Source organism: Engystomops pustulosus, unplaced genomic scaffold (genome assembly GCF_040894005.1).
Source record: "Engystomops pustulosus unplaced genomic scaffold, aEngPut4.maternal MAT_SCAFFOLD_122, whole genome shotgun sequence".
In the NCBI taxonomy this organism is placed as follows: domain Eukaryota; kingdom Metazoa; phylum Chordata; class Amphibia; order Anura; family Leptodactylidae; genus Engystomops; species Engystomops pustulosus.
The window spans coordinates 20,381-92,469 of NW_027285003.1; the positions used below are offsets into that span (position 1 = coordinate 20,381).

Below are 72,089 nucleotides of genomic sequence, written 5' to 3' on the forward strand. Positions count from 1 at the left end.
TACTAGTATACAGCCAGCCAGCCCCAGTAGTATACAGCTTGCCAGCCTCCAGTATATAGTCTGCCAGCCCCCAGTAGGATATAGCCAGCCAGCCCCCATTAGTATATCGTCTGCCAGCCACAGTATGTAGCCAGCAAGCCCCCAGTAGTATATAGTCTGCCAGCCCTTAATATATAGCCAGCCAGCTCCCTGTAGTATATAACCTGCTAGCCCTTAGTAGTATATAGTCTGCCAGCCTTCACTATACAGCCAGACAGCCCCCAGTAGTATATAGCCTGCCAGCCTGCAGTATACAGCCAGACAGCCCCCAGTAGTATATAGCCTGGCAGACCCCAGTAGTATTTAGCCTGCCAGCCCCCAGTAGTATATAGTCTGCCAGCCCCCAGTATATAGCCAGCCAGCCCCCAGTAGTATATAGTCTGCCAGCCCCCAGTATATAGCCAGCCAGCCCCTAGTACTTTATAGCCTGTCAGCCGACAGTATACAGCCAGCCAGCTCCCAGTAGTATTCAGCCTGCCAGCCCCCAGTAGTATATAGTCTGCCAGCCCCCAGTAGTATATAGTCTGCCAGCCCCCAGTATATAGCCAGCCAGCCCCCAGTATATAGCCAGCCAGCCCCGAGTACTTTTTAGCCTGCTAGCCGACAGTATACAGCCAGCCAGCTCCCAGTAGTATTCAGCCTGCCAGCCCCCAGTAGTATATAGTCTGCCAGCCCCCAGTAGTATATAGTCTGCCAGCCCCCAGTATGTAGCCAGCCATCCCCCAGTAGTATATAGTCTGCCAGCCCCCAGTATATAGATAGCCAGCCCCCAATAGTATATAACCTGCCATCCCCCAGTATATAGCCTGCCAGCCCCCAGTAGTATATAGCCTGCCAACCCCGGTAGTATATAATCTGCCAGCCCCCAGTACTATATAGTCTGCCAGCCCCCAGTAGTATATAGCCTGCCAACCCCAGTAGTATATAATCTGCCAGCCTCCAGTAGTATATAGCCTGCCAGCCCCCGTATATAGCCTGCCAGCCCCAGTATATAGCCAGCCAGCACACATTAGTATATAGCCTGCCAGCCCCCAGTATGTAGCCTGCCAGCCCTCACTAGTATATAGTCTGCCAGCCCCCAGTATACAGCCAGCCAGCTCCCAGTAGCACATAGCCTGCCAGCCCCGAATAGTATATAGTCTGCCAGCCCCCAGTATGTAGCCAGCCAGCCCCCCGTAGTATATAGTCTGCCAGCCCCCTGTATGTAGCCAGCCAGCCCCCAGTAGTATATAGCCTGCCAACCCCAGTAGTATATAGCCTGCCAACCCCAGTAGTATATAGTCTGCCAGCCCCCAGTAGTAAATAGCCTGCCAACCCCAGTAGTATATAATCTGCCACCCCCCAGTAGTATATAGCCTGCCAGCCCCCAGTAGTATATAGCCTGCCAGCCCCCAGTATATAGCCAGCCAGCCCCAGTAGTATATAGCCAGCCAGCCCCAGTAGTATATAGCCAGCCCCCATTAGTATATAGCCTGCCAGCCCCCAGTATGTAGCCTGCCAACCCCAGTAGTATATAATCTGCCAACCCCAGTAGTATATAGTCTGCCAGCCCCCAGTAGTATATAGCCTGCCAACCCCAGTAGTATATAATCTGACAGCCCCCAGTAATATATAGCCTGCCAACCTCAGTAATATATAGTCTGCCAGCTCCCAATAGCATATAGCCTGCCAGCCCTCAGTAGTATATAGTTTGCCAGCCCTCAGTAGTATATAGTTTGCCAGCCCCCAATAGTATATAGCCAGCCAGCCCCAGTGGTATATAGCCTGCCAGCCCTCAGTAGTATATAGTTTGCCAGCCCTCAATAGTATATAGCCAGCCCCCAGTAGTATATAGTCTGCCAGCCCCAGTAGTATATAGCCAGCAAGCCCTCAGTAGCATATAATTGTTTGCCAGCCCCCAATAGTATATAGCCTGCCAGCCCCCAGTATATAGCCAGCCTGCCCCCAGTAGTATATAGTGGCCAACCCTCCAATAATATATAGCCTGCCAGCCCCAGTAGTATATGGCCTGCCAGCCCTCAGTAGTATATAGTTTGCCAGCCCTCAATAGTATATAGCCAGCCCCCAGTAGTATATAGTCTGCCAGCCCCAGTAGTATATAGCCAGCAAGCCCTCAGTAGCATATAGTTGTTTTCCAGCCCCCAATAGTATATAGCCTGCCAGCCCCCAGTATATAGCCAGCCTGCCCCCAGTAGTATATAGTGGCCAACCCTCCAATAATATATAGCCTGCCAGCCCCAGTAGTATATGGCCTGCCAGCCCTCAGTAGTATATAGTTTGCCAGCCCTCAATAGTATATAGCCAGCCCCCAGTAGTATATAGTCTGCCAGCCCCAGTAGTATATAGCCAGCAAGCCCTCAGTAGCATATAGTTGTTTGCAAGCCCCCAATAGTATATAGCCTGCCAGCCCCCAGTATATAGCCAGCCTGCCCCCAGTAGTATATAGTGGCCAACCCTCCAATAATATATAGCCTGCCAGCCCCTGTAGTATATAGCCTGCCAGCCCCTGTAGTATATAGCCTGCATATACAGGACCCCCTGACTATAAGTTACTCTGGACTATAGGACCCCCTGACTATAAGATACACTGGACTATAGGACCTTCCTGACTATAAGATACACTGGACTATAGGACCCCCCCTGACTATAAGTTACTCTGGACTATAGGACCCCCCTGATTAATGTTAGATGATTAGAACATCCTTCTGCCAGTGATTGGGTTAATGTTGTCTGAGTCTTGTGTCCCTTGTTAGTATCTGATAAGAGGAGGTGAGTATTTGCTATTATTCTTTATACACAGTCACCGCACCCTGCGCCCTGTAACAATGGCGCCGGGTATAAATCACATCTGGTGACTGCGCCGTCACGTATCAGGACACGAGAGAAACGTGTATGTGGCATCACCAGAGACTCGTCTTACTACACCAGTATCATGTGTCTGCCATGATGGATCGGGATGTCACATGACTGGTGGCCTCCTCAATGTCACCTATAGATGATATATAGGACCCTGTGCACATTCCACCTGCTGGAGTCTCATTTATCCTGTAATACAGTGTCAGACTGCGGAGTCCAGTGACATTGATCCTGGGGTCACTGCAGTACATGGGACAATGACCTTTACATCGCGGAGTCCGGGGTCATGGGATTTCTAGGCAGAGAAATAAATAATAACGTAATCGCTTTCCCCTCCCATCTCTCTGCTGCTCGGATCTTGGTTTGTAGGGAAAAAAAATTGGGGAAACTTTGAGATTCCCTCCTGTTTTCCCAAGTTATGATTGTGGATGGGCTTTGGCTAAAGAGGTGTCAGCACTAAGGAACAACATTACCCTATACAGAAGGAAGATGTAGCTCCCGGATACTATGGATACACAGGGAAGACGTAGCTCCCAGAGACTATGGATACACAAAGGGAAGACGTAGCTCCCGGACACTATGGATACACAGGGAAGACGTAGCTCCCGGACACTATGGATACACAGGGAAGACGTAGCTCCCGGACACTATGGATACACACAGGGAAGACGTAGCTCCCGGACACTATGGATACACAGGGAAGACGTAGCTCCCGGACACTATGGATACACACAGGGAAGACGTAGCTCTCGGACACTATGGATATACACAGGGAAGACGTAGCTCCCGGACACTATGGATACACACAGGGAAGACGTAGCTCCCGGACACTATGGATACACAGGGAAGACGTAGCTCTCGGACACTATGGATATACACAGGGAAGACGTAGCTCCCGGACACAATGGATACACACAGGGAAGACGTAGCTCCCGGACACTATGGATACACAGGGAAGACGTAGCTCCCGGACACTATGGATACACACAGGGAAGACGTAGCTCCCGGACACTATGGATACACACAGGGAAGACGTAGCTCCCGGACACTATGGATACACACAGGGAAGACGTAGCTCCCGGACATTATGGATACACAGGGAAGACGTGGCTACCGGACACTATGGATACACAGGGAAGACGTAGCTCGCGGACACTATTGATACACAGGGAAGACGTAGCTCTCGGACACTATGGATATACACAGGGAAGACGTAGCTCCCGGACACTATGGATACACACAGGGAAGACGTAGCTCCTGGACACAATGGATACACAGGGAAGACGTAGCTCCCGGACACTATGGATACACAGGGAAGGCGTAGCTCTCGGACACTATGGATACACAGGGAAGACGTAGCTCTCGGACACTATGGATACACACAGGGAAGACGTAGCTCTCAGACACTATGGATATACACAGGGAAGACGTAGCTCTCGGACACTATGGATATACACAGGGAAGACGTAGCTCCCGGACACAATGGATACACACAGGGAAGACGTAGCTCCCGGACACAATGGATACACAGGGAAGACGTAGCTCCCGGACACTATGGATACACAGGGAAGACTTAGCTCCCGGACACTATGGATACACACAGGGAAGACGTAGCTCCCGGACACTATGGATACACACAGGGAAGACGTAGCTTCCGGACACTATGGATACACACAGGGAAGACGTAGCTCCCGGACATTATGGATACACAGGGAAGACGTGGCTACCGGACACTATGGATACACAGGGAAGACGTAGCTCCCGGACACTATTGATACAAAGGGAAGACGTACCTCTCGGACACTATGGATATACACAGGGAAGACGTAGCTCCCGGACACTATGGATACACAGGGAAGACGTAGCTCCCGGACACAATGGATACACACAGGGAAGACGTAGCTCTCGGACACTATGGATATACACAGGGAAGACGTAGCTCCCGGACACTATGGATACACACAGGGAAGACGTAGCTCCCGGACACTATGGATACACACAGGGAAGACGTAGCTCCTGGACACAATGGATACACAGGGAAGACGTAGCTCTCGGACACTATGGATACACAGGGAAGACGTAGCTCTCGGACACTATGGATACACAGGGAAGACGTAGCTCCCGGACACTATGGATACACACAGGGAAGACGTAGCTCCCGGACACTATGGATACACACAGGGAAGACGTAGCTCCCGGACACTATGGATACACACAGGGAAGACGTAGCTCCCGGACATTATGGATACACAGGGAAGACGTGGCTACCGGACACTATGGATACACAGGGAAGACGTAGCTCGCGGACACTATTGATACACAGGGAAGACGTAGCTCTCGGACACTATGGATATACACAGGGAAGACGTAGCTCCCGGACACTATGGATACACACAGGGAAGACGTAGCTCCTGGACACAATGGATACACAGGGAAGACGTAGCTCCCGGACACTATGGATACACAGGGAAGGCGTAGCTCTCGGACACTATGGATACACAGGGAAGACGTAGCTCTCGGACACTATGGATACACACAGGGAAGACGTAGCTCTCAGACACTATGGATATACACAGGGAAGACGTAGCTCTCGGACACTATGGATATACACAGGGAAGACGTAGCTCCCGGACACAATGGATACACACAGGGAAGACGTAGCTCCTGGACACAATGGATACACAGGGAAGACGTAGCTCCCGGACACTATGGATACACAGGGAAGACTTAGCTCCCGGACACTATGGATACACACAGGGAAGACGTAGCTCCCGGACACTATGGATACACACAGGGAAGACGTAGCTTCCGGACACTATGGATACACACAGGGAAGACGTAGCTCCCGGACATTATGGATACACAGGGAAGACGTGGCTACCGGACACTATGGATACACAGGGAAGACGTAGCTCCCGGACACTATTGATACAAAGGGAAGACGTACCTCTCGGACACTATGGATATACACAGGGAAGACGTAGCTCCCGGACACTATGGATACACACAGGGAAGACGTAGCTCCTGGACACAATGGATATACAGGGAAGACGTAGCTCTCGGACACTATGGATACACAGGGAAGACGTAGCTCTCGGACACTATGGATACACAGGGAAGACGTAGCTCTCGGACACTATGGATACACAGGGAAGACGTAGCTCCCGGACACTATGGATACACAGGGAAGACGTAGCTCCCGGACACTATGGATACACAGGGAAGATGTAGCTCCCGGATACTATGGATACACAGGGAAGACGTAGCTCCCGGACACTATGGATACACAGGGAAGACGTAGCTCCCGCACACTATGGATACACACAGGGAAGACGTAGCTCCCAGACACTATGGATACACACAGGGAAGATGTAGCTCCCAGACACTATGGATACACACAGGGAAGACGTAGCTCCCGGACATTATGGATACACACAGGGAAGACGTAGCTCCCGGACACTATGGATACACACAGGGAAGACGTAGCTCCTGGACACTATGGATACACACAGGGAAGACGTAGCTCCCGGACACTATGGATACACAGGGAAGACGTAGCTCCCGGACACTATGGATACACACAGGGAAGACGTAGCTCCCAGACACTATGGATACACACAGGGAAGACGTAGCTCCCGGACACTATGGATACACAGGGAAGACGTAGCTCTCGGACACTATGGATACACAGGGAAGACGTAGCTCCCGGACACTATGGATATACACAGGGTAGACGTAGTTCCCGGACACTATGGATACAAACAGGGAAGACGTAGCTCCCGGACACTATGGATACACAGGGAAGACGTAGCTCTCGGACACTATGGATACACAGGGAAGACGTAGCTCTCGGACACTATGGATACACAGGGAAGACGTAGCTCCCGGACACTATGGATACACAGGGAAGATGTAGCTCCCGGATACTATGGATATACACAGGGAAGACGTAGCTCCCGGACACTATGGATACACAGGGAAGACGTAGCTCCCGGACACTATGGAAACACAGGGAAGACGTAGCTCCCGGACACTATGGATACACACAGGGTAGACTTAGCTCCCGGACACTATGGATATACACAGGGTAGATGTAGCTCCCGGATACTATGGATACACAAAGGGAAGACGTAGCTCCCGGACACTATGGATACACACAGGGAAGACGTAGCTCCCGGACACTATGGATATACACAGGGTAGATGTAGCTCCCGGATACTATGGATACACAGGGAAGACGTAGCTCCCGAACACTATGGATACACAGAGAAGACTTAGCTCCCGAACACTATGGATACACAGAGAAGACTTAGCTCCCGGACCCTATGGATACACAGGGAAGACGTAGCACCCGGACACTATGGATACACAGGGAAGACGTAGCTCCCGGACACTATGGATACACAGGGTAGACGTAGCTCCCGGACACTATGGATACACACAGGGAAGACGTAGCTCCCGGACACTATGGATACACATGGAAGACGTAGCTCCCGGACACTATGGAGATACACAGGGAAGACGTAGCTCCCGGACACTATGGATACACAGGGAAGACGTAGCTCCCGGACACTATGGATACACAGGGAAGACGTAGCTCCCGGACAATATGGATACACACAGGGTAGACGTAGCTCCCGGACACTATGGATACACAGGGAAGACGTAGCTCCCGGACACTATGGATACACAGGGAAGACGTAGCTCCCGGACACTATGGATACAAAGGGAAGACGTAGCTCCCGGACACTATGGATATACACAGGGTAGACATAGCTCCCGGACACTATGGATATACAAAGGTAGACTTAGCTCCCGGACACTATGGATACACAGGGAAGACGTAGCTCCCGGACACTATGGATATACACAGGGTAGACATAGCTCCCGGACACTATGGATACACAGGGAAGACGTAGCTCCCGGACACTATGGATACACAGGGAAGACTTAGCTCCCGGACACTATGGATATACACAGGGTAGACGTAGCTCCCGGACACTATGGATACACAGGGAAGACGTAGCTCCCAGACACTATGGATACACAGGGAAGACGTAGCTCCCGGACACTATGGATACACAGGGAAGACGTAGCTCCCGGACACTATGGCTACACACAGGGAAGACGTAGCTCCTGGACACTATGGATACACAGGGAAGACGTAGCTCCCGGACACTATGGATACACAGGGAAGACTTAGCTCCCGGACACTATGGATACACAGGGAAGACTTAGCTCCCGGGAACTATGGATATACACAGGGTAGACATAGCTCCCGGACACTATGGATACACACAGGAAAGACGTAGCTCCCGGACACTATGGATATACACAGACTGACCGTATTAACGCTACCCAACCAAAGTGTACCCCACTCCCCCTTTCCCAAAAAACCAACAGAACTACAACTCTTGGGATAAAAAACAGGGGGTCGGCCACAGCTTTATTATTTACATAACAGATTTAATGACCTGTGGGAAGAACCCTGACCCTTACCCTAACTTCACCTTGCATGCCTGGCCCCGCCTCCGCGGGGGCATGTCCTAGTTGTTCCGTCAGGTGATTTAACTAACCGCCGAGAGGGTCAAGATTCCACCACAGGCCAAGCTGTGACTACCAACAACAAACATGAATAACGCAATAACAAAGATCAAAGAATAAAAATTAACAAAAACCAATAAATACCATATTAACATAGGGAGGGTGGGTGGGATCTCTTGAGCGCGGAGCAGTCAAAGAGGCTGGCTAGCTCCGCGCTCAAGAATAAATATCCTGGCCCGCTGCCCCCCAGTGGCCAGCGGAACTCACTGGCCACCAATGAAAATTTACCATCGGAGGAAAGGGGAGGGGGAGAGCAGGAGGGACCGTGCCCCTTAAAGGAGCCAGAGCACGGCCAGTCCTGCAGCCCCCCCGCTTATACAGCCTGCGGGCTGAGCAGACTGACCGTATTAACGCTACCCAACCAAAGTGTACCCCACTCCCCCTTTCCCAAAAAACCAACAGAACTACAACTCTTGGGATAAAAAACAGGGGGTCGGCCACAGCTTTATTATTTGCATAACAGATTTAATGACCTGTGGGAAGAACCCTGACCCTTACCCTAACTTCACCTTGCATGCCTGGCCCCGCCTCCGCGGGGGCATGTCCTAGTTGTTCCGTCAGGTGATTTAACTAACCGCCGAGAGGGTCAAGATTCCACCACAGGCCACTAGGAGAACAGTGTAACCCTACACTGTGCTCCGACCCCCACACAAGAGGAATAAGGCCCTCTCGATGGCATCCTGCAAACCAGAAAGGAAAATATCCAGGCCGATGTCATTGAGGTGAACACCGTCCTCCCTCATGAGGCCTGCATTATCTCCCTCCAGCTGCCGATGCCTAACCACTACCCCACACCTGGACCTAACAAAACGCGCCACCCTCATATTCAGCATCCTCCTCGCCCTTTCGATGGATTCGGGGTTACGGGCACCATTCCAGATTCCTCTCGGCACGATCTCCGACCACACCACCACCAAGTCCTGGAAGAAAGCTGCAAACCGCTCAAAGTCCGACTTCATAACCGAAATCAATTCCGCCAGCCGTGTTGAACACATGTCGTTCCCTCCGGCATGCACCACAAGCACCGTCGGACCCGGGGAAGACTTGCTGATCGCCACCACCTCAGGAAGCACCTGCAGCCATTTCAGGCCCCTGATTCCCCTCCAGGACAGGTCCGCATTGGTGAACCCCAAGTTTAAACCTCCCGGCCGAACTGCTGCTCGCCGAGCCGCCCAATATATATAGGAGTGGCCGACCAGCCAAACCCTAGGCCGGGGAAAACCATGGCTGTTCCAGGTGCTCTCCGCCAATGAGGATTGGATCAACGGTGTCAACTGTTCACCACCAGGTCCCACAGGAAGGGGGGGCAGGGGTACCCCTCCGGGTCCGCCAGGGGGTGGAAATCCCTGAAACGCTGTAGCTGAAAACGAGATAACATGTCAGCAACCACATTAAACTCGCCAGGAACATGCCTAGCCCTGAAGACTATATTCAATTGCAAACATCGCAGAACCAAATGCCTAAGCAGGGCAAGAACCTGTAAAGAACTGGAGGTGAGACCATTCAGGGCCCGGACCGTACTTTCGTTGTCCGACCAAAAACGAATCCGTTTATTTGCCATCTCATGACCCCAAAGTTCCACAGCCACCACAATTGGAAAGAGCTCTAGCAAGGTCAAATTCTTTGTGAAATCCCTCTCCAACCACTGCGGCGGCCACCGCTCCGCTGACCACTGCTTACCAAAAATGGCACCGTACCCCACCGATCCTGCCGCGTCCGTAAATAACTGTAAGTCAGCGTTGTCAATCTCGTGTTCAAGAAATGCTGACACACCAGTATAATCCGTCAAAAAGGACCTCCAGACCCGCAAATCGTCTTTCAGAACCACCGTCAAACGTATATGATGATATGGCTTCGAAACACCGGCCGTAGCCAGCGACAACCTCCTAGCAAAAACTCTACCCATGGGAAAAATTCTACACGCAAAGGCCAATTGGCCCAGCACAGACTGCAGTCGCTGCAAGGTCACTTTATCGGACAAAAGGCACAAGTCAATGTCACCCCGCAAACGTTCCAATTTATCAGCAGGGAGGCTGAGGGTCATTTCTTCTGAGTCAATCAAAATACCCAGGAAGGTCAGGCGGTGAGTGGGACCCTCCGTCTTCTCTGCTGACAAGGGAACACCGAAAAAATCTGCGAAGTGACGGAACATGGTCAATAGTCTCAAGCACTCGTGAGAGTCCTTCGGACCCACAAACAAAAAATCATCCAAATAATGAATGACCCAATTCGAACCAGCCTCTAAACGAAGAACCCATTCCAAAAAACTGCTAAACATTTCAAAAAACCTACAGGATATAGAGCAACCCATGGGAAGGCACATGTCCACAAAGAAAGAATCGTTAATTCTGCAACCCAGTAGATGAAAACAGGACGGATGCACCGGGAGGAGGCGGAAAGCCGACTCAATGTCCGACTTAGCCATAAGGGCCCCCGGACCGGCTTTATTCAACAGGAGAACCGCTTTGTCAAAAGAAGTGTAAGAAACAGCCACCTCCTCCTGGGGAATACCATCATTGACTGAGTCGCCCTCCGGATACGACAAATGGTGTATCAGGCGGAACTTACCCGACTCTTTCTTTGGGACCAAACCAAGCGGAGAGACCCGCAAATTATCAAAAGGCGGCAACAAAAAGGGGCCCGCCATCCTGCCCAACTCAACCACCTTTAACAATTTTTCCTCCACCAGTGACTCGTTGTCCCTAACCGATTTAAGATTGTTTGACAACATCAGACCTTCACGTGGTACAAACGGAATCACAAAACCAAAGGTAAAACCGTCAAGCAGCACTTTTGCCTCCTGCTTCAGGTGGTAACTGTCTAACCACGGCCGCATCCTTTGCACCCGAACCGGAGTCCTCCCCCCTGACAGCTGTGGAAGATTTCGCAGGGGTTCTCTGCCTTTTAAAGCACCGGAGCGCGGAATGGGCCCCGCCGCAAATGGAGCATTCGTGCTTGAACTTACAGGATGCAAAGAAGCGGCAGTGGCCTTCGTTAAACAACCAACAGGATCCCGGACGCTTGGAAGCCGCCCCGGACTGCGAGCCCGAGACGGCTCCCGACGGAAAGGGACCCTGAGGCTTCTGTGTCATCATAAACTGAATCCAAACATCAGTTGCTTTAGTCGCCCATCCAACCTCCGGACTCGCCGCTAAGCGACGCCGAAACTCCTCGTCATATCTCCACCAAGCTGAACCTCCATGCAATTTATGCGCAGTATATATAGTATCCAAATACACAAACATATCCTGCGCACAGGCAGGCTTCTGTCGCACAATGATACTAGACATAACAGCAAAAGCTTGAAGCCAGTTGCCAAAGGTCCTTGCGACCTTAGGCTTCTTGTCATCACCCTTCTCAAAACGCTTCTCCTTATCTACCGTCAACTGATCAGGAGATAACAATGTCCAAATATCAATATACTCAAAATTAACGATTTTCTCCCGGAGGTCAGCAGCCACCCGTGTGCCCAAAGGAGCTACGCCACAAAACAAGGAATCCCTAAAAAGCATCCCTGCTGACCCCGGGGCCTGCACAGGCGGCAACGATGTCGCCCCTGGGGAAGTCCCGGAGGCACCAGCCTCCATTCTTGCCACAACCGCCTTAAGGGCGCCCACAACATCATCACCAGCAATAACAGACTTTTTCCATGCGGTCTCACAGGACAACTCACCCGCTGGAGGAACGACCTGCTGCAGAACCACTGGAGGAGGAGGCGCCATGGGTGCGCTAGGCAACGCTGAGGATGGGACCGTTGGCGGTACCCTCGCCTCTTCTACCCCATGAGGTGGAGAAGAGTGTTGCCGTCTCCGCGACCGCCTCTCTCTGGAGCGGGTGTGACCACCGCTGGACGAGGATGAAGAGCGCCTGGAATATGTCCGGCCCCAGCTGGATCTACCAGACCGCCTACTGTCTCTGTCACGAGACCTGGACCGCTTACGGCTCACCCAAGTGGAGCGGGAAAAGGAACGTGAAGATCGAGACCGGTGTCTACACTGTCCCTCCGGGCTGTGCGGCCGAGGCCCAGCCCCCGAGCGGTACCTGCGCTGCGGAAATTCCGAACAGCTGCAGGCCACGCTGGAGTGGCTATGACCCCTGTCGCGCCGGTCCCGCGGAGCGCCGGCCGCCGAAACAGCGTGCCGGCGGTCCGCGGGTTCATCACTATCGACCTCGTCACCCGCCAAGGCAGGACCCGAGGGGTAGGAGGGGGGCGGGGGGGTGAATGTGGGCGAAGGAGGGTGTGTGGTGCTTGGTGCAAACGGTGGCTGCTGAGCCACCGCACTATGTGACATGTGTGTGTCGGAAGCGGGGGCTGTATCAGTGTGTGGTGTTTGCACTGTATTACTGCTGGCACCCAGCCCAAACCACCTAGCTAAACGACCAGGCTGTTTGGGCAGGGAACCAGCAGGGGGAGCAGCTGTAACCTGAGCTGCGCCTGGAGGCACAGCCAGGTTAACTGGGTGAGGAGACGCAGGAGCAGGCGTGCCCTGCATCTCCTCCCCACGCGGGGACCTTGTTACCGCCGGCGTCGGCCCGCCTGCTGCGGCCAACGCACGGCTACTGGCCTTAGCAGAGCGCGACATGCGCTCTGCCGGCCGCGGAGCCGAGGCAGGGTTCCGAGACGGAGCCCGCGCTCGGCTCCGAGTCTTGATGGGGGAGGGACTAAGCCTGCACGGCGCACGACCGCGCCGTGCAGGCCGGGCAGCAGGAGGATCGGGCACCGGAGGAGCCGACACGGGGAGAGAGGGAGCCGGCTGGGACAGCAATGGAGTTAGCCAGCCGGAGCCCTCTCTCCTCAGCTTCTCCTCAAGAAAAGCCATTAAAGCGGGGTCCGCCATAGTACTTGCGGGTCCAGGAATCTCTTGAGCGCGGAGCAGTCAAAGAGGCTGGCTAGCTCCGCGCTCAAGAATAAATATCCTGGCCCGCTGCCCCCCAGTGGCCAGCGGAACTCACTGGCCACCAATGAAAATTTACCATCGGAGGAAAGGGGAGGGGGAGAGCAGGAGGGACCGTGCCCCTTAAAGGAGCCAGAGCACGGCCAGTCCTGCAGCCCCCCCGCTTATACAGCCTGCGGGCTGAGCAGGGTAGACATAGCTCCCGGACCCTATGGATACACAGGGAAGACGTAGCTCCCGGACACTATGGATACACACAGGGTAGACGTAGCTCCCGGACACTATGGATACACAGGGAAGACGTAGCTCCCGGACACTATGGATACACAGGGAAGACGTAGCTCCCGGACACTATGGATACACAGGGAAGACGTAGCTCCCAGACACTATGGATACACACAGGGAAGACGTAGCTCCCGGACACTATGGATACACAGGGAAGACGTAGCTCCCGGACACTATGGATACACAGGGAAGACGTAGCTCCCAGACACTATGGATACACAGGGAAGACGTAGCTCCCGGACACTATGGATACACAGGGAAGACGTAGCTCCCACAGACTATGGATTCACAGGGAAGACGTAGCTTTCAGACACTATGGATACACACAGGGAAGACATAGCTCCCGGACACTATGGATACACAGGGAAGACGTAGCTCCCGGACACTATGGATACACAGGGAAGACGTAGCTCCCGGACACTATGGATACACACAGGGAAGACGTAGCTCCCGGACACTATGGATACACACAGGGAAGACGTAGCTTTCAGACACTATGGATACACAAAAAGGAAGACATAGCTCCCAGACACTATGGATACACAGGGAAGACGTAGCTCCTGGACACTATGGATACACAGGGAAGACGTAGCTCCCGGACACTATGGATACACAGGGAAGACGTAGCTTTCAGACACTATGGATACACACAGGGAAGACGTAGCTCCCGGACACTAATGATACACAGGGAAGACGTAGCTCCCAGACACTATGGATACACACAGGGAAGACGTAGCTCCCGGACACTATGGATACACAGGGAAGACGTAGCTCCCGGACACTATGGATACACACAGGGAAGACGTAGCTCCCGGACACTATGGATACACAGGGAAGACGTAGCTCCCGGACACTATGGATACACACAGGGAAGACGTGGCTCCCGGACACTATGGATATACACAGGGAAGACGTAGCTCCCGGACACTATGGATACACACAGGGAAGACGTAGCTTTCAGACACTATGGATACACACAGGGAAGACATAGCTCCCGGACACTATGGATACACAGGGAAGACGTAGCTCCCACAGACTATGGATACACAGGGAAGACGTAGCTCCCGGACACTATGGATACACACAGGGAAGACGTAGCTTTCAGACACTATGGATACACACAGGGAAGACATAGCTCCCAGACACTATGGATACACAGGGAAGACGTAGCTCCTGGACACTATGGATACACAGGGAAGACGTAGCTCCCACAGACTATGGATACACAGGGAAGACGTAGCTCCTGGACACTATGGATACACAGGGAAGACGTAGCTCCCGGACACTATGGATACACAGGGAAGACGTAGCTCCCGGACACTATGGATACACACAGGGAAGACGTAGCTCCCGGACACTATGGATACACAGGGAAGACGTAGCTCCCGGACACTATGGATACACAGGGAAGACGTAGCTCCCGGACACTATGGATACACAGGGAAGACGTAGCTCCCGGACACTATGGATACACACAGGGAAGACGTGGCTCCCGGACACTACGGATACACAGGGAAGACGTAGCTTTCAGACACTATGGATACACACAGGGAAGACATAGCTCCCGGACACTATGGATACACAGGGAAGACGTAGCTCCCACAGACTATGGATACACAGGGAAGACGTAGCTCCCGGACACTATGGATACACACAGGGAAGACGTAGCTTTCAGACACTATGGATACACACAGGGAAGACATAGCTCCCAGACACTATGGATACACAGGGAAGACGTAGCTCCTGGACACTATGGATACACAGGGAAGACGTAGCTCCCGGACACTATGGATACACAGGGAAGACGTAGCTCCCGGACACTATGGATACACACAGGGAAGACGTAGCTCCCGGACACTATGGATACACAGGGAAGACGTAGCTCCCGGACACTATGGATACACAGGGAAGACGTAGCTTTCAGACACTATGGATACACACAGGGAAGACGTAGCTCCCGGACACTAATGATACACAGGGAAGACGTAGCTCCCGGACACTATGGATATACACAGGGTAGACGTAGCTCTCGGACACTATGGATATACACAGGGAAGACGTAGCTCCCGGACACTAATGATACACAGGGAAGACGTAGCTCCCGGACACTATGGATATACACAGGGTAGACGTAACACCCGGACACTATGGATATACACAGGGTAGACGTAGCTCCCGGACACTATGGATACACAGGGAAGACATAGCACCCGGACACTATGGATACACAGGGAAGACATAGCACCCGGACACTATGGATACACAGGGTAGACGTAGCTCTCGGACACTATGGATATACACAGGGAAGACGTACCTCTCGGACACTATGGATACACAGGGAAGACGTAGCACCCGGACACTTTGGATACACACAGGGAAGACGTAGCTCCCGGACACTATGGATACACACAGGGAAGACGTAGCTCCCGGACACTATGGATACACAGGGAAGACATAGCACCCGGACACTATGGATACACAGGGAAGACGTAGCTCCCGGACACTATGGATACACACAGGGAAGACGTAGCTCCCGGACACTAATGATACACAGGGAAGGCGTAGCTCTCGGACACTATGGATATACACAGGGAAGACGTAGCTCTCGGACACTATGGATACACAGGGAAGACGTAGCTCCCGGATACTATGGATATACACAGGGAAGACGTAGCTCTCGGACACTATGGATACACAGGGAACTTACAGTCTATGAGGATGAGGGGGTGACACAAGAACTTACAGTCTATGGAGGATGATGGGTGACACAAGAGCTTACAGTCTATGAGGATGAGGGGGGACACAAGAGCTTACAGTCTATGAGGATGAGGGGGTGACACAAGAGCACAGTCTATGAGGATGAGGGGGTGACACAAGAGCTTACAGTCTATGAGGATGAGGGGGTGACACAAGAGCTTACAGTCTATGAGGATGAGGGGGGGGCACAAGAGCTTACAGTCTATGAGGATGAGGGGGTGACACAAGTGCTTACAGTCTACGAGGATGAGGGAATGACACAAGAGCTTACAGTCTATGAGGATGAGGGGTGACACAAGAGCTTACAGTCTATGAGGATGAGGGAGCGACACAAGAGCTTACAGTCTATGAGGATGAGGGGTGACACAAGAGCTTACAGTCTATGAGGATGAGGGAATGACACAAGAGCTTACAGTCTATGAGGATGAGGGGGTGACACAAGAGCTTACACTCTATGTGGATGAATGGAGGATGGAAGAGATATAAGAGCTTGTATTAGGCGGGCCAGGAGGTGACGAGGATCATTGGCCGGAGCGAGCAAAAGGCTGGAGCGGTAATGGAGGTGCCCGGGATCGCAATCCGTTGCCGATATAAAGTAATAGCAGGCAGTATCGGGGGGTTCAGGTAACTAAGGATGCATTAGCTGGTGCGATCTCACGCTTCCTTAGTTACCAGCCAGTGCACTAGAAGCCAGAGATTCCAGGTAACGAAGGAAGCGTGAAATCGCACCAGCTAATGCATCCTTAGTTACCAGCAACCCGACTTACATACAAATTCAACTTAAGTACAACCCTCCAGTCCCTATCTTGTATGTAACCCGGGGACTGCCTGTAGTTTGTTCAGAATACTGTGACTCATCGTAGGGAGTTGTTGAATGGGACTCGGTCTATTTGAAATAGGAACCAGGATCCTCACACAGCCCGCACCCCCATGTCCTCCTCCTCACACAGCCTGCACCCCCATGTCCTCCTCCTCACACAGCCTGCACCCCCATGTCCTCCTCCTCACACAGCCTGCACCTCCATGTCCTCCTCACACAGCCTGCACCCCCATGTCCTCCTCCTCACACAGCCTGCACCCCCATGTCCTCCTCCTCACACAGCCTGCACCTCCATGTCCTCCTCCTCACACAGCCTGCACCCCCATGTCCTCCTCCTCACACAGCCTGCACCCCCATGTCCTCCTCCTCACACAGCCTGCACCCCCATGTCCTCCTCCTCACACAGCCTGCACCCCCATGTCCTCCTCCTCACACAGCCTGCACCCCCATGTCCTCCTCCTCACACAGCCCGCACCCCCATGTCCTCCTCCTCACACAGCCTGCACCCCCATGTCCTCCTCCTCACACAGCCTGCACCTCCATGTCCTCCTCCTCACACAGCCTGCACCCCCATGTCCTCCTCCTCACACAGCCTGCACCCCCATGTCCTCCTCCTCACACAGCCTGCACCCCCATGTCCTCCTCCTCACACAGCCTGCACCCCCATGTCCTCCTCCTCACACAGCCTGCACCTCCATGTCCTCCTCCTCACACAGCCCGCACCCCCATGTCCTCCTCCTCACACAGCCTGAACCCCCATGTCCTCCTCCTCACACAGCCCGCACCCCCATGTCCTCCTCCTCACACAGCCCGCACCTCCATGTCCTCCTCCTCACACAGCCTGCACCTCCATGTCCTCCTCCTCACACAGCCCGCACCCCCATGTCCTCCTCCTTACACAGCCTGCACCTCCATGTCCTCCTCACACAGCCTGCACCCCCATGTCCTCCTCCTCACACAGCCTGCACCCCCATGTCCTCCTCCTCACACAGCCTGCACCCCCATGTCCTCCTCCTCACACAGCCTGCACCCCCATGTCCTCCTCCTCACACAGCCTGCACCCCCATGTCCTCCTCCTCACACAGCCCGCACCCCCATGTCCTCCTCCTCACACAGCCTGCACCTCCATGTCCTCCTCCTCACACAGCCTGCACCCCCATGTCCTCCTCCTCACACAGCCTGCACCCCCATGTCCTCCTCCTCACACAGCCTGCACCTCCATGTCCTCCTCCTCACACAGCCTGCACCCCCATGTCCTCCTCCTCACACAGCCTGCACCTCCATGTCCTCCTCCTCACACAGCCTGCACCCCCATGTCCTCCTCCTCACACAGCCTGCACCTCCATGTCCTCCTCCTCACACAGCCTGCACCCCCATGTCCTCCTCCTCACACAGCCTGCACCTCCATGTCCTCCTCCTCACACAGCCTGCACCTCCATGTCCTCCTCCTCACACAGCCTGCACCCCCATGTCCTCCTCCTCACACAGCCTGCACCTCCATGTCCTCCTCCTCACACAGCCTGCACCCCCATGTCCTCCTCCTCACACAGCCTGCACCCCCATGTCCTCCTCCTCACACAGCCTGCACCTCCATGTCCTCCTCCTCACACAGCCTGCACCCCCATGTCCTCCTCACACAGCCTGCACCTCCATGTCCTCCTCCTCACACAGCCTGCACCCCCATGTCCTCCTCCTCACACAGCCTGCACCTCCATGTCCTCCTCCTCACACAGCCTGCACCTCCATGTCCTCCTCCTCACACAGCCCGCACCCCCATGTCCTCCTCCTCACACAGCCCGCACCCCCATGTCCTCCTCCTCACACAGCCTGCACCTCCATGTCCTCCTCCTCACACAGCCCGCACCCCCATGTCCTCCTCCTCACACAGCCTGCACCTCCATGTCCTCCTCCTCACACAGCCTGCACCCCCATGTCCTCCTCCTTACACAGCCTGCACCCCCATGTCCTCCTCCTCACACAGCCTGCACCCCCATGTCCTCCTCACACAGCCTGCACCTCCATGTCCTCCTCCTCACACAGCCTGCACCTCCATGTCCTCCTCCTCACACAGCCTGCACCCCCGTGTCCTCCTCCTCCTCACACAGCCTGCACCTCCATGTCCTCCTCCTCACACAGCCCGCACCCCCATGTCCTCCTCCTCACACAGCCTGCACCCCCATGTCCTCCTCCTTACACAGCCTGCACCCCCATGTCCTCCTCCTCACACAGCCTGCACCCCCATGTCCTCCTCACACAGCCTGCACCTCCATGTCCTCCTCCTCACACAGCCTGCACCTCCATGTCCTCCTCCTCACACAGCCTGCACCCCCGTGTCCTCCTCCTCCTCACACAGCCTGCACCTCCATGTCCTCCTCCTCACACAGCCCGCACCCCCATGTCCTCCTCCTCACACAGCCCGCACCTCCATGTCCTCCTCACACAGCCCGCACCTCCATATCCTCCTCCTCACACAGCCCGCACCTCCATATCCTCCTCCTCACACAGCCCGCACCTCCATATCCTCCTCTTCACACAGCCTGCACCCCCATGTCCTCCTCCTCACACAGCCTGCACCCCCATGTCCTCCTCCTCACACAGCCTGCACCCCCATGTCCTCCTCCTCACACAGCCCGCACCTCCATATCCTCCTCATCACACAGCCTGCACCTCAATATCCTCCTCCTCACACAGCCTGCACCTCCATGTCCTCCTCCTCACACAGCCTGCACCTCCATGTCCTCCTCCTCACACAGCCCGCACCTCCATATCTTCCTCCTCACACAGCCCGCACCTCCATATCCTCCTCCTCACACAGCCCGCACCTCCATATCCTCCTCCTCACACAGCCCGCACCTCCATATCCTCCTCCTCACACAGCCTGCACCCCCATGTCCCCCTCCTCACACAGCCTGCACCCCCATGTCCTCCTCCTCACACAGCCTGCACCCCCATGTCCTCCTCCTCACACAGCCCGCACCTCCATGTCCTCCTCCTCACACAGCCCGCACCCCCATGTCCTCCTCCTCACACAGCCTGCACCCCCATGTCCTCCTCCTCACACAGCCTGCACCCCCACGTCCTCCTCCTCACACAGCCCGCACCCCCATGTCCTCCTCCTCACACAGCCTGCACCTCCATGTCCTCCTCCTCACACAGCCTGCACCTCCATGTCCTCCTCCTCACACAGCCTGCACCCCCATGTCCTCCTCCTCACACAGCCTGCACCTCCATGTCCTCCTCCTCACACAGCCTGCACCTCCATGTCCTCCTCCTCACACAGCCTGCACCTCCATGTCCTCCTCCTCACACAGCCTGCACCTCCATGTCCTCCTCCTCACACAGCCTGCACCTCCATGTCCTCCTCCTCACACAGCCTGCACCCCCATGTCCTCCTCCTCACACAGCCTGCACCTCCATGTCCTCCTCCTCACACAGCCTGCACCTCCATGTCCTCCTCCTCACACAGCCTGCACCTCCATGTCCTCCTCCTCACACAGCCTGCACCCCCATGTCCTCCTCCTCACACAGCCTGCACCTCCATGTCCTCCTCTCCTCACACAGCCTGCACCTCCATGTCCTCCTCCTCACACAGCCTGCACCCCCATGTCCCCCTCCTCACACAGCCTGCACCCCCATGTCCTCCTCCTCACACAGCCTGCACCCCCATGTCCTCCTCACACAGCCTGCACCTCCATGTCCTCCTCCTCACACAGCCTGCACCCCCATGTCCTCCTCCTCACACAGCCTGCACCCCCATGTCCTCCTCCTCACACAGCCTGCACCTCCATGTCCTCCTCCTCACACAGCCTGCACCCCCATGTCCTCCTCCTCACACAGCCTGCACCCCCATGTCCTCCTCCTCACACAGCCTGCACTTCCATGTCCTCCTCCTCACACAGCCCGCACCTCCATGTCCTCCTCCTCACACAGCCTGCACCTCCATGTCCTCCTCCTCACACAGCCTGCACCTCCATGTCCTCCTCCTCACACAGCCTGCACCCCCATGTCCTCCTCCTCACACAGCCTGCACCTACATGTCCTCCTCCTCACACAGCCTGCACCTCCATGTCCTCCTCCTCACACAGCCTGCACCTCCATGTCCTCCTCCTCACACAGCCTGCACCTCCATGTCCTCCTCCTCACACAGCCTTCACCCCCATGTCCTCCTCCTCACACAGCCTGCACCCCCATGTCCTCCTCCTCACACAGCCTGCACCTCCATGTCCTCCTCCTCACACAGCCTGCACCCCCATGTCCTCCTCCTCACACAGCCTGCACCCCCACGTCCTCCTCCTCACACAGCCTGCACCCCCATGTCCTCCTCCTCAGACAGCATGCACCCCCATGTTCTCCTCCTCACACAGCCTGCACCTCCATGTCCTCCTCCTCACACAGCCTGCACCCCCATGTCCTCCTCCTCCTCACACAGCCTGCACCTCCATGTCCTCCTCCTCACACAGCCCGCACCTCCATATCCTCCTCCTCACACAGCCTGCACCCCCATGTCCTCCTCCTCACACAGCCTGCACCTCCATGTCCTCCTCCTCACACAGCCTGCACCCCCATGTCCTCCTCCTCACACAGCCTGCACCTGCATGTCCTCCTCCTCACACAGCCTGCACCTCCATGTCCTCCTCCTCACACAGCCTGCATCCCCATGTCCTCCTCCTCACACAGCCTGCACCTCCATGTCCTCCTCCTCACACAGCCTGCACCTGCATGTCCTCCTCCTCACACAGCCTGCACCTCCATGTCCTCCTCCTCACACAGCCTGCACTTCCATGTCCTCCTCCTCACACAGCCTGCACCTCCATGTCCTCCTCCTCACACAGCCTGCACCCCCATGTCCTCCTCCTTACACAGCCTGCACCCCCATGTCCTCCTCCTCACACAGCCTGCACCCCCATGTCCTCCTCACACAGCCTGCACCTCCATGTCCTCCTCCTCACACAGCCTGCACCTCCATGTCCTCCTCCTCACACAGCCTGCACCCCCGTGTCCTCCTCCTCCTCACACAGCCTGCACCTCCATGTCCTCCTCCTCACACAGCCCGCACCCCCATGTCCTCCTCCTCACACAGCCTGCACCCCCATGTCCTCCTCCTCACACAGCCCGCACCTCCATGTCCTCCTCCTCACACAGCCTGCACCTCAATATCCTCCTCCTCACACAGCCTGCACCTCAATATCCTCCTCCTCACACAGCCTGCACCTCCATGTCCTCCTCCTCACACAGCCTGCACCTCTATGTCCTCCTCCTCACACAGCCCGCACCTCCATATCTTCCTCCTCACAGAGCCCGCACCTCCATATGCTCCTCCTCACACAGCCCGCACCTCCATATCCTCCTCCTCACACAGCCCGCACCTCCATATCCTCCTCCTCACACAGCCTGCACCCCCATGTCCTCCTCCTCACACAGCCTGCACCCCCATGTCCTCCTCCTCACACAGCCCGCACCTCCATATCCTCCTCATCACACAGCCTGCACCCTCATGTCCTCCTCCTCACACAGCCTGCACCCCCATGTCCTCCTCCTCCTCACACAGCCCGCACCTCCATGTCCCCCTCCTCACACAGCCTGCACCTCAATATCCTCCTCCTCACACAGCCTGCACCTCCATGTCCTCCTCCTCACACAGCCTGCACCTCCATGTCCTCCTCCTCACACAGCCTGCACCTCCATGTCCTCCTCCTCACATAGCCTGCACCTCCATGTCCTCCTCCTCACACAGCCCGCACCTCCATATCTTCCTCCTCACACAGCCCGCACCTCCATATCCTCCTCCTCACACAGCCCGCACCTCCATATCCTCCTCCTCACACAGCCCGCACCTCCATATCCTCCTCCTCACACAGCCTGCACCCCCATGTCCCCCTCCTCACACAGCCTGCACCCCCATGTCCTCCTCCTCACACAGCCTGCACCCCCATGTCCTCCTCCTCACACAGCCTGCACCCCCATGTCCTCCTCCTCACACAGCCTGCACCTCCATGTCCTCCTCTCCTCACACAGCCTGCACCTCCATGTCCTCCTCCTCACACAGCCTGCACCCCCATGTCCTCCTCCTCACACAGCCTGCACTTCCATGTCCTCCTCCTCACACAGCCCGCACCTCCATGTCCTCCTCCTCACACAGCCTGCACCTCCATGTCCTCCTCCTCACACAGCCTGCACCCCCATGTCCTCCTCCTCACACAGCCTGCACCTACATGTCCTCCTCCTCACACAGCCTGCACCTCCATGTCCTCCTCCTCACACAGCCTGCACCTCCATGTCCTCCTCCTCACACAGCCTGCACCTCCATGTCCTCCTCCTCACACAGCCTTCACCCCCATGTCCTCCTCCTCACACAGCCTGCACCCCCATGTCCTCCTCCTCACACAGCCTGCACCTCCATGTCCTCCTCCTCACACAGCCTGCACCCCCATGTCCTCCTCCTCACACAGCCTGCACCCCCACGTCCTCCTCCTCACACAGCCTGCACCCCCATGTCCTCCTCCTCACACAGCCTGCACCCCCACGTCCTCCTCCTCACACAGCCTGCACCTCCATGTCCTCCTCCTCACACAGCCTGCACCCCCATGTCCTCCTCCTCCTCACACAGCCTGCACCTCCATGTCCTCCTCCTCACACAGCCCGCACCTCCATATCCTCCTCCTCACACAGCCTGCACCCCCATGTCCTCCTCCTCACACAGCCTGCACCTCCATGTCCTCCTCCTCACACAGCCCGCACCCCCATGTCCTCCTCCTCACACAGCCCGCACCCCCATGTCCTCCTCCTCACACAGCCCGCACCCCCATGTCCTCCTCCTCACACAGCCTGCACCCCCATGTCCTCCTCCTCACACAGCCTGCACCCCCATGTCCTCCTCACACAGCCTGCACCTCCATGTCCTCCTCCTCACACAGCCCGCACCCCCATGTCCTCCTCCTCACACAGCCTGCACCTGCATGTCCTCCTCCTCACACAGCCTGCACCTCCATGTCCTCCTCCTCACACAGCCTGCACTTCCATGTCCCCCTCCTCACACAGCCTGCACCCCCGTGTCCTCCTCCTCACACAGCCCGCACCCCCATGTCCCCCTCCTCCTCACACAGCCTGCACCTCCATGTCCTCCTCCTCACACAGCCTGCACCTCCATGTCCTCCTCCTCACACAGCCTGCACCCCCATGTCCTCCTCACACAGCCTGCACCTCCATGTCCTCCTCCTCACACAGCCTGCACCCCCATGTCCCCCTCCTCACACAGCCTGCACCCCCATGTCCTCCTTCTCACACAGCCTGCACCTCCATGTCCTCCCCCTCACACAGCCCGCACCTCCATGTCCCCCTCCTCACACAGCCTGCACCTCCATGTCCTCCTCCTCACATAGCCTGCACCTCCATGTCCTCCTGCTCACACAGCCCGCACCTCCATGTCCTCCTCCTCACACAGCCTGCACCTCCATGTCCTCCTCCTCACAAAGCCCGCACCTCCATGTCCTCCTCCTCACACAGCCTGCACCTCCATGTCCTCCTCCTCCTCACACAGCCCACACCCCCATGTCCTCCTCCTGACACAGCCTGCACCCCCATGTCCTCCTCCTCACACAGCCCGCACCTCCATGTCCTCCTCCTCCTCACACAGCCTGCACCCCCATGTCCTCCTCCTCACACAGCCTGCACCTCCATGTCCTCCTCCTCCTCACACAGCCTGCACCCCCATGTCCTCCTCCTCACACAGCCTGCACCTCCATGTCCTCCTGCTCACACAGCCTGCACCTACATGTCCTCCTCCTCACACAGCCTGCACCTCCATGTCCTCCTGCTCACACAGCCTGCACCTCCATGTCCTCCTCCTCACACAGCCTGCACCTCCATGTCCTCCTCCTCACACAGCCTGCACCTCCATGTCCTCCTGCTCACACAGCCTGCACCTCCATGTCCTCCTCCTCACACAGCCTGCACCTCCATGTCCTCCTCCTCACACAGCCTGCACCCCCATGTCCTCCTCCTCACACAGCCCGCACCTCCATGTCCTCCTCCTCACACAGCCTGCACCCCCATGTCCTCCTCCTCACACAGCCTGCACCCCCGTGTCCTCCTCCTCACACAGCCTGCACCCCCATGTCCTCCTCCTCACACAGCCTGCACCCCCATGTCCTCCTCCTCACACAGCCTGCACCCCCATGTCCTCCTCCTCACACAGCCTGCACCCCCATGTCCTCCTCCTCACACAGCCTGCACCCCCATGTCCTCCTCCTCACACAGCCCGCACCCCCATGTCCTCCTCCTCACACAGCCTGCACCTCCATGTCCTCCTCCTCCTCACACAGCCTGCACCTCCATGTCCTCCTCCTCACACAGCCTGAACCCCCATGTCCTCCTCCTCACACAGCCTGCACCTCCATGTCCTCCTCCTCACACAGCCTGCACCTCCATGTCCTCCTCCTCACACAGCTCGGTCAGAGCGCAGATACTCTATATCAGTGGTGGCGAACCTATGGCACGGGTGCCAGAGGTGGCACTCAGGGCCCTCTCTGTGGGCACTCAGGCCATCGCCCCAATTTCATCAAACATGACCACATCCACCAAATCTTCCTGCAGTCCCAAGCAACATAAGGCATGCTGCTCTCAGTGCTGTTTTAAAGCGACATTTCATTGGCTGTTTGAAACTGAAGGAAAAGTGAGAAGGTGTTGGCTGAAATGCATTGTCTTTGGACGTCATCCTGCTGGACCCACCATTCTTCCTGGAGAGAAGCTACAATGATGGTCTGAACTTATTTGCCCACCTTCTTTCAACTCTATTGGTGGCCTTAGGAGAGCCAATATAATTGAAAGATGTGGAAGGACAGGTAGCAATAAGTTACTGCTTGAAATGCCATGTTGGCACTTCACGGTAAATAAGTGGATTTTGGTTGTCGTTTGGGACTCTGTCTCTGAAAGGTTCGCCATCACTGCTCTATATGTATATCCTGTCAGGCCTGGAGAGAGCGGCCATGACAGATCACATGAGGACTGATGGAAAGTTCAGATTCTCTCGGGGTTTTGCCTTTGGTCCTGCTGTTTTATGGAATTATTGAGATGTTGGAGGATTGTCTTATGATTTGCTCGTGTTCTCTGCTCATTTCTCTTTTCAGTAGTTCAGGTTCGTAGAGGGATTTGCATGTCCCATCAATGGGGGACGTTCTGGGCTCAGACTGGTGTCCTGATCATCACCTTCTGCTAATGGAGAATATTTGGGTGGATTTACCCGAGACTCTTTCTCTGTACGGGGAATATAGACAATGAATGTTTTACTTCTTACGCTTTGGATCCGTAGCCAAATCTTTCACGAGTCACTTTCCAACATCAACACTTATAGGACATTTTAGTATTTCTGCCTATACGGTCCCAGAATATTCCAGGAGAGGAGATGATTCTGTATAACAATCACCAGAAGGTCGTCAAGCTCCAAGGAGCAGGAGAGAATCACTGCCGGTGCTGTCCGGTATCGGTCGCCACGTGACAAGGGGACAATAGGCAGGTGACGTGGAGGGGGGGGGGGTCCAGGCGGCTTATAACAGAGCAGAACCTGCCGCTCACCCCACATCACAGTAAGGAGTCACCATGATCCTGATCCTCGGGGTGCTGCTGCTCGGCGCAGAGGCTTCTGCAGGTAACCGCCACCTATACATGGACTCACCACTTGCTGTATAACTTTCTATATAGCGCCCGGTTCTGTACCAGAAAGGTTCTGTGGGCTTATTGAATTTGCATGTAATTTGGTACAGGTATATGTTATAAGTTTAACTCTGTAATAGCTCTCGGGGTAGATCATTCCTGGGCTTGGGGTGAGGTTGGGGACCCCCTGTCCTGCAGATTATTGTTCCGGTTTTCTTCAGAAACTCTGTGCCTTGAGATTCCTGGGAGGATGAAGCAGCTGGATGCCGGTGCCGGAAGGGTCGTCGCAGTGAAAAGTAATGGCGACGTCTACCAACTGCTGGAGAACAACTGGGTCCAGATTCCCGGAAAACTCATCCACGTGACGGTGGGTCCAGCCGGACTCTGGGGAGTCAACAAAGACAAAAACATCTACAAATATGTGAATAACGATTGGCTGCAGGTGGACGGTAAGAGAACCTCACGTACTTGTACTTACCTGGGGCTGCAGTAACCTAGTTACATCAGACTGAGACATACTCACCATGATATGGGTAGTAGTGGAGCAGAACATCACGTGTCACCCACGTTGGTCCTTATTTCGTTCCTTAAACTTCCATCCGTTGTGTTTCCTCAGGGTTACTGAATCAGATAGACGCCGGAGGGAACAGATTTGTGGTCGGAGTAAATGACAATGAGGACATTTTTTGCCTGAACCAGGATCAGGTGACCTCCAATGCTGTGAAGTTGGACTATAAGGGTGTCGATGGTAAACTGAAGTACTACAGCAGCGGGGGCTACGGATCCTGGGGCGTAAACGCAGCCAATGATATCTTCTACCGCAAAAATGTGCACCCCATGTCCTGCCAAGGGACTAACTGGGAGAATGTGGACGGCAAACTGGTCATGCTGGAGGTCGCCGAGGACGGATCGGTGTACGGGGTCAACTATAACGGACATGTGTATAAAAGGTAAAAGCTGCACAGACCCCAAACATCACAGTGCAGCCCCCACACATCACAGTGCAGCCCCCCCACACACACACAGTGCAGCCCCCCCACACACACACAGTGCAGCCCCCCCCCACACACACAGTGCAGCCCCCCCCCACACACACAGTGCAGCGCCACACACACACACACACAGTGCAGCGCCCACACCCATCACACCACTAGGGGGAGATCACTACATACACATTATACACCACCACTAGGAGGAGATCACTACATACAGATTATACACCACCACTAGGGGGAGCTCACTACATACACATTATACACCACCACTAGGGGGAGATCACTACATACACATTATACACCACCACTAGGAGGAGATCACTACATACACATTATACACCACCACTAGGGGGAGATCACTACATACACATTATACACCACCACTAGGGGGAGATCACTACATACACATTATACACCACCACTAGGGGGAGATCACTACATACAGATTATACACCACCACTAGGAGGAGATCACTACATACAGATTATACACCACCACTAGGGGGAGATCACTACATACAGATTATACACCACCACTAGGAGGAGATCACTACATACAGATTATACATCACCACTAGGAGGAGATCACTACATACAGATTATACACCACCAATAGGAGGAGATCACTACATACACATTATACACCACCACTAGGAGGAGATCACTACATACACATTATACACCACCACTAGGGGGAGATCACTACATACACATTATACACCACCACTAGGGGGAGATCACTACATACACATTATACACCACCACTAGGGGGAGATCACTACATACACATTATACACCACCACTAGGGGGAGATCACTACATACACATTATACACCACCACTAGGAGGAGATCACTACATACAGATTATACACCACCACTAGGAGGAGATCACTACATACAGATTATACACCACCACTAGGGGGAGATCACTACATACAGATTATACACCACCACTAGGAGGAGATCACTACATACAGATTATACACCACCACTAGGGGGAGATCACTACATACAGATTATACACCACCACTAGGAGGAGATCACTACATACAGATTATACATCACCACTAGGAGGAGATCACTACATACAGATTATACACCACCAATAGGAGGAGATCACTACATACACATTATACACCACCACTAGGAGGAGATCACTACATACACATTATACACCACCACTAGGGGGAGATCACTACATACACATTATACACCACCACTAGGGGGAGATCACTACATACACATTATACACCACCACTAGGGGGAGATCACTACATACACATTATACACCACCACTAGGAGGAGATCACTACATACAGATTATACACCACCACTAGGGGGAGCTCACTACATACACATTATACACCACCACTAGGGGGAGATCACTACATACACATTATACACCACCACTAGGAGGAGATCACTACATACACATTATACACCACCACTAGGGGGAGATCACTACATACACATTATACACCACCACTAGGGGGAGATCACTACATACACATTATACACCACCACTAGGGGGAGATCACTACATACAGATTATACACCACCACTAGGAGGAGATCACTACATACAGATTATACACCACCACTAGGGGGAGATCACTACATACAGATTATACACCACCACTAGGAGGAGATCACTACATACAGATTATACATCACCACTAGGAGGAGATCACTACATACAGATTATACACCACCAATAGGAGGAGATCACTACATACACATTATACACCACCACTAGGAGGAGATCACTACATACACATTATACACCACCACTAGGGGGAGATCACTACATACACATTATACACCACCACTAGGGGGAGATCACTACATACACATTATACACCACCACTAGGGGGAGATCACTACATACACATTATACACCACCACTAGGGGGAGATCACTACATACACATTATACACCACCACTAGGAGGAGATCACTACATACAGATTATACACCACCACTAGGAGGAGACCACTACATACAGATTATACACCACCACTAGGAGGAGATCACTACATACACATTATACACCACCACTAGGGGGAGATCACTACATACACATTATACACCACCACTAGGAGGAGATCACTACATACAGATTATACACCACCACTAGGGGGAGCTCACTACATACACATTATACACCACCACTAGGGGGAGATCACTACATACACATTATACACCACCACTAGGAGGAGATCACTACATACACATTATACACCACCACTAGGAGGAGATCACTACATACAGATTATACACCACCACTAGGAGGAGATCACTACATACAGATTATACATCACCACTAGGAGGAGATCACTACATACAGATTATACACCACCAATAGGAGGAGATCACTACATACAGATTATACACCACCACTAGGAGGAGATCACTACATACACATTATACACCACCACTAGGGGGAGATCACTACATACACATTATACACCACCACTAGGGGGAGATCACTACATACACATTATACACCACCACTAGGGGGAGATCACTACATACACATTATACACCACCACTAGGAGGAGATCACTACATACACATTATACACCACCACTAGGGGGAGATCACTACATACAGATTATACACCACCACTAGGGGGAGATCACTACATACACATTATACACCACCACTAGGAGGAGATCACTACATACACATTATACACCACCACTAGGAGGAGATCACTACATACAGATTATATACCACCACTAGGGGGAGATCACTACATACACATTATACACCACCACTAGGGGGAGATCACTACATACAGATTATACACCACCACTAGGGGGAGATCACTACATACACATTATACACCACCACTAGGAGGAGATCACTACATACAGATTATATACCACCACAAGGGGGAGATCACTACATACACATTATACACCACCACTAGGGGGAGATCACTACATACACATTATACACCACCACTAGGGGGAGATCACTACATACACATTATACACCACCACTAGGGGGAGATCACTACATACACATTATACACCACCACTAGGGGGAGAACACTACATACACATTATACACCACCACAAGGAGGAGATCACTACATACAGATTATATACCACCACTAGGGGGAGATCACTACATACACATTATACACCACCACTAGGGGGAGATCACTACATACAGATTATACACCACCACTAGGGGGAGATCACTACATACACATTATACACCACCACTAGGAGGAGATCACTACATACAGATTATATACCACCACTAGGGGGAGATCACTACATACACATTATACACCACCACTAGGAGGAGATCACTACATACAGATTATACACCACCACTAGGAGGAGATCACTACATACAGAATATACACCACCACTAGGAGGAGATCACTACATACACATTATACACCAGCACTAGGAGGAGATCACTACATACAGATTAAACACCACCACTAGGGGGAGATCACTACATACACATTATACACCACCACTAGGGGGAGATCACTACATACACATTATACACCAGCACTAGGAGGAGATCACTACATACAGATTATACACCACCACTAGGGGGAGATCACTACATACACATTATACAACACCACTAGGGGGAGATCACTACATACATATTATACACCACCACTAGGAGGAGATCACTACATACACATTATACACCACCACTAGGGGGAGATCACTACATACAGATTATACACCACCACTAGGAGGAGATCACTACATACAGATTATACACCACCACTAGGGGGAGCTCACTACATACACATTATACACCACCACTAGGGGGAGATCACTACATACAGATTATACACCACCACTAGGAGGAGATCACTACATACACATTATACACCACCACTAGGGGGAGATCACTACATACACATTATACACCACCAGTAGGAGGAGATCACTACATACAGATTATACACCACCACTAGGAGGAGATCACTACATACACATTATACACCACCACTAGAGGGAGATCACTACATACAGATTATACACCACCACTAGGGGGAGATCACTACATACACATTATACACCACCACTAGGAGGAGCTCACTACATACACATTATACACCACCACTAGGAGGAGATCACTACATACACATTATACACCACCACTAGGGGGAGATCACTACATACACATTATACACCACCAGTAGGAGGAGATCACTACATACAGATTATACACCACCACTAGGGGGAGATCACTATATACAGATTATACACCACCACTAGGAGGAGATCACTACATACAGATTATACACCACCACTAGGGGGAGATCACTACATACGGATTATACACCACCATTAGGAGGAGATCATTACATACACATTATACACCACCACTAGGAGGAGATCACTACATACACATTATACACCACCACTAGGGGGAGATCACTACATACAGATTATACACCACCACTAGGAGGAGATCACTACATACACATTATACACCTCCACTAGGGGGAGATCACTACATACACATTATACACCACCACTAGGAGGAGATCACTACATACACATTACACACCACCACTAGGGGGAGATCACTACATACACATTATACACCTCCACTAGAGGGAGATCACTACATACAGATTATACACCACCACTAGGGGGAGATCACTACATACAGATTATACATCACCACTAGGGGGAGATCACTACATACACATTATACACCACCACTAGGAGGAGATCCCTACATACAGATTATACACCACCACTAGGGGGAGATCACTACATACACATTATACAACACAGCTAGGGGGAGCTCACTACATACAGATTATACACCACCACTAGGAGGAGATCACTACATACACATTATACACCACCACTAGGAGGAGATCACTACATACAGATTATACACCACCACTAGGGGGAGATCACTACATACACATTATACACCACCACTAGGAGGAGATCACTACATATAGATTATACACCACCACTAGGGGGAGATCACTACATACAGATTATACACCACCACTAGGAGGAGATCACTACATACAGATTATACACCACCACTAGGGGGAGATCACTACATACAGATTATACACCACCACTAGGGGGAGATCACTACATACAGATTATACACCACCACTAGGGGGAGCTCACTACATACAGATTATACACCACCACTAGGGGGAGATCACTACATAAACATTATACACCACCACTAGGAGGAGATCACTACATACACATTATACACCACCACTAGGGGGAGATCACTACATACAGATTATACACCACCACTAGGGGGAGATCACTACATACAGATTATACACCACCACTAGGGGGAGATCACTACATACAGATTATACACCACCACTAGGGGGAGCTCACTACATACACATTATACACCACCACTAGGGGGAGATCACTACATACAGATTATACACCACCACTAGGGGGAGATCACTACATACACATTATACACCACCACTAGGAGGAGATCACTACATACACATTATACACCACCACTAGGGGGAGATCACTACATACAGATTATACAGCACCACTAGGGGGAGATCACTACATACAGATTATACACCACCATTAGGAGGAGATCACTACATACACATTATACACCACCACTAGGGGGAGATCACTACTTACATATTATACACCACCACTAGGAGGAGATCACTACATACAGATTATACACCACCACTAGGGGGTGATCACTACATACACATTATACACCACCACTAGGGGGAGATCACTACATACAGATTATACACCACCACTAGGGGGTGATCACTACATACACATTATACACCACCACTAGGGGGAGATCGCTACATACATATTATACACCACCACTAGGAGAAGATCACTACATACACATTATACACCACCACTAGGGGGAGATCACTACATACACATTATACACCACCACTAGGGGGAAATAACTACATACACATTATACACCACCACTAGAGGGAGATCACTACATACACATTATACACAACCACTAGGGGGAGATCACTACATACAAATTATACACCAGCACTAAGAGGAGATTACTACATACAGGTTATACACCACCACTAGGAGAAGATCACTACATACACATTATACACCACCACTAGGAGGAGATCACTACATTCAGATTATACACCACCACTAGGAGGAGATCACTACATACAGATCATACACCACCACTAGGGGGAGCTCACTACATACAGATTATACACCACCACTAGGAGGAGATCACTACATACAGATTATACACCACCACTAGGGGGAGCTCACTACATACAGATTATACACCACCACTAGGAGTAGATCACTACATACATATTATACACCACCACTAGGGGGAGATCACTACATACAGATTATACACCACCACTAGGGGGAGATCACTACATACAGATTATACACCACCACTAGGAGGAGATCACTACATACACATTATACACCACCACTAGGGGGAGGTCACTACATACAGATTATACACCACCACTAGGGGGAGATCACTACATACAGATTATACACCACCACTAGTAGGAGATCACTACATACAGATTATACACCACCACTAGGGGGAGATCACTACATACAGATTATACACCACCACTAGGAGGAGATCACTACAAACAGATTATACACCACCACTAGGAGGAGATCACTACATACAGATTATAGACCACCACTAGGAGGAGATCACTACATACAGATTATACACCACCACTAGGGGGAGATCACTACATACAGACTATACAACCCCACTAGGAGGAGATCACTACATACATATTATACACCACCACTAGGGGGAGATCACTACATATACATTATACACAACCACTAGGGGGAGATCACTACATACAGATTATACACCACCACTAGGGGGAGATCACTACATACAGATTATACACCACCACTAGGGGGAGATCACTACATACAGATTATACACCACCACTAGGGGGAGATCACTACATACAGATTATACACCACCACTAGGGGGAGATCACTACATACAGATTATACACCACCACTAGGGGGAGCTCACTACATACACATTATACACCACCACTAGGGGGAGATCACTACATACACATTATACACCACCACTAGGAGGAGATCACTACATACACATTATACACCACCACTAGGGGGAGATCACTACATACAGATTATACACCACCACTAGGGGGAGATCACTACATACAGATTATACACCACCATTAGGAGGAGATCACTACATACACATTATACACCACCACTAGGGGGAGATCACTACTTACATATTATACACCACCACTAGGAGGAGATCACTACATACAGATTATACACCACCACTAGGGGGTGATCACTACATACACATTATACACCACCACTAGGGGGAGATCACTACATACAGATTATACACCACCACTAGGGGGTGATCACTACATACACATTATACACCACCACTAGGGGGAGATCGCTACATACATATTATACACCACCACTAGGAGAAGATCACTACATACACATTATACACCACCACTAGGGGGAGATCACTACATACTCATTATACACCACCACTAGGGGGAAATAACTACATACACATTATACACCACCACTAGGGGGAGATCACTACATACACATTATACACAACCACTAGGGGGAGATTACTACATACAAATTATACACCACCACTAAGAGGAGATTACTACATACAGGTTATACACCACCACTAGAAGAAGATCACTACATACACATTATACACCACCACTAGGAGGAGATCACTACATTCAGATTATACACCACCACTAGGAGGAGATCACTACATACAGATCATACACCACCACTAGGGGGAGCTCACTACATACAGATTATACACCACCACTAGGAGGAGATCACTACATAAAGATTATACACCACCACTAGGGGGAGCTCACTACATACAGATTATACACCACCACTAGGAGTAGATCACTACATACATATTATACACCACCACTAGGGGGAGATCACTACATACAGATTATACACCACCACTAGGGGGAGATCACTACATACAGATTATACACCACCACTAGGAGGAGATCACTACATACACATTATACACCACCACTAGGGGGAGATCACTACATACAGATTATACACCACCACTAGGGGGAGATCACTACATACAGATTATACACCACCACTAGGAGGAGATCACTACATACAGATTATACACCACCACTAGGGGGAGATCACTACATACAGATTATACACCACCACTAGGAGGAGATCACTACAAACAGATTATACACCACCACTAGGAGGAGATCACTACATACAGATTATAGACCACCACTAGGAGGAGATCACTACATACAGATTATACACCACCACTAGGGGGAGATCACTACATACAGACTATACAACCCCACTAGGAGGAGATCACTACATACATATTATACACCACCACTAGGGGGAGATCACTACATATACATTATACACAACCACTAGGGGGAGATCACTACATACAGATTATACACCACCACTAGGGGGAGATCACTACATACAGATTATACACCACCACTAGGGGGAGATCACTACATACAGATTATACACCACCACTAGGGGGAGATCACTACATACAGATTATATACCACCACTAGGGGGAGATCACTACATACAGATTATACACCACCACTAGGGGGAGATCACTACATACAGATTATACACCACCACTAGGAGGAGATCACTACATACAGATTATACACCACCACTAGGGGGAGATCACTACATACACATTATACACCACCACTAGGAGATCACTACATACAGATTATACACCACCACTAGGGGGAGCTCACTACATACAGATTATACACCACCACTAGGGGGAGATCACTACATACAGATTATACAGCACCACTAGGGGGAGATCACTACATACAGATTATACACCACCACTAGGAGGAGATCACTACATACAGATTATACACCACCACTAGGGGGAGATCACTACATACACATTATACACCACCACTAGGAGATCACTACATACAGATTATACACCACCACTAGGAGGCGCTCACTACATACAGATTATACACCACCACTAGGGGGAGATCACTACATACAGATTATACACCACCACTAGGAGATCACTACATACAGATTATACACCACCACTAGGAGGCGCTCACTACATACAGATTATACACCACCACTAGGGGGAGATCACTACATACAGATTATACACCACCACTAGGGGGAGGTCACTACATACAGATAATACACCACCACTAGGGGGAGATCACTACATACAGATTATACACCACCACTAGGAGGAGATCACTACATACACATTATACACCATTACTAGGGGGAGATCACTACATACACATTATACACCACCACTAGGGGGAGATCACTACATACACATTATACACCTCCACTAGGGGGAGATCACTACATACAGATTATACACAACCACTAGGGGGAGCTCACTACATACAGATTAAACACCACCACTAGGGGGAGATCACTACATACAGATTATACACCACCACTAGCAGGAGATCACTACATACAGATTATACACCACCACTAGGAGGAGATCACTACAAACAGATTATACACCACCACTAGGGGGAGATCACTACATACAGATTATACACCACCACTAGGAGGAGATCACTACATACACATTATACACCACCACTAGGGGGAGATCACTACATACACATTATACACCACCACTAGGGGGAGATCACTACATACACATTATACACCACCACTAGGGGGAGATCACTACATACACATTATACACCACCACTAGGGGGAGATCACTACATACAGATTATACACCACCACTAGGAGGAGATCACTACTTACACATTATACACCACCACTAGGAGGAGATCACTACAAACAGATTATACAACATTACTAGGGGGAGATCACTACATACAGATTATACACCACCACTAGGAGGAGATCACTACATACACATTATACACCACCACTAGGGGGAGATCACTACATACAGATTATACACCACCACTAGGGGGAGATCACTACATACACATTATACACCACCACTAGGGGGAGATCACTACATACACATTATACACCACCACTAGGGGGAGATCACTACATACAGATTATACACCACCACTAGGAGGAGATCACTACATACACATTATACACCACCACTAGGAGGAGATCACTACATACACATTATACACCACCACTAGGGGGAGATCACTACATACACATTATACACCACCACTAGGGGGAGATCACTACATACAGATTATACACCACCACTAGGAGGAGATTACTACATACAGATTATACATCACCACTAGGGGGAGATCACTACATACAGATTATACAGCACCACTAGGGGGAGATCACTACATACAGATTATACACCACCACTAGGGGGAGATCACTACATACAGATTATACACCACCACTAGGAGGAGATTACTACATACAGATTATACATCACCACTAGGGGGAGATCACTACATACAGATTATACACCACCACTAGGGGGAGATCACTACATACAGATTATACACCACCACTAGGGGGAGATCACTACATACAGATTATACACCACCACTAGGAGGAGATCACTACATACAGATTATACACCACCACTAGGGGGAGATCACTACATATACATTATACACCACCACTAGGGGGAGATCACTACATACACATTATACACCACCACTAGGGGGAGATCACTACATACAGATTATACACCACCACTAGGGGGAGCTCACTACATAAAGATTATACACCACCACTAGGGGGGGATCACTACATACAGATTATACACCACCACTAGGGGGAGCTCACTACATATAGATTATACACCACCACTAGGGGGGATCACTACATACAGATTATACACCACCACTAGGGGGAGATCACTACATACAGATTATACACCACCACTAGGAGGCGCTCACTACATACAGATTATACACCACCACTAGGGGGAGATCACTACATACAGATTATACACCACCACTAGGAGGAGATCACTACATACAGATAATACACCACCACTAGGGGGAGATCACCACATACAGATTATACACCACCACTAGGAGGAGATCACTACATACACATTATACACCACCACTAGGAGGAGCTCACTACATATAGATTATACACCACCACTAGGGGGAGATCACTACATACAGATTACACACCACCACTAGGAGGAGATCACTACATACACATTATACACCACCACTAGGGGGAGATCACTACATACACATTATACACAACCACTAGGGGGAGATCACTACATACAGATTATACACCCCCACTAGGGGGAGATCACTACATACAGATTATACACAACCACTAGGGGGAGATCACTACATACAGATTATACACCACCACTAGGGGGAGCTCACTACATACACATTATACACCACCACTAGGGGGAGATCACTACATACACATTATACACCACCACTAGGGGGAGATCACTACATACAGATTATACACAACCACTAGGGGGAGATCACTACATACAGATTATACACCACCACTAGGGGGAGCTCACTACATACACATTATACACCACCACTAGGAGGAGATCACTACATACACAGTATACACCACCACTAGGGGGAGATCACTACATACACATTATACACATCCACTAGGGGGAGATCACTACATACAGATTATACACCCCCACTAGGGGGAGATCACTACATACAGATTATACACCACTAATAGGGGGAGAATTCTACATACAGATTATACACCCCCACTAGGGGGAGATTACTACATACAGATTATACACCACCACTAGGGGGAGCTCATTACATACAGATTATACACCACCACTACAGGTAGCTCACTACATACAGATTATACACTACCACTAGGGGGATATCACTACATACAGATTATACACCACCACTAGGGGGAGATCACTACATACAGATTATACACCACCACTAGGAGGAGATCATTACATACAGATTATACACCACCACTAGGGGGAGATCACTACATACACATTATACACCACCACTAGGGGGAGATCACTACATACACATTATACACCACCACTAGGGGGGATTACTACATACAGATTATACACCACCACTAGGGGGAGCTCACTACATACACATTATACACCACCACTAGGGGTAGATCACTACATACAGATTATACACCACCAGTAGGAGGAGATCACTACATACACATTATACATCACCACTAGGGGGAGCTGACCACATACAGATTATACACCACCACTAGGAGGAGATCACTACATACAGATTATACACCACCACTAGGAGGGGATAAGTACATACAGATTATACACCACCACTAGGAGGCGCTCAATACATAGAGATTATACACCACCACTAGGGGGAGATCACTACATACAGATTATACACCACCACTAGGGGGAGATCACTACATACAGATAATACACCACCACTAGGGGGAGATCACTACATACAGATTATACACCACCACTAGGGGGAGATCACTACATACAGATTATACATCACCACTAGGGGGAGATCACTACATACACATTATGCACCACCACTAGGGGGAGATCACTACATACACATTATGCACCACCACTAGGGGGAGACCACTACATACAGATTTTACACCACCACTAGGGGGAGATCACTACATACAGATTATACTCCAGCACTAGGGGGAGATCACTACATACACATTATACACCAGCACTAGGGGGAGATCACTACATACAGATTATACACCACCACTAGGGGGAGATCACTACATACAGATTACACACCACCACTAGGGGGAGATCACTACATTCAGATTATACACCACCACTAGGGGGAGCTTACTACATACAGATTATACACCACCACTAGGGGGAGATCACTACATACAGATTATACATCACCACTAGGGGAGGTCACTACATACAGATTATACACCACCACTAGAGGGAGATCACTACATACACATTATACACCACCACTAGGGGGAGATCACTACATACAGATAATACACCACCACTAGGGGGAGATCACTACATACAGATTATACATCACCACTAGGGGGAGGTCACTACATACAGATTATACACCACCACTAGGGGGAGATCACTACATACAGATTATACACCACCACTAGGGGGAGATCACTACATACAGATTTTACACCACCACTAGGGGGAGATCACTACATACAGATTATACACCACCACTAGGGGGAGCTCACTACATACAGATTATACACCACCACTAGGGGGAGCTCACTACATACAGATTATACACCATTACTTGGGGGAGCTCACTACATACAGATTATACTCCACCACTAGGGGGAGCTCACTACATACACATTATACATCACCACTAGGGGGAGATCACTACATACAGATTATACACCACCACTAGGAGGAGATCACTACATACAGATTATACATCACCACTAGGGGAGGTCACTACATACAGATTATACACCACCACTAGGGGGAGATCACTACATACAGATTATACATCACCACTAGGGGAGGTCACTACATACAGATTATACACCACCACTAGGGGGAGTTTACTACATACACATTATACACCACCACTAGGGGGAGATCACTACATACAGATTATACACCACCACTAGGGGGAGATCACTACATACAGATTATAAATCACCACTAGGGGGAGGTTACTACATACAGATTATACACCACCACTAGGGGGAGATCACCACATACAGATTATACACCACCACTAGGGGGAGATCACTACATACAGATTTTACACCACCACTAGGGGGAGATCACTACATACAGATTATACACCAGCACTAGGGGGAGATCACTACATACACATTATACACCAGCACTAGGGGGAGATCACTACATACAGATTATACACCACCACTAGGGGGAGGTCACTACATACAGATTATACATCACCACTAGGGGGAGATCACTACATACACATTATACATCACCACTAGGGGGAGATCACTACATACAGATTATACACCACCACTAGGAGGAGCTCACTACATACAGATTATACACCACAACTAGGAGGAGATCACTACATACAGATTATACACCACCACTAGGAGGAGCTCACTACATACAGATTATACACCACCACTAGGAGGAGCTCACTACATACAGATTATACACCACCACTTGGAGGAGATCACTACATACAGATTATACACCACCACTAGGGGGAGCTCACTACATACAGATTATACACCACCACTAGGGGGAGCTCACTACATACAGATTTTACACCACCACTATGGGGAGCTCACTACATACAGATTATAGACCACCACTAGGGGGAGATCACTACATAAATATTATACACCACCACTAGGGGGAGATCACTACATACAGATTATACACCACCACTAGGGGGAGAACACTACATACAGATTATACACCACCACTAGGAGGAGATCACTACATACAGATTATACACCACCACTAGGGGGAGATCACTACATAGAGATTATACAACACCACTAGGGGGAGATCACTACATACAGATTATACACCACCACTAGGGGGAGCTCACTACATACAGATTATACACCACCACTAGGGGGAGATCACTACATACAGATTATACACCACCACTAGGGGGAGATCACTACATACAGATCATACACCACCACTAGGGGGAGCTCGCTACATACAGATTATACACCTCCACTAGGGGGAGCTCACTACATACAGATTATACACCACCACTAGGGGGAGCTCACTACATACAGATTATACACCACCACTAGGGGGAGCTCACTACCTAGAGATTATACACCATTACTTGGGGGAGCTCACTACATACAGATTATACACCACCACTAGGGGGAGCTCACTACATACACATTATACACCACCACTAGGGGGAGATCACTACATACACATTATACACCACCACTAGGGGGGGATCACTACATACAGATTATACACCCCCACTAGGGGGAGATCACTACATACAGATTATACACCACCACTAGGGGGAGGTCACTACATACAGATTATACACCACCACTAGGGGGAGATCACTACATACAGATTATACACCACCACTAGGAGGAGATCATTACATACAGATTATACACCACCACTAGGGGGAGATCACTACATACACATTATACACCACCACTAGGGGGAGATCACTACATACACATTATACACCACCACTAGGGGGGATTACTACATACAGATTATACACCACCACTAGGGGGAGCTCACTACATACACATTATACACCACCACTAGGGGTAGATCACTACATACAGATTATACACCACCAGTAGGAGGAGATCACTACATACACATTATACATCACCACTAGGGGGAGCTGACCACATACAGATTATACACCACCACTAGGAGGAGATCACTACATACAGATTATACACCACCACTAGGAGGGGATAAGTACATACAGATTATACACCACCACTAGGAGGCGCTCAATACATAGAGATTATACACCACCACTAGGGGGAGATCACTACATACAGATTATACACCACCACTAGGGGGAGATCACTACATACAGATAATACACCACCACTAGGGGGAGATCACTACATACAGATTATACACCACCACTAGGGGGAGATCACTACATACAGATTATACATCACCACTAGGGGGAGATCACTACATACACATTATGCACCACCACTAGGGGGAGATCACTACATACACATTATGCACCACCACTAGGGGGAGACCACTACATACAGATTTTACACCACCACTAGGGGGAGATCACTACATACAGATTATACTCCAGCACTAGGGGGAGATCACTACATACACATTATACACCAGCACTAGGGGGAGATCACTACATACAGATTATACACCACCACTAGGGGGAGATCACTACATACAGATTACACACCACCACTAGGGGGAGATCACTACATTCAGATTATACACCACCACTAGGGGGAGCTTACTACATACAGATTATACACCACCACTAGGGGGAGATCACTACATACAGATTATACATCACCACTAGGGGAGGTCACTACATACAGATTATACACCACCACTAGAGGGAGATCACTACATACACATTATACACCACCACTAGGGGGAGATCACTACATACAGATAATACACCACCACTAGGGGGAGATCACTACATACAGATTATACATCACCACTAGGGGGAGGTCACTACATACAGATTATACACCACCACTAGGGGGAGATCACTACATACAGATTATACACCACCACTAGGGGGAGATCACTACATACAGATTTTACACCACCACTAGGGGGAGATCACTACATACAGATTATACACCACCACTAGGGGGAGCTCACTACATACAGATTATACACCACCACTAGGGGGAGCTCACTACATACAGATTATACACCATTACTTGGGGGAGCTCACTACATACAGATTATACACCACCACTAGGGGGAGCTCACTACATACACATTATACATCACCACTAGGGGGAGATCACTACATACAGATTATACACCACCACTAGGAGGAGATCACTACATACAGATTATACATCACCACTAGGGGAGGTCACTACATACAGATTATACACCACCACTAGGGGGAGATCACTACATACAGATTATACATCACCACTAGGGGAGGTCACTACATACAGATTATACACCACCACTAGGGGGAGTTTACTACATACACATTATACACCACCACTAGGGGGAGATCACTACATACAGATTATACACCACCACTAGGGGGAGATCACTACATACAGATTATAAATCACCACTAGGGGGAGGTTACTACATACAGATTATACACCACCACTAGGGGGAGATCACCACATACAGATTATACACCACCACTAGGGGGAGATCACTACATACAGATTTTACACCACCACTAGGGGGAGATCACTACATACAGATTATACACCAGCACTAGGGGGAGATCACTACATACACATTATACACCAGCACTAGGGGGAGATCACTACATACACATTATACACCACCACTAGGGGGAGGTCACTACATACAGATTATACATCACCACTAGGGGGAGATCACTACATACACATTATACATCACCACTAGGGGGAGATCACTACATACAGATTATACACCACCACTAGGAGGAGCTCACTACATACAGATTATACACCACAACTAGGAGGAGATCACTACATACAGATTATACACCACCACTAGGAGGAGCTCACTACATACAGATTATACACCACCACTAGGAGGAGCTCACTACATACAGATTATACACCACCACTTGGAGGAGATCACTACATACAGATTATACACCACCACTAGGGGGAGCTCACTACATACAGATTATACACCACCACTAGGGGGAGCTCACTACATACAGATTTTACACCACCACTATGGGGAGCTCACTACATACAGATTATAGACCACCACTAGGGGGAGATCACTACATAAATATTATACACCACCACTAGGGGGAGATCACTACATACAGATTATACACCACCACTAGGGGGAGAACACTACATACAGATTATACACCACCACTAGGAGGAGATCACTACATACAGATTATACACCACCACTAGGGGGAGATCACTACATAGAGATTATACAACACCACTAGGGGGAGATCACTACATACAGATTATACACCACCACTAGGGGGAGCTCACTACATACAGATTATACACCACCACTAGGGGGAGATCACTACATACAGATTATACACCACCACTAGGGGGAGATCACTACATACAGATCATACACCACCACTAGGGGGAGCTCGCTACATACAGATTATACACCACCACTAGGGGGAGCTCACTACATACAGATTATACACCACCACTAGGGGGAGCTCACTACATACAGATTATACACCACCACTAGGGGGAGCTCACTACCTACAGATTATACACCATTACTTGGGGGAGCTCACTACATACAGATTATACACCACCACTAGGGGGAGCTCACTACATACACATTATACACCACCACTAGGGGGAGATCACTACATACACATTATACACCACCACTAGGGGGGGATCACTACATACAGATTATACACCACCACTAGGGGGGGATCACTACATACAGATTATACACCACCACTAGGGGGAGATCACTACATACAGATTATACACCACCACTAGGGGGAGATCACTACATACAGATTATACACCACCACTAGGAGGAGATCACTACATACAGATTATACACCACCACTAGGGGGAGATCACTACATACAGATTATACACCACCACTAGGGGGAGCTCATTACATACAGATTATACACCACCACTAGGGGGAGATCACTACATACAGATTATACACCACCACTAGGGGGAGATCACTACATACAGATTATACACCACCACTAGGGGGAGCTCACTACATACAGATTTAACACCACCACTAGGGGGAGATCACTACATACAGATTATACACCAGCACTAGGGGGAGATCACTACATACACATTATACACCACCACTAGGGGGAGATCACTACATACAGATTATACACCACCACTAGGGGGAGATCACTACATACAGATTATACACCACCACTAGGGGAAGCTCACTACATAAACATTATACACCACCACTAGGGGGAGATCACTACATACAGATTATACATCACCACTAGGGGGAGATCACTACATACAGATTATACACCACCACTAGGGGGAGCTCACTACATACAGATTATACACCACCACTAGGGGCAGATCACTACATACACATTATACATGACCACTAGGGGAGGTCACTACATACAGATTATACATCACCACTAGGGGGAGCTCACTACATACAGATTATACACCACCACTAGGGGCAGATCACTACATACAGATTATACATCACCACTAGGGGAGGTCACTACATACAGATTATACACCACCACTAGTGAGAGATCACTACATACAGATTATACATCACCACTAGGGGGAGGTCACTACATACAGATTATACACCACCACTAGGGGGAGGTCACTACATATAGATTATACACCACCACTAGGAGGAGATCACTACATACAGATTATACACCACCACTAGTGGGAGATCACTACATACAGATTTTACACCACCACTAGGGGGAGATCACTACATACAGATTATACACCAGCACTAGGGGGAGATCACTACATACACATTATACACCAGCACTAGGGGGAGATCACTACATACAGATTATACACCACCACTAGGGGGAGGTCACTACATACAGATTATACATCACCACTAGGGGGAGATCACTACATACACATTATACACCACCACTAGGGGGAGATCACTACATACAGATTATACACCACCACTAGGAGGAGATTACTACATACAGATTATAGACCACCACTAGGGGGAGATCACTACATAAATATTATACACCACCACTAGGGGGAGATTATACACCACCACTAGGGGGAGCTCATTACATACAGATTATACACCACCACTAGGGGGAGATCACTACATACAGATTATACACCACCACTAGGGGGAGATCACTACATACAGATTATACACCACCACTAGGGGGAGCTCACTACATAGAGATTTTACACCACCACTAGGGGGAGATCACTACATACAGATTATACACCAGCACTAGGGGGAGATCGCTACATACACATTATACACCACCACTAGGGGGAGATCACTACATACAGATTATACACCACCACTAGGGGGAGATCACTACATACAGGTTATACACCACCACTAGGGGAAGCTCACTACATAAACATTATACACCACCACTAGGGGGAGATCACTACATACAGATTATACATCACCACTAGGGGGAGATCACTACATACAGATTATACACCACCACTAGGGGGAGCTCACTACATACAGATTATACACCACCACTAGGGGCAGATCACTACATACACATTATACATGACCACTAGGGGAGGTCACTACATACAGATTATACATCACCACTAGGGGGAGCTCACTACATACAGATTATACACCACCACTAGGGGCAGATCACTACATACACATTATACATGACCACTAGGGGAGGTCACTACATACAGATTATACATCACCACTAGGGGGAGCTCACTACATACAGATTATACACCACCACTAGGGGCAGATCACTACATACAGATTATACATCACCACTAGGGGGAGGTCACTACATACAGATTATACACCACCACTAGGGGGAGGTCACTACATATAGATTATACACCAACACTAGGAGGAGATCACTACATACAGATTATACACCACCACTAGGGGGAGATCACTACATACAGATTTTACACCACCACTAGGGGGAGATCACTACATACAGATTATACACCAGCACTAGGGGGAGATCACTACATACACATTATACACCAGCACTAGGGGGAGATCACTACATACAGATTATACACCACCACTAGGGGGAGGTCACTACATACAGATTATACATCACCACTAGGGGGAGATCACTACATACACATTATACACCACCACTAGGGGGAGATCACTACATACAGATTATACACCACAACTAGGAGGAGATTACTACATACAGATTATACACCACCACTAGGGGGAGCTAACTACATACAGATTATACACCACCACTAGGGGGAGATTATACACCACCACTAGGGGGAGATCACTACATACACATTATACACCACCACTAGGGGGAGATCACTACATACACATTATACACCACTACTAGGGGGAAATCACTACATACAGATTATACACCAGCACTAGGGGGAGATCACTACATGCAGATTATACACCACCACTAGGGGGAGACCACTACATACAGATTATACATCACCACTAGGGGGAGGTCACTACATACAGATTATACACCACCACTAGGGGGAGCTCACTACATACAGATTTTACACCACCACTAAGAGGAGATCACTACATACAGATTACACACCACCACTAGGGGGAGCTCACTACATACAGATTATACACCACCACTAGGGGGAGATCACTACATACACATTATACACCACCACTAGGAGGAGATCACTACATACAGATTATACACCACCACTAGGAGGAGCTCACTACATACAGATTATACACCACAACTAGGAGGAGCTCACTACATACAGATTATATACCACCACTAGGAGGAGCTCACTACATACAGATTATACACCACCACTTGGAGGAGATCACTACATACAGATTATACACCACCACTTGGAGGAGATCACTACATACGGATTATACACCACCACTAGGGGGAGCTCACTACATACAGATTATACACCACCACTAGGGGGAGCTCACTACATACAGATTTTACACCACCACTAGGGGGAGCTCACTACATACAGATTATAGACCACTACTAGGGGGAGATCACTACATAAATATTATACACCACCACTAGGGGGAGATCACTACATACAGATTATACACCACCACTAGGAGGAGATCACTACATACAGATTATACACCACCACTAGGAGGAGATCACTACATACAGATTATACACCACCACTAGGAGATCACTACATACACATTATACACCACCACTAGGAGGAGATCACTACATACACATTATACACCACCACTAGGGGGAGATCACTACATACACATTATACACCACCACTAGGAGGAGATCACTACATACACATTATACACCACCACTAGGGGGAGATCACTGCATACAGATTATACACCACCACTAGGGGGAGATCACTACTTACAGATTATACACCACCACTAGGAGGAGATCACTACATACAGATTATACACCACCAATAGGAGATCACTACATACACATTATACACCACCACTAGGAGGAGATCACTACATACACATTATACACCACCACTAGGGGGAGATCACTACATACACATTATACACCACCACTAGGAGGAGATCACTACATACACATTATACACCACCACTAGGAGGAGATCACTACATACACATTACACACCACCACTAGGGGGAGATCACTACATACAGATTATACACCACCACTAGGGGGAGATCACTACATACAGATTATACACCACCACTAGGAGGAGATCACTACATACAGATTATACACCACCACTAGGGGGAGATCACTACATACACATTTTACACCACCACTAGGGGGAGATCACTACATGCAGATTATACACCACCACTAGGAGGAGATCACTACATACAGATTATACACCACCACTAGGGGGAGATCACTACATACACATTATACACCATTACTAGGAGGAGATCACTACATACAGATTATATACCACCATTAGGGAGAGCTCACTACATACACATTATACACCACCACTAGGGGGAGATCACTACATACAGATTATACACCACCACTAGGGGGAGATCACTACATACAGATTATACACCACCACTAGGGGGAGCTCACTACATACACATTATACACCACCACTAGGGGGAGATCACTACATACAGATTATACACCACCACTAGGGGGAGCTCACTACATACACATTATACACCACCTCTAGGGGGAGATCACTACATACAGATTATACACCACCACTAGGAGGAGATCACTACATACACATTATACACCACCACTAGGGGGAGATCACTACATACACATTATACACCACCACTAGGGGGAGATCACTTAATACAGATTATACACCACCACTAGGAGGAGATCACTACATACACATTATACACCACCACTAGGGGGAGATCACTACATACACATTATACATCACCACTAGGAGGAGATCACTACATACACATTATACACCACCACTAGGAGGAGATCACTACATACAGATTATACACCACCACTAGGGGGAGATCACTACATACAGATTATACACCACCACTAGGGGGAGCTCACTACATACAGATTATACACCACCACTAGGAGGAGATCACTACATACAGATTATACACCACCACTAGGAGGAGATCACTACATACACATTATACACCACCACTAGGAGGAGATCACTACATACAGATTATACACCACCACTAGGGGGAGATCACTACATACAGATTATACACCACCACTAGGGGGAGATCACTACATACAGATTATACACCACCACTAGGGGGAGATCACTACATACACATTATACACCACCACTAGGAGGAGATCACTACATACACATTATACACCACCACTAGGGAGAGATCACTACATACAGATTATACACCACCACTAGGGGGAGATCACTACATACAGATTATACACCACCACTAGGGGGAGATCACTACATACACATTATACACCACCACTAGGGGGAGATCACTACATACACATTTTACACCACCACTAGGGGGAGATCACTACATACAGATTATACACCACCACTAGGGGGAGCTCACTACATACAGATTATACACCACCACTAGGGGGAGATCACTACATACAGATTATACATCACCACTAGGGGGAGCTCACTACATACAGATTATACACCACCACTAGGGGGAGATCACTACATACAGATTATACACCACCACTAGGGGGAGATCACTACATACACATTTTACACCACCACTAGGGGGAGATCACTACATACAGATTATACACCACCACTAGGAGGAGATCACTACATACAGATTATATACCGCCACTAGGGGGAGATCACTACATACAGATTATATACCGCCACTAGGGCTGTGTTTTGGTCCCTTTACCTTTCATAATGCACATTCTTTTTCCATTTTAGAGAAGGGATCACAGCAGGAAATCCTATGGGAACCTCCTGGAGTTACTTGAAAGTGGATGAAAAAGTTCGCCATGTTTCTTATGATAGGGGAGTCCTTTATGTTGTCACCATTGATGATAGAATCTTCAGATGTTAAGCGATGCCACCACGTTTGATAAATTAGAAAAACTGAAAGTGGAGGCAACTGCTTTAAACCTTTGATTTATAATCTGAAGAAAATATAAAAATACCCTTAAAATATAAATAAAAAAAAATGTGCACAATTGATGTTGATCTCTGTAGTATCTTTCACAATAAATATAATTTTACTTTCATAAGATTTTATTTAATCAGTTTTATCCTCAGAAAATTCGTGACAGGAGGAGGAGGTGACTATAAACACCAGTGAAAGGAGGAGGTGACTATATACACCAGGACTGCAGGGATTAACAAACCCAAACCTTAAATTTGGTACTTGACCCTGTACCTTGATAAACCATCCAACCGTTTGGTACTTGACCTTGTATCTTGATCAACCATCCAACCGTTTGATACTTGACCTTGCACCTTGATCAACCATCCAACCGTTTGGTACTTGACCCTGTACCTTGATCAACCATCCAACCGTCTGGTACTTGACCTTGTACCTTGATCAACCATCCAACCGTCTGGTACTTGACCTTGTATTTTGATAAACCTTCCATCCGTTTGGTACTTGACCTTGTACTTTGAGAAATCATCCAACCGTCTGGTACTTGACCATGTACCTAGACTGACCACCCAACCGTCTGGTACCTGACTGTGTACCTAGACTAACCACCGAACCGTCTGGTACCTGACTGTGTACCTAGACTAACCACCAACCGTCTGGTACCTGACCGTGTACCTAGACTAACCACCCATAAACAGACCGGGAAACTAAATGTTTGGGTAATGTGGGAAGGCCACAGCGTTTATTAACAACTAAGATAAATTATTAAATAACGTTATAAATTAAAACATTTCCCAACTTGCTAGGCCCGCTTGGCATCTTCAAAATCTTGAGAACCGACTTCGCCCGAAATGGCGGCTGCGGCCCTGCAGCCGGCATGTGGGCATCTTCCAGCGCCTTAGGGCCTGTGTAACTTCCGCCTTCGCTGTGACAACTGTAGGAAAACAGAAGGAAACAGCCAGAACCAAGGAAAGAAGAGCTGAAAAGAAATAATTCAGAGGGCAGGGTGGGAGGGTGACTTCTCGCCTCTTCGGTCCAGGGGGCAGAAGGAAAGAGGCCCCCCCACGTGCTCTCGGACTTTATAAAACCACCGGGCGGGTCCTTACCCGCCCCCAAACACCGCCTCCGGTGACCTCACACGGGAGGGGTAAAGGGGCAAGCCCCACCAGCCTACCAGAAGGCTTGAAACCACCCCCTACAGTCCTCAGCCCCTTCGCTAGTTGCTTTGGGGCTTGTTAGACTGCAGGGATTAACAAACCCAAACCTTAAATTTGGTACTTGACCCTGTACCTTGATAAACCATCCAACCGTTTGGTACTTGACCTTGTATCTTGATCAACCATCCAACCGTTTGATACTTGACCTTGCACCTTGATCAACCATCCAACCGTTTGGTACTTGACCTTGTACCTTGATCAACCATCCAACCGTTTGGTACTTGACCCTGTACCTTGATCAACCATCCAACCGTCTGGTACTTGACCTTGTACCTTGATCAACCATCCAACCGTCTGGTACTTGACCTTGTATTTTGATAAACCTTCCATCCGTTTGGTACTTGACCTTGTACTTTGAGAAATCATCCAACCGTCTGGTACTTGACCATGTACCTAGACTGACCACCCAACCGTCTGGTACCTGACTGTGTACCTAGACTAACCACCCAACCGTCTGGTACCTGACTGTGTACCTAGACTAACCACCCAACCGTCTGGTACCTGACCGTGTACCTAGACTAACCACCCATAAACAGACCGGGAAACTAAATGTTTGGGTAATGTGGGAAGGCCACAGCGTTTATTAACAACTAAGATAAATTATTAAATAACGTTATAAATTAAAACATTTCCCAACTTGCTAGGCCCGCTTGGCATCTTCAAAATCTTGAGAACCGACTTCGTCCGAAATGGCGGCTGCGTCCCTGCAGCCGGCATGTGGGCATCTTCCAGCGCCTTAGGGCCTGTGTAACTTCCGCCACGGAGCAGCCTCCTCCCTCCTAACACCGGCTGCGACCCCCCACACGGACCAAGGCCATGGACATCTCAGCCAGCTCCTGCAGGCCGAGAAGGAAAATATTCACCTTAATGGAATTGAGATGGACCCCGTCGCATAATAAGGGATGGTGGTTATCCCCCGCAGATTCTCATAATAAGGGATGGTGGTTATCCCCCGCAGATTCTCATAATAAGAGATGGGGGTTATCCCCTGCAGATTCTCATAATAACGGATGGCGGTTATCCCCTGCAGATTCTCATAATAACGGATGGCGGTTATCCCCTGCAGATTCTCATAATAACGGATGGCGGTTATCCCCTGCAGATTCTCATAATAACGGATGGCGGTTATCCCCTGCAGATTCTCATAATAACGGATGGCGGTTATCCCCTGCAGATTCTCATAATAAGAGATGGCGGGTATCCCCTGCAGATTCTCATAATAACGGATGGCGGTTATCCCCTGCAGATTCTCATGCCTATACACCAATCCTCCCAGGGACATCAGGTATTTTTGATAATCAGGACTTTCCTTGCTCTCTGTAAAGCAGCTGAGAATAGGATGCCTGACCCATTAACTACTCGAAGATATACCTGCAAAACCCACAAGACTTCCTTCAAGGGACTAGTTATCCGGGGTGAGAGGTGCCATTTACATAACCCAGGATTATCCTTTACCGACTTTAAGTTGCTGCATTTGCCAAAACCAGGGACCGAAACCGCAAAAGCTCACAACTAGTTATGGAAAGTTTGGAGACTTCCATCTTTCACTGCACTAAGTCGACCGCCCTATCAAAGGAGACGTACGTAACCGCCACCACCTCCTGTATGGCATCATTGACCGAGGGACCCTTGGGAAAAGACAGGTGAGCAATTAATCTGAACTTTCCGGGCTCCTTTTGGGAACTAAGCCTGGCGGTTCTATAAGGGACCGGCCATCCTACCGGGGAAACCTAAGCCTGGCGGTTCTATAAGGGACCGGCCATCCTACCCGGGGAAACCTCATTCCCGACCTTCTCTAGTGCTAATACTGGATTGAAGAAATTAAACTGCCGCATTTAACCAACATTGCGGTGGGCTGGTGGTTAACCGGATGCAGTGGATGGGGTGAGAAGTGCCTTTTGTGCTGCCCAGGATTATCCTTCACTGACATTAACCCCTTAACACCGGAGCCACTTTTCACCTTCCTGACACGGGCCATTTTTGAAAACTGCTCTGAGTCACTATAAACGGTCATAACTATGAAACGGTTTAACATATCCAAGTGATTTTAAAATTGTTTTCTCGTGACACTTTGTACTTCATGTTAGTTACAAAATTTTGGTGGTATGTTTTGCATTTATTTAGGAGAAATTCAGATATTTGGTGAAAATGTTGAAAAATTCTCGATTACCGGACTTCAAAATGTTCTACTTTATCCCATACATAGTCAGAACCGCTAAAATACTTAATAACTAACATTCACCAAATGACTAATTTATGTGGACGTGATGCTTTATGCATATTTAAATTTTTTACAGGATGTTATGGGGCTTTGAATGTTCCGTGCGATTTTCCATATTTTCATAAAAAACGCAAAAACCTGCTATTGAGGGACCTGCTCGGTTTCAGGTCAATTTGAGAGGTCTAAATAAAAGAAAATCCCATAAATTACCCCATTATAGAAAGGACACCCCTCAATGTATGTGAAACAACTTTTGTGAAGTTTGTTAACCCTTTAACTGTTTTACAGGCGTTAAAACAGAAACAGATGCAATTGAAAGTACTTTTTTTTTTGGACATATAAGGGGCTTATTCTTTGCGTCATGAGATGCACTTTACAAATACTTCATTTTAGTGGGTCTGTAGCTTATTGATGAGATTTTAGTAACTCTTGAATGTATGGGTGAAAGAAAAATTGTCAATTTTGGTTTCCTTTCTTTTTTTTTTATTTTTTGAAGGTCGTACACCGTGCACTAAAAATATTATATTATCTTTATTCTATAGGTCACTACGATTACGTTGATACCTCATGTATATAGTTTTTTATTTTTACAATTTTACTGAAAAAACTAAAAGAGGAAATCTCATTTTTTTTTTTTTTTTTTTTTTTTTTTATCGCCATCTTTTCGAAAACGTAACTTTAATATTTTTTGTTGACAGAGCGAGTTTAGGGCTTAGTTTTTACATGCCTGATAAGCAATCCACTGATCGCTTGTTAAAGCTATTGTTCACCACACACAGTGTAATACAAATGTATTACACTGCGCATGCACGGACCCGGCTCCTGGAAGGAGGATCGCACAGCCCCGGGCACTGGCATTCCTGGGGCTGCGATCCCTAAATGGGTTGCCCTGTCCTGCGCTAGCTAAATACCCTAATCCCACAGGTGCATCCTGACTGGCTTGTAATTGTGTGAGTAGTGATCTAATGGACGTGATGACCTCTGTGTTCTTGTGTGATGACCTCTGTGTTCTTGTGTGATGACCTCTGTGTTCTTGTGTGATGACCTCTGTGTTCTTGTGTGATGACCTCTGTGTTCTTGTGTGATGACCTCTGTGTTCTTGTGTGATGAGAACCTCTGTGCTCTTGTGTGAGGAGGTAATGGCCGACCACGAGGGGAGGCCACTGAACTCACCGGATGAAGTCTTCGCTGGTGGAGCTGACGTGTCCTGATGAGAAGACTGTGCTTTGTCCTGTCCAGATGGTTGGTGATGTTCGGAAGCTGAAGTGATGCGTTGAGGTGGTTGCTTGATGATGTCAGAGCTGCGAGGTGGAGCTTGAGAGCCTTGGCTGCCATGACGGGATGACCTCTGGAACTGCAGTGGCTGTAGAAGAGCTGAGGATCTGTTTTCGGATTCCTGGCGAGTTGTTGGATGCTCTGATGTCCGCCTGGAGCGCTTGGTCAGGCTGTGAGGGAAGTCTGTGCCGTTGTCGGGAGTCTCGGTGACGGGTGCGGGTGTGTGAGTGCGCCGCCTCGCGGCCACTGGAACCCGGTGACGATGGGCTGCTGTAGAGTCTGCGACGTCCTCCGTGATGATGATGATGGCGGCTGCGGTCTGGTGAGAGGAGCTCAGAGCCAGTATCGGCAGCCCGCCTGCGGTATGGCCTCTGGGAGTCCATTCTGCTGTGACGTTGCTGCTTGTAGGACGGGGATCTGTGGCTCTGGTCTCTGTGGTGCGCCGTGGACATAGAGGTCTCTACTGCATCAAGGGTATGCAGAGAGGACTCGGGAATAGGAGAGGAGGAGGGAAGGGGAGCTGCCCAGGGATCCAGGGCTGTAATGTTGGCTGAGCAGGGGGGGCATGGTGGGGGAAAGCAGAGGGCCGGGCCGCAGGCTGTGGATAGCGCTGCTGGCGGCTCCTGAGTTGGTGGGGGGTATGTGACAGGGAGGGGGGCCTGGGGCTGACTGGGGAGTAGGCCCGAGGCCTGGTGTGGGGCTGCCTGGGGAGAAAGGGCCGAGGCCTGGAGTGTGGGTAGGCCCGAGGACTGCTATGGGGCCTGGGGCAGGATGGGGGATAGGCCCGAGGCCTGGTGCCGAGCCCGGGGCTGGTGATGGATAGGCCCGAGGCCTGGGGCTGGCTGGCGTGGGGGCCTGAGGCCTGGTAGCAGGCCCAGGGCAGGCTGAAAATTAGGCCCGAGGCCTACCGGAAGTCCCCGGGCCTAGGCGCCGGGTAGGCCTGAAGCCTGCCGCACGGCGGGGGAGGGAAAATGGGGGTGTCGGAAGGGCTGGAAAAGGCAGGCCCTGCCAGTGTGAGGAGCAGGATGGGGATCGCTGCCGAGGGGGAGGCGGCTCGGCTTACCAGAGGCCCGGCCGGATGCGGAGGCCGCAGGCTCCGGCTTGTGCTGGAGGTGAGTGGTGAGGGCAGCGGGATCACGGAGGAGAGGAAGGTGAGATGATCGGGGGGGTGTGAGGTTGGTGGGCGGCATAGCGGGCGCCACGGAGGTGAGGATGATCGGGGGGGGGGGGGGGGCATAGCGGCGCCACACGGAGGTGAGGTGATCGGGGGGGGGGGGGGCGGCATAGCGGCGCCACACGGAGGTGAGGATGATCGGGGGGGGGGGGGCATAGCGGCGCCACACGGAGGTGAGGTGATCGGGGGGGGGGCGGCATAGCGGCGCCACACGGAGGTGAGGTGATCGGGGGGGGGGGGGCGGGATAGCGGGCGCCGCGGAGGTGAGGAGATCGGGGGGGGGGGCGGGATCGAGGGCGCCGCGGAGGTGAGGGGGTTACCTGGTTGTACGGGAGCTGGGGAGGCCGGGCATCGGGGCTAAAAGCTGAGGCCGGCCGGGGCCTGAGCTGGAGGTGAGGAGAGCGGGGAGGTTCATCTGGCCGGGGCCTGGTGGTGAGGGGACCGGAGCTGGGAGCAGGGGGGGGAGGGGGGAGCGGGTAAAAGCGCTGGGGTAGGTGACCGGGCAGCAGCGCTGGGGTAGGTGACCGGGCAGCAGAGCTGGGGTAGGTGACCGGGCAGCAGAGCTGGGGTGCTGGGCAGAGGATGGAAACCTACCCCTTTGCATTCTTCTCAGCAGGGATCCCACGACGATCCTCCGGTGCAGAAGGCGTCCCGCGTGGTCTGGGCGACGCCATCTTCTTCTGGCCCGGGCCGCGTTTCCTGGCTGCTGGAGGTGATCCTGGACTCAGGCGGACATGAGGCCTGATCTTCTTCAGGGGAAGTCCTCCATCTTCTGCCAGCTGCTCCCGTGGAGGAGGTAAGGAGCACTGGGTGGGTGGTGGTGACAGGGTGGCGGGCCGCCGGGCGGGGGTGGTGGCTGTACCCTCCAGGGTGGAAGCCACTGCAGCGGGTTTCGATCCAGGGAGATGGGTGTCCTCTTCAGGGACGTCCGCTTCTTGAACCGACCCCGCAGCAGGGCACTGCAGGAGGGTATCCAGCATGGCTGCACCATCCAGGGCCACTTGCTGGATTACTTGTTCTTCTAGGGAAGCCATGCTGGGTATTTGCAGAGGGGTCTCTGACTTCTCGCCTCTTCGGTCCAGGGGGCAGAAGGAAAGAGGCCCCCCCACGTGCTCTCGGACTTTATAAAACCACCGGGCGGGTCCTTACCCGCCCCCAAACACCGCCTCCGGTGACCTCACACGGGAGGGGTAAAGGGGCAAGCCCCACCAGCCTACCAGAAGGCTTGAAACCACCCCCTACAGTCCTCAGCCCCTTCGCTAGTTGCTTTGGGGCTTGTTATGACAGGAGGAGGAGGTGACTATATACACCAGTGACAGGAGGAGGAGGAGGTGACTATATACACCAAAGACAGGAGGTGACTATATACACCAGTGACAGGAGGAGGAGGTGACTATAAACACCAGTGACAGGGGGAGGAGGTGACTATATACACCAGTGACAGGAGGAGGAGGTGACTATATACACCAGTGACAGGAGGAGGAGACTATATACACCAGTGACAGGAGGAGGAGACTATATACACCAGTGACAGGAGGAGGAGGAGGTGACTATATACACCAGTGACAGGAGGAGGAGGTGACTATATACACCAGTGAAAGGAGGAGGTGACTATATACACCAGTGACAGGAGGAGGAGGTGACTATAAACACCAGTGAAAGGAGGAGGTGACTATATACACCAGTGACAGGAGGAGGAGGAGGTGACTATATACACCAGTGACAGGAGGAGGAGGAGGTGACTATATACACCAGTGACAGGGGGAGGAGGAGGTGACTATATACACCAGTGACAGGAGGAGGAGGGGACTATATACACCAGTGACAGGAGGAGGTGACTATATACACCAGTGACAGGAGGAGGAGGAGGTGACTATATACACCAGTGACAGGGAGAGGAGGAGGTGACTATATACACCAGTGACAGGAGGAGGAGGTGACTATATACACCAGTGACAGGGGGAGGAGGAGGTGACAATATATACACCAGTGACAGGGGGAGGAGGAGGTGACTATATACACCAGTGACAGGGGGAGGAGGTGACTATATACACCAGTGACAGGAGGAGGAGGAGGTGACTATATACACCAGTGACAGGGGGAGGAGGTGACTATATACACCAGTGACAGGAGGAGGAGGTGACTATATACACCAGTGACAGGAGGAGGAGGTGACTATATACACCAGTGACAGGAGGAGGAGGGGACTATATACACCAGTGACAGGAGGAGGTGACTATATACACCAGTGACAGGAGGAGGAGGAGGTGACTATATACACCAGTGACAGGGAGAGGAGGAGGTGACTATATACACCAGTGACAGGAGGAGGAGGTGACTATATACACCAGTGACAGGGGGAGGAGGAGGTGACAATATATACACCAGTGACAGGGGGAGGAGGAGGTGACTATATACACCAGTGACAGGGGGAGGAGGTGACTATATACACCAGTGACAGGAGGAGGAGGAGGTGACTATATACACCAGTGACAGGGGGAGGAGGTGACTATATACACCAGTGACAGGAGGAGGAGGTGACTATATACACCAGTGACAGGAGGAGGAGGAGGTGACTATATACACCAGTGACAGGGGGAGGAGGTGACTATATACACCAGTGACAGGAGGAGGAGGTGACTATATACACCAGTGACAGGAGGAGGAGGTGACTATATACACCAGTGACAGGAGGAGGAGGAGGTGACTATATACACCAGTGACAGGAGGAGGAGGTGACTATATACACCAGTGACAGGGGGAGGAGGAGGTGACAATATATACACCAGTGACAGGGGGAGGAGGAGGTGACTATATACACCAGTGACAGGGGGAGGAGGAGGTGACTATATACACCAGTGACAGGAGGAGGAGGTGACTATATACACCAGTGACAGGAGGAGGAGGTGACTATATACACCAGTGACAGGGGGAGGAGGAGGTGACTATATACACCAGTGACAGGGGGAGGAGGAGGTGACTATATACACCAGTGACAGGGGGAGGAGGAGGTGACTATATACACCAGTGACGGGAGGAGGAGGTGACTATATACACCAGTGACAGGAGGAGGAGGAGGAGACTATATACACCAGTGACAGGAGGAGGAGGAGGTGACTATATACACCAGTGACAGGGGGAGGAGGAGGTGACTATATACACCAGTGACAGGAGGAGGAGGTGACTATATACACCAGTGACAGGAGGAGGAGGTGACTGTATACACCAGTGACAGGAGGAGGAGGTGACTATATACACCAGTGACAGGAGGAGGAGGAGGAGACTATATACACCAGTGACAGGAGGAGGAGACTATATACACCAGTGACAGGAGGAGGAGTAGACTATATACACCAGTGACAGGAGGAGGAGACTATATACACCAGTGACAGGAGAAGAGGCAGGTGAGCAGCACTCCGTGGAAGAAAGTGTCTTTATTTCACAAGTGGATATAGCGACGTTTCGGCTGACTCTATGCAGCCATTCTCAAGCAGTGACAGGAGGAGGAGTAGACTGTATACACCAGTGACAGGAGGAGGAGGTGACTGTATACACCAGTGACAGGAGGAGGAGGTGACTATATACACCAGTGACAGGGGGAGGAGGAGGTGACTATATACACCAAAGACAGGAGGAGACTATATACACCAGTGACAGGAGGAGGTGACTATATACACCAGTGACAGGAGGAGGAGGTGACCATATACACCAGTGACAGGAGGAGGAGGTGACTATATACACCAGTGACAGGAGGAGGAGGTGACTATATACACCAGTGACAGAAGGAGGTGACTATATACACCAGTGACAGGGGGAGGAGGTGACTATATACACCAGTGACAGGAGGAGGAGGAGGAGACTATATACACCAGTGACAGGAGGAGGAGGAGACTATATACACCAGTGACAGGAGGAGGAGGAGGTGACTATATACACCAGTGACAGGAGGAGGAGGAGGAGACTATATACACCAGTGACAGGAGGAGAAGGTGACTATATACACCAGTGACAGGGGGAGGAGGAGGTGACTATATACACCAGTGACAGGAGGAGGAGGTGACTATATACACCAGTGACAGGGGGAGGAGGTGACTATATACACCAGTGACAGGAGGAGGAGGAGGTGACTATATACACCAGTGACAGGAGGAGGAGGAGGAGACTATATACACCAGTGACAGGAGGAGGAGGAGACTATATACACCAGTGACAGGAGGAGGAGGAGGAGACTATATACACCAGTGACAGGCGGAGGAGACTATATACACCAGTGACAGGAGTAGGAGGAGGAGACTATATACACCAGTGACAGGAGGAGGAGGAGACTATATACACCAGTGACAGGAGGAGGAGGAGGAGACTATATACACCAGTGACAGGAGGAGGAGGAGGAGACTATATACACCAGTGACAGGCGGAGGAGACTATATACACCAGTGACAGGAGTAGGAGGAGGAGACTATATACACCAGTGACAGGAGGAGAATGTGACTATATACACCAGTGACGGGAGGAGAATGTGACTATATACACCAGTGACAGGAGGAGGAGGTGACTATATACACCAGTGACAGGAGGAGGAGGAGGTGACTATATACACCAGTGACAGGAGGAGGAGGTGACTATATACACCAGTGACAGGAGGAGGAGGAGGTGACTATATACACCAGTGACAGGGGGAGGAGGAGGTGACTATATACACCAGTGACAGGGGGAGGAGGTGACTATATACACCAGTGACAGGAGGAGGAGGTGACTATATACACCAGTGACAGGGGGAGGAGGAGGTGACTATATACACCAGTGACAGGAGGAGGAGGTGACTATATACACCAGTGACAGGGGGAGGAGGAGGTGACTATATACACCAGTGACAGGGGAGGAGGAGGTGACTATATACACCAGTGACAGGAGGAGGAGGAGGTGACTATATACACCAGTGACAGGAGGAGGAGGTGACTATATACACCAGTGACAGGAGGAGGAGGAGACTATATACACCAGTGACAGGAGGAGGAGGAGGAGACTATATACACCAGTGACAGGGGGAGGAGACTATATACACCAGTGACAGGAGTAGGAGGAGGAGACTATATACACCAGTGACAGGAGGAGAATGTGACTATATACACCAGTGACAGGAGGAGAATGTGACTATATACACCAGTGACAGGAGGAGGAGGTGACTATATACACCAGTGACAGGAGGAGGAGGAGGTGACTATATACACCAGTGACAGGAGGAGGAGGTGACTATATACACCAGTGACAGGAGGAGGAGGAGGTGACTATATACACCAGTGACAGGGGGAGGAGGAGGTGACTATATACACCAGTGACAGGGGGAGGAGGAGGTGACTATATACACCAGTGACAGGAGGAGGAGGAGGTGACTATATACACCAGTGACAGGGGGAGGAGGAGGTGACTATATACACCAGTGACAGGGGAGGAGGAGGTGACTATATACACCAGTGACAGGAGGAGGAGGAGGTGACTATATACACCGGTGACAGGGGGAGGAGGAGGTGACTGTATACACCAGTGACAGGGGGAGGAGGAGGTGACTATATACACCAGTGACAGGAGGAGGAGGAGGTGACTATATACACCAGTGACAGGGGGAGGAGGAGGTGACTATATACACCAGTGACAGGGGAGGAGGAGGTGACTATATACACCAGTGACAGGGGGAGGAGGAGGTGACAATATATACACCAGTGACAGGGGGAGGAGGAGGTGACAATATATACACCAGTGACAGGGGGAGGAGGAGGTGACTATATACACCAGTGACAGGGGAGGAGGAGGTGACTATATACACCAGTGACAGGAGGAGGAGGAGACTATATACACCAGTGACAGGAGGAGGAGGAGGAGACTATATACACCAGTGACAGGGGGAGGAGACTATATACACCAGTGACAGGAGTAGGAGGAGGAGACTATATACACCAGTGACAGGAGGAGAATGTGACTATATACACCAGTGACAGGAGGAGAATGTGACTATATACACCAGTGACAGGAGGAGGAGGTGACTATATACACCAGTGACAGGAGGAGGAGGAGGTGACTATATACACCAGTGACAGGAGGAGGAGGTGACTATATACACCAGTGACAGGAGGAGGAGGAGGTGACTATATACACCAGTGACAGGGGGAGGAGGAGGTGACTATATACACCAGTGACAGGGGGAGGAGGAGGTGACTATATACACCAGTGACAGGAGGAGGAGGAGGTGACTATATACACCAGTGACAGGGGGAGGAGGAGGTGACTATATACACCAGTGACAGGGGAGGAGGAGGTGACTATATACACCAGTGACAGGAGGAGGAGGAGGTGACTATATACACCGGTGACAGGGGGAGGAGGAGGTGACTGTATACACCAGTGACAGGGGGAGGAGGAGGTGACTATATACACCAGTGACAGGAGGAGGAGGAGGTGACTATATACACCAGTGACAGGGGGAGGAGGAGGTGACTATATACACCAGTGACAGGGGAGGAGGAGGTGACTATATACACCAGTGACAGGGGGAGGAGGAGGTGACAATATATACACCAGTGACAGGGGGAGGAGGAGGTGACAATATATACACCAGTGACAGGGGGAGGAGGAGGTGACTATATACACCAGTGACAGGGGAGGAGGAGGTGACTATATACACCAGTGACAGTAGGAGGAGGTGACTATATACACCAGTGACAGGAGGAGGAGGAGGTGACAGGAGAGGCTTAGCAGTACAGAGGAGCAGGCAGGTGGCATAGTCAGGAGGAGGCTCATGCATCTCCAGCAGGTATTGGTTACTGCCGTGTATCATCTCGAGGTAATCTTATCTACATTTTCTTTCATTCTTATACAAGTTGACAGACCTCTAGAACGTCCTGATATGGCTTTGTGGTCCTTCTCTGTGAACCGTTCTCCTATTTCTCGTTCCCATTGCTACAAGAAATCTGGTTTAGGGTCATTATGGAGCATGATAATCTCTGAGTGTTGGAGCTAGCCATGTGGCCGGGGAGGGGTTCTGGTGTCATCTGAGGAAGTCTTCACATGTGGCTTTGAAGTCTTGTATATGGATAACATTGTATAATAAGAAGGTAATAATAAGCCCCAAAGCGACTAGAGAAGGGGCGGAGGACTGTAGGGGGTGGGTTTAAAGCCTTCTTGAAGGTTTGGGGCTTGGCCTTTTACTCCTCCCATGTGAGGTCACCAGAGGCGGTCTTTGGGGGGGGGTTAATAAAGTTCAAGAGCACGTTGGGGGGGGCCTCTTTCCTTCTGCCCCCTGGACCGAAGAGGCGAGAAGTCAGAGACCCCTCCTGCTCTCTAAATACCCAACATGGCTTCCCTGGAAGACTAAGTCCTTCAACGCGTGGCCCTGGGGGGTTCAGCCTGCGGGGTCGGTTCAAGTATCGAACTTCCCTGAAGAGGACACCCATCTCCCAGGATCGAATCCCCATGCAGTGGCTTCCGCTGGCCTGCCACCCTGTCACCACCACCCACCCAGTGCTCCTCACCTCCTCCAGGATTTCCTCCATGTGCTCGCAGCGTCTCCAGTGCAGTGCCTGAGGAGCAGCTGGCAGAAGATAGAGGAAGGCCCGACCGGAATATCAGGCCTCCTGTCCGCCTGAGCTCAAGATCACCTGCACCAGCCAGGAAGCGCGGCCCCAGCCTGAAAAAGATGGCGTCGCCCGAACCACGTGGGACTCATGCTGCAGCCAGAGCAGCGGATCGTCGGGGGACCGCTCCGGAGGAAGCCTCAAAGGGCAAGTGTCGGCCTCCTGAACATCCCCTACCCTGCATCCCAGCGCTCCGGCCCACCCCTTCCTGCGTCCATCCAGCAGCCCGCGATCCCCTGCCTGTCACCGCTCCCCCCCTACTCCCATCCCCGCTCACCACCGCTCCGTGCGGCACCCAGCTGGTGCCAGCATATAGCGCTGTGGCCCGTGCCTCCCTGCGTCCTCCAAGCAGGCCACGATCTCCCACCTGCCGAAGCGGTAGAGACCTCTATGCCCACGGTGCACCACAGAGACAGGAGCCACAGATCCCCCTCCTATGCGCACCAACGTCATAATGGCAGAATGGACTCCCAGAGGCCATACCATAGGCGGGCTGCAGATACTAGCTCTAAGCTCCTCTCCCCAGGCCGCATCCACCATCATCATCATCACGGAGGACGCCGCAGACACTACAATAGCCCATCTTCATCAGGTTCCAGTGGCCACGATGCGGAGCACTCGCACGTCAGCACCCATCACCGAGACTCCCGACAATGCCACAGAGACTCCCCTGACCAAGCGCTCCAAGCGGGCATCAGCGCATCCAACAGCCCGCCAGGAATCTGAAAGTATATCCTCAGCACATCTACAGCCACCGCAGTCCCAGAGGTCATCCGGTCATGGCAGCCAAGGTTCACAAGCTCCACCTCACAGTTCTGACGTCATCCAGCCGCAACCACCTCGACACATCCCCTTGTGGTCGGCCATTACCTCATCACACAAGAGCACAGAGGTCATCACGTCCATTAGATCACTCCTCACACAATTAGAAGGCAGTCATAATACACCTGTGGGCGTAGGGAATTTAGCTAACGCAGGCCAGGGTACCACATTTAGGGACAACATGTTCTGCGGAGTAGCTCCCCTAGGTACTTATGTCCCCGAAGAGACAAAAGAGAAGATTAGAAAGGGCGAGTACATTGACATAATGTCGACCACGTTACGGTCGATAAGGATCGATCCTATGAGAAAGGGTCAGAGAAGAAGATGAGGGTGTCCAAAACTTTCAATAATTGGCTGCAGGCTTTTGCGGTTTTTGGTGCCATTATGACGCAAAATACTCCAGCCTCAGACCTATTTGTATACAAGGACACCATCATGAATGCATTTAAGCTTCAAAGTGGTGCCGCTTGGTGGAGTTAAGATGAAGAGTTTCGTCGCCGCCTCCCACTCAACCTGCACATCGGTTGGGCTTTAAAAGCTACCGATGTGTGGATCTAAATGATCCTCGCCCAATGCCCTCTACGTCCATTTCAGCGAACCACCACAGGGGCAGCTCAGCAGCCCGCCTCTGCGGTGCACAAGCCCACAGGAGCATGTTGGCTCTACAATGACGGTCACTGCAGATTCTTCTCCTCATGCAAGTTTAGGCACGAGTGTTCGATCTGCGGAGGCAATCACCCTTAAACGCTTCAGGCGTAATAAGCAGGGCCCAAATGCCAACCCCCATCCGAGAACGCCAGTGAACGCCAACAGGCTAAGTCACTGGATTAGCACTGGAGAAGGTCGAGAAAGAGGTTTCCCTAGGAAGGATGGCTGGCCCCTTTTTAGAACCGCCATTTCCCAATCTTCGCATTTCCCCTTTAGGCTTACTTCCCAAAAAGGAGCCCAGAAAGTTCAGATTAATCAACCACCTATCTTTGCCCAAGGGTTCCTCGGTCAATGACGCTCCCCGTCCACCCAGAATGTTTCCACTTATTAGGTTGTTTTTTAGAGGGAGGTTATTTTTACGACATTTGTCTCCCCATGGGTTGCTCCAGCTCCTGCTATTACTTTGAGGTTTTCAGCACGGTTTTGGAGTGGCTCGTGGGGTAAGAGACAGAGATTTATTCAATGACCCACTACCTAGACGACTTCTTGTTTGTTGGCCAGGGGGACTCCGATACATGTTTCCATCTTCTCCAGTCCTTCTCTTCGCTCATGGAGTTTGTCGGGGTTCCCCTGTTCGCCGACAAGACAGTCCGTGCAGTTAAAAATGTATCCTTTCTGGGTATAGAGTGAGACACCACAAGAATGGCATTCAGGTTACCCGAGGAAAAATTGGTCCGTTTATACCAGGAAATTGATTGGTTCTTTAGCAAGAAAAAAGCCACCCTACAACAATTTCAGGTTCTTTTGGGCCTTCTAAATGTCTTGTGTAGGGTGATGCCCATGGGGTGGGCGTTCTCCTGCCACCTCTCCCTGGCTACAAAAGGTACTACTCACCCCTCTCACTTCATCATTACTTGCGTATTTGGCAGGTATTTCTTCAATTATTCAATGGGTCAGGCATCCTCAAGGAGCCTGAGTCAGACAATTATTCCCTAGGCCTATTTATGGCCGCCTCTTCCGGCGACGGCTTTGTGGCCATATTTAAGCAGAAGTGGTGTAGAGACTCTTGGCCCCCCTTCTGGCTCCATTCTGGCCTTGTCAACAACATCACCCTGTTGAAGCTTTTCCCCTTAGTTGTAACTAGAGATGAGGGAGCACTAAAATGCTCGGGTGCTTGTTATTCGAGACAAACTTTTCCCGATGCTCGAGTGCTCGTCTCGAATAACGAGCCCCATTGAAGTCAATGGGAGACTCGAGCATTTTTCAAGGGGACCAAGGCTCTGCACAGGGAAGCTTGGCCAAACACCTGGAAACCTCAGAAAAGGATGGAAACACCACGGAAATGGACAGGAAACAGCAGGGGCAGCATGCATGGATGCCTCTGAGGCTGCTTAATCGCACCATTATGCCAAAATTATGGGCAACAGCATGGCCATGACAGAGTGACAGAATGAAGCTAGATAGCATCTAAAACATCCAATAATTGACCCTGACACTATAGGGGACGGCATGCATAGGCAGCGGCAGCAGCGGCAGGCTAGAGAGTGGCATGGCGACATACCCTAAATGGACTCAGGCTTCACCAAAGGAGGTGAAATGATTTCCTATGTGAACAAAAGGTTGACGGTATATTTAGTCGATAACACAGCATGGTGGCGTCATAGTGACCAAGTTCCATAATGTATCTGGTGAAACACCCGAAAAATGAGCCTGACACAGCTCTTTTGATAAGGGGACGACATGTGGAGGCAGCCATGGAGACGACTTCCATGATTAAGAGCGACAGTATGGGGCATTCATATTGCGCTGCTATGATTGCAACTTCAGGTCTCCAGCATGGCGGCGACAGATGGGCCGAGTTCCACTATGTATCTGGTGAAACACCTGAAAATTCTGCCTGAAACAGCTCGTTTGATAAGGGGATGATGTGCTGCATATCCTCTCGTGCTCCAGCGTCTGGGGTATAGAGAGTTGAAATGAGACATTGGTGGACGCTGTGGAGGATCGTGGAGGCAAGCATGCATGGATGCCTCTGAGGCTGCCTAATCTTGGGATGGAGCTGGCGGTCCACTGCCAGACGAGCTTTCGCCTGTCCAAGCCCCTGTCTCTCGGCTCCTCCCCACCCAAAATGGGCATGGGGGCCAGAAGCGTTTACTTTGAAAATAATTATAATTTTCAAAGCAGACGGGGTCGTTTGAATATTTCACCTAGGAATAATGGAATAGCATAGTGGTTCTATTTTTAATTGTTTTTACGGAAATGGTTCCATGATTAAGAGCGACAGTATGGGGCATCCATATTGCGCTGCTATGATTACAACTTCAGGTCTCCAGCATGGCGGCGACAGATGGGCCGAGTTCCACTATGTATCTGGTGAAACACCTGAAAATTCTGCCTGACACAGCTCGTTTGATAAGGGGACGATGTATGGAGGCAGTGAACTAGTAGTAGAATATAGGTGCTGCAGTTAAAACTATGTTAGTTGGATCTTGGGATGGAGCTGGCGCTCCGCTGCCAGGCGAGCTTTCGCCAATCCAAGCCCCTGTCTCTCGGCTCCTCCCCAAACAGCACTTTTTGTATAAGATCAAGTGTAGTAGCGTTCTTATAAGTTTGGGATATGGCGGGTGAGGGGAATATAAACAGATGCGCAAGAAGCGCTGAAATAATATTGGTAAATGATAAAAGTTTGCCAGTATATTTTGTGGATAACACAGCAGGGTGGCGACAAAGTTAACAAGTTTGATGTGGAAGCCATTAAAAACAACTCAAAATTCTGCCTGACACAGCTCGTTTGATAAGGAGACCATGTATGGAGGCAGCTATATGGACGACTTTTGGAGGCAGCTATGGCGATGACGTGTGGAGGTAGCAATGGAGACAATGGGGCACATTTACTTACCCGGCCCATTCGCGATCCAGCGGCGCGTTCTCTGCACAGGATTCGGGTCCGGCTGGGATTTAAGATGGTAGTTCCTCCGCCGTCCACCAGGTGGCGCCAAAAATAATCTTAACGCCCCGGAATGCACCATCCCATAGAAGGTGAAGGTGAGCGCTCCCGAAGCGACACATTTTCGGTTTTTAAATGCGGCGGTTTTTCCGAATACGTCGGGTTTTCGTTCGGCCACGCCCCCCCCGATTTCTGTCGCGCGCATGCCGGCCCCGATGCGCCACAATCCGATCGCGTGCGCCAAAAACCCGGGGCAATTCATGTACAAGCGGCGCAAATCGGAAATATTCGGGTAACACGTCGGGAAAACGCGAATCGGGCCCTTAGTAAATGACCCCCAATGTGTGGAGCCAGCTAAAAAGACGACGTGTGGAGGCTGCTATGGAGACAATTTAATTTGGATAGTGCCTGTATGTGGCAGTCCAAAAAAGTTTTCAAACCAGAGGAGCAGGTAGGTGGTCCTCCAGAAAAATTAAATAGATTCAGTGTCTGTATGTGGCACTCCCAAAAATTGTTTAAAACAGAGGACCGGGTAGGTGGCCCTCCAGAAAAATTAAATACATAGAGTACTATAGCTAGAGCCAGTTGGCCCTGGAAAAAAATAGCCAGTTTCCTCTACTTTAGTGTACAAAGAGGAGGAGAAGGAGGAAAATGAGGAGGAGGAGTGCATAAATTATTCAGGTTGAGCTTCCTTCACCTGGTGGAGATTGGAAATTAGGAGAAATCCAGGCTTTATTCATCTTGATAAGCGTCAGCCTGTCAGCGCTGTCAGTCGACAGGTATGCTGTTACAGCCTGTCATATTGCCCATGTTGTTATTGGTCTTGTATTGTACATTCAGTCTGCAATGATATGTTCATGCTCATGTTATGCATGCTGCCACCCAGTGGTCAAAGTTTTTATTGTTGGATAATTTGCTTGCAGTATATTTAAGCTAGCTATCCCATCATGCACTGTTGCCCAGTTTCTCCTCCTCTTTCTGTGACATCACTTCCTCCTTCTTCATGCTGTCCTCCATTTGTGACTGTAGCAGACATGTTCATCTTCACTGTGCAGTAGCAATGTGTTTTGACCGCATGGCATGTCATTTCTAAGGTAAAGGCATTAAACTGAACCTGAAGCACATCCATTGCAGCCTCCCTTCATGCAAATGGCAACACTGTGGAATGAATGTCAGTGAGTTCTACCATCTACCATCCAGTTTATACGGAGACTGCACTCACAACCTATCAGGGTCTTCTCCAGCGTATATCTGTGGCAGAATAGTCAAAACACAGCTGAATCTGCAGTTCCTGCAAGATCCACACATAGTCTGCAAGCAAGCAAATAGCTGCCCGCCATCTTAGCAGCACGTGGCTTCCTCACCATTGTGAACAAGCTGCAACCCCATCTTAAAGAGACAGTACCTCATTGACAAGGATTAACATGTCTACAAAAAGCTCTATAAAATCCTCTGTCACTGCACCTAGCAAAGTGCACCCTGTTACCAGACCCACAGATGTGCAAGATACAGAGCTCGTGTTCCAGGAGGAACAAATGGTACGATCTAAACGTGTTACCAAACCCACACAAAAGATCAGAGAGAACTTTGAAGTAATTAAGGAAGAGTTCTGTGATAATCTTGATGATTTATGGCAAAGAATTGAACACTGTGTAGCAGCCATCGCACGCTATGACAGTGACGCAGCCAAATTAGGCACAACATTAAATCGCTTATCTACCGCCTATGATCGCTACCAGCGGCTGTCTGCAAAGTACATCACATTCCTGAGTAATACCGAATTTGATGATGCCATAGCAGAGCTAGCCAAGAGAGAGACTTTACTTCATACACAGGATACCATAGTAAAAGATGCCAAAAATAAGGCAGAACTTTGCATTGCACACTTGCAAGAAGTAAGATCTCAACGGTCCACTTCAACCAAACATACACTATCATCTTCCAGAACCTCCCACTCCAATAGGTCTGCATTACACGACAAGCTTATAGAAATCCGTGCTGATGCAGAGGAAGCTAGTGTCAGAAGTTCATTTGCCAAGAAAGAAGCAGAAATGGTGAAAAGACAAGCGGAGGCAGAAGCCCAACTGAAAATTCTCCAAATGGAAAAGGAGGAAGCAGCCACCTTAGCCAAGTTAAAGGTTCTTGAGCAAGCATTAGTCCACGTTACTGACCATGACTGCTCCATCCCTGCAGAAGTGGAAGACCCAGATGACCGCACTGCCAACTATGTGCTAAAACAATCATCTCCAGCACAATTTCAAACCTACCACACGGCCATGCCTGTAAAGTATCAGATGACGCCAGCTACCCAGAACAAGGTAATTTCTAGCATCACTCGAGTGGATCATCCTGAGACTAAAGTGCCGCTTAACCCTTATGCTACCTCATT

General features: G+C 50.3%; 1 protein-coding gene across 1 annotated transcript; it reads left to right on the forward strand.

The window, feature by feature from the left end:
• Positions 1-26,815: 26,815 nt before the first annotated feature.
• LOC140108380 (fish-egg lectin-like) lies at positions 26,816-51,767 on the forward strand. The gene is made up of 4 exons (XM_072131697.1): positions 26,816-26,899; positions 27,126-27,353; positions 27,521-27,854; positions 51,579-51,767. Exons 1-4 carry the CDS (start codon positions 26,851-26,853, stop codon positions 51,712-51,714), a joined length of 747 nt encoding a protein of 248 aa, XP_071987798.1. The 5' UTR covers positions 26,816-26,850; the 3' UTR covers positions 51,715-51,767.
• Positions 51,768-72,089: the final 20,322 nt, after the last annotated feature.

Bases quoted from the DNA above. Each gene is read 5' to 3' on its own strand.
- LOC140108380 (XM_072131697.1), top strand. From the start codon at position 26,851: ATGATCCTGATCCTCGGGGTGCTGCTGCTCGGCGCAGAGGCTTCTGCA. The intron at 26,900-27,125 runs GTAACCGCCACC...GGTTTTCTTCAG, and splicing joins CGGCGCAGAGGCTTCTGCAG to AAACTCTGTGCCTTGAGATT. The intron at 27,855-51,578 runs GTAAAAGCTGCA...TTTCCATTTTAG, and splicing joins AACGGACATGTGTATAAAAG to AGAAGGGATCACAGCAGGAA.